Below are 72,089 nucleotides of genomic sequence, written 5' to 3' on the forward strand. Positions count from 1 at the left end.
TTTCACCGTGTGAAAGTGTATACACACTAATTAGCCATAAAGCTGAGGGTATAATTTTCTATTATAAATTATTGTTTACATAATCGGTTTGTAGAAATGTCGGTACAGATCCATTTTTCGGTATGTTCCCTATATTTTCATTTCAAGTACCTGCCAGTATATCTATGGTGGAGGGTATCCAAAGTTCGGCCCAGCCGAACTTAACGCTTCTTCACTTGTCAATATTAATGGTATAAAGTTTATTAAATTTTGTTTGTCATATTTTCCAAGTTTCCTCGCATATATTTCATACAAGAAAACTAACATTGGCAACTCTGGTTGCTAGCAATTCAAATTAAAATTGTAATGAAATAAATTACAGCACACCACACACCCCCTCTCTCAACATCACTCTAACTTACAACTCTTAAAGCAATAACCCTCAACTCTGGCAAAAAAAGACAAAAAAAAAACTAAAAGGAAAAATCTGTCAAATACTCTGGCAATACTCAAACAAAACTAAACAAACCAAACCAACAAATAGTATACAGCTCCGACACACACCGCACACACACCGATGCACACATGCAAACAAACACACACTGTGTGCGTGCGAAGAGATATTGCAAAGTGTGTGACTTTGAGAGTGTTTCCGCTTTAACAGTTATATTATATATATATTGAGGAAATGGAAATCTTCCATGGCCATGTGTGAGAGTGGGAGCATAAAGTGTGTGTATGTGTGTGTGTGTTTTTTGGTTAGTTATCTCTTTCTCTCTTCATCACTCTTTTTTGGAGGGGGATATAAATTTTACTCTTACAATGGGGCTTAGAGAATTTAGTATAACGGTTCTTGTTTTTTGTTGGTGTTGTTGTTTTTGTTACTGCATACTAAGTATGCATAACAAACTTCAAAATTCGCATAGAAAAAAACCAACAACAACGACAACAAAATGAAAAGCAGCTGAAAGAACGAAATGAACATAAGAAAAAAAAACAAGTGGAGAGACAAAAAAAAAACAAATAACAAATTCAGTTAAGTGTTGTTGGCTTTCAAAGATTTTAGCCGGTCGAGGGCGGTGGTTTCTTATATTTTGTGTGTGTAACTCAACAAAAAGTATTTTGTTTTAAAAAAAATAATTAGAAAAAAATTACAAAAAAAAAAAATAAATTGAAATTTAATAAATGAAGAGAGAAAAATATAAGGCATACGAAACTAATTGAGTTTATTATAATTTTCACCCAGTAAAAAATATGAAATAAAATATAAAATATTTGGTGAATTTCCATTTTCATGTTTAAAAAAATTCAATTCTTAAACAGCAAACTGAAAAATGAACAACAATTAAAACTATCTGAGAAATGCTTGAATTTTATCTCTATCAAATATCATCTGTGGAGGATTTTTCTTGTATCATTTCCTTTGCTGAAGGTTTTTGTCCTTCAAGTAATGGAATTGTCAGAATATAACAATACCTCAACCACACACTACCACTACGCCATACACAAAACTCAACAAAAAAAAAAATTGTGTACATACACACTATGTAGATATCTGTGTATCTGTACATTTTGCTTGTGGTTAAATGCAGGCTGGCTGGTTGGTTGGCAAGCTGGCTGGCATGTAACACAACACCACACGAATGAGTACTTCAAAGTTAATATCAGTTACTTTTCATAGCTGTCAATGTTTTTGAGTACGTGTTTAAGAGTGTGTGCATGAGTGTGTGTGTGTATGCCAGTCGTGTGTATGTGTGTGCAAATGCGTGTTATTACTGTGGCAATGATTTGCCTCTATGTGTAAAGGTATGTGTTCTGTTTTTTTTTTCTATCTTTATTCCTCACTGTTGTTACTGCCACAAGAACATGCCATTCATACTACAATGAGTGGCAAACGTATTCGGCACAATGCACAATTGCAACATGTTGCAGCCAGTAACACAGCAAGAGCAAGAAAAAACAACAACAACAGCTGCTGCTGATGATGCAGCTACAACAATACAGATGGCATTATGAAGGACATTGTACATCAGGTGTTTAAACTCTTTTAACGGGACACATTATATACAGCATTGGCATCCTTTATATACTTCCACATGTCGGTGAATGTGAGTATATGTGTGTGTGTGTGCTTTATAAATACAATGTAAAAACTTGGATGCTATTTTAATGTTCGTACATATGTTTGTATTGCACACAAACAAGAATGGCAGGTATGCATTTTTTCATACGAGTATTTTAAACAAACCAAAATTCTTAAATTAAAACAGGTGATATTCTACACCATTACACACCTGTATCTTATATAAGAAAATCAATTCGAAGGACAAATGAATAAATTGTGAAACACCAAAGAGAAATAATGTAATATAAATACGTATGTTTTTTAATAAACCTCAGCTCCTACATTTCATGAAATACGGCCTGAATTTTTTGGGACCAAACAGTTTTTTTTTTTTTTTTTGCAAACAAATATTTGTCAATATATTTTTGCAGCATCTAGAAATATTCGTTGGAAATCACAAATAGTACATATGCAAATTTATAATCAGGACAGAGATATAGTTTTGATATTTTGAACAATAATTGTCACTGCTCCTGGGATGTGCAACGACAAGAATTAATTTCAATTCAGTTTATCTCATAAACGAGAACATATCCCAAAGGGCCATGAGCGATTCAAAAAACTTCATTACATGGACTACTCCAAAAGCTTAAAATTAACAGTATATCACTTAATCTTAATATATAAAAGAGCTTAGTGTTAAGAGAGTGACTGACTGACAGATCATCGCCCAGAAGAAACGGCTGAAGCTAGAAGCTTGCAATTTTGAGTGTGGGTTATTGTAGATGTGTAGGCGTGAGATAAGGCTGGGTTTTTGGAAATTCGAACTAGAAGGGTACGAAAAGTACTAATATGTACCAAATATGGTACCCTTCGTATTAGGGGAACGGGAAGAGCTAGAATTCTGAAATTTGGAATGTGGGTCGCTGATGGAAAGTTAGAAAGATATACAAAAGGGTATTTGTTTATATACTTTGATTTAATTTTCAAATATTGATTTAAAATTACTGGACAAGAATAATGGTTTCATTTAATTTGGAAAATGCTTCATTCCAATTGCAAAAGGTTTCATTCCATTTGTAAAACGTTGCATTCCATTTGTAATAGGTTTCATTCGAACTGGAAAAAGGTTTCGTTTAATTTGAAAAAGGTTTCATTTAACTTGCAAAAGGTTTCGTTTAATTTGCAAAAGGTTTCATTTAATCTGGAAATGCTATATATTGAACATTTATAGGTAGAATCTTAAAATTTTATATAGATTACATGTTGGAAAGTAATGTTGATGTATGGATATGGTTTAAGAAATTCGTACTTATGTGTATAAAAAGTACAAAATGGTACTAAATTTGGCACTATTTGCATTTAGTTGGGGATGGAATGCTGAAAATAGGAATTGGGATTACTATGGGAATACATGATTGAGGTAGCATTAACAAATCGTATTTATGTGTACGAATAGTACTAAATGGTACTAAATTTGGTGCAAGTTGGATTTAGGTGAATGGATAGAGCTGGAGTCTTCAAATTGAGAATTAAAACCAGTGAGCGGAGCAGTATAGTCGGACGGAGCCGACCATATGATACCCTACACAACTACCACGGAACTCTAAATGTCTGCAGATCTTACAAGAATGGGCAATATTTCACGATATTTGCACCCTCTTAACCGATTAGAGGTCAATAGCTCCTATTTCTTGCAATGACATCTATTTCGAATTATGTTTTATATCATAATATCCAATTTTTTCATTTTACACAGGAAGGCCTTGGTTGACATGACCCGCTGAATAGTGACAGATTAATACAAAAGCCCATCAAATTAGTTGACCAGATTCATTTTCCAGTGTAATATCCCGCTTTTAATTGTGGCATATAGATCGACTTGAAAAAAAACACAATAAAAATAAGTTTCGGTCCACTTCATCCCAAAATTTTTGTCTGATCATCACCGCAAATTATAGGCGTTGTCCTTGACCATAATAGTGTGGTAATGGGTTACTAAATAATATCTTAATATGTAAGCACCTGTAAATATTTAAATGTAACTCTCATATCTCAGCACATACGACAATATAGATGGTATCAATTTAAAGGCCAACAACTCCTCTTGGATATACTATAATTTTTCTCGGGTATATGTCCTTCAGGAGTAAATATATATGGCATAAAATGCAAATTTTGTCATTTTTCACACAAAAGTATTGATCCGCTATATATTGACCGATCTTTATCAAAACAGACATGCTTATTCTTTGGCCCGATCCCCATCCCAATGCAAAAATTCGCGATGTTTGGACCATAATTGCGGCGTCTGGAGCGACCAGAAAATCAGACAAAAATAACGTTTTTGGTCCATTTCATCCCCTAAATATTAACTGATATTTTCCAAAAACAATAGGGGTCTTCATTGGCCAGAACCCATCCTACATGCAAAATTTCGTGAAGATTGGTCCATAACTGTGGCCTGTATCGTGTTTACAGATTATAATGGACAGACGGACGGATCAACTCAGCTAGACGAGATATGACGATCGGTATACTTAAAGGTGGGTCTTTTGGGGCTGCACAAAGCTATAATACCCTGACAACATAGTTGTGTAGGGTATAATGAGTGTAGGATTAAGGTAGTTTAAGAAATTCGTACTTACTGGTACGAAAAGTTCTAAATGGTACTAAATTTAGTACAATTTGGATTTTGCTTGAAAGGATAGACCTGAAAACCTGAAATTTGGAATTAAGATTACTGTTGAAGATGAGCTATAGACACACCTTTGGAAATTCGTATTTATATGTACGAAAAGTACTAAACTGCACTAAATTTGGTACAATTTGGATTTGGGTAAATGGTAATATATTTGGTACAACTTAATTATGTGTGAACGGATAGAGCCGGACTCCAGAATTTTCGAATTAAATTTACTGAATTTGGTAAATTTAGATTTGAGTGAAAGGATAGAGATGGACAACTTAAATTTGGAATGAAATATTTCAGAATTAAGGTAGTATTGGAATTACGTACTTATGGATACGAGAAACACAATATGGTACTAAGTATTGTACAATTAGTTTTGTATGAGAGGGAATCATAAAATTTGGAATTAAAATTAATTATTGGATTGTAGGATGCGACAAGGAGTTGGTTTTAAAAATGTGTAATTATGTGTACTAAATGGCACTACGTATTGGAATACAATTTAGATTTAAGTAAAAGGATAGAGATGGAAAACGTATATTTGAAAATAAAATTACTGTTAGAGTACAGTATTGAGACAGTGTTGGAAATTCCAACTCATAAGTACGAAAAATACCAAATATGGTACATTTTGGATCTATGTGAACGAATAGGGCTGGGATCCTGAAATTTGTCATTAAATATAGTTTTGGAGTGTGGAATTGAGAATTTTTAGAAACTCGTACTAACGTATACGAAAAGTAATAAATGGTACTAAATTTTATACAATTTGGATGTAGGTGAACTGATAGAGCTGGGAAATGTGCACTTAAGGTTATTATTGGAGTGCATGACTGAGGTAGTTCTGAAAATTCGTACTTATTGGTACGAAAAGCACAACATTTTGTACCATTTGGACTTGAGTGAACGGTTAGAACTCGAATTCTGAAAGTTACCACTTGGGTTACTGTGGGAGTGTAGGAAAAGTACAGAATGGTACCAAATCTAGTACACTTTGGAGAACAGGCAGAGCTGAAATTCTTAAATTTGAACTTACGATTGCTATTTGAAAGCAGGAATATGGGTACGAAAATCACAGATTGGTACCAAATCTGGTATAATTTGTTTTTTAATGAACAGACAGAGCTGGAATTCTTAAATTTGGACTTACGATTACTATTTGAAAGCAGGATTGAGGTACATTTGGAAATTTGTACTTATGAGTACGAAAAGTACCAAATTTGGTACAATTTGGACTTTGGAAAATCAAAATTATGTTACTATTCGTACACATAAAATAGAAAATGCACGAAATTTGGATTTGGGTAACGGAGACAGCTGGAAACTAAAATGAAGTACCAAGAGGGTTTTGGAAGTAACTGGTAGTCTTACAAAATGTGTACTTATGTGTTCGAAAAGTGCTAAATGAAACTAAATGTGGAACCTGATCTATTTTAAATCTGATATATTTTAAATCTATATAATAAAATAAATAAAGAGATTTCGGAAAATAGTCCTTATGTGTATGAAGAGTATTTAATGGTAATAAACTTGATATTAGACTTAAAAATAGAGGTGGAATTCAGAACAATAGTACAACAAATTATACAGTATTCACGATTTCCATATGAAATATATTTTTCTATTCCCTTTCCGCACTTTGCTAGTCATATCATAAACATCAATACATGAACTACTCCCCTAACAGAAATTTGTTATTTATGTGCGATAGAGATTAATAAATCCGGGACAATCTAAACGTACTTAGGACTAAATATTAGATAGTCGTATTTCCGAATTATATGCTCAGCATAGCCGTCGATCGGAGTCGGGGATAAATACTCTTGGCGGGAAAGGAATTATCTTTCCCGTGATTGGGTGTTAGAGAAAGGGTCCCACGGAAATGGGACAAATGGGAGTTAGAGACCTAAATAAGTACTCTAGCTATGACATGAATATGGATCACCTAGATTTGGTAACGTGGAGATATAAACGAAAAAAGGATTCTACAGCGGGATACGGGAATAAGTGCTCAAGCAAGGTTACGGAATAATTCTACGGCAAGAGACCTTAATGAGTACAAACAATTTTTAATGAATATTTTCATAATTTCATTTATAGTTTATTTTTTTCATACTATATAGATGTATCTCGCTTAGAATAAAATTCTTAATTCTTAAATTCATATTTAATTACTTTAACTTTTCATTAATATCAAAATGATGTTCCTACTTTGACCTACTTTACATATATTTTCCTATCGCTCATATTTTCCTATCTCTCTCGCTCTTTGACAGAAGCAAATGTATTCCTCCCAAGAAAAAAAAAACACCACCACCACTCATTGTTTGTCATTGTCCTACGCCTTTCCCCTCACTTGACTACTGCTTATTTTGCTAACAACCGCCTTCTATCCACTCACTTGATTATGGCTAGTTTTAGTTAGTTACTGACCTCTGCATTGTATAATAAAATTCGCATATGTATTTTCCAAATTATTTCGATATAAATGCCAACAAGTGTTAATACGACCAACCAGCCCCAACGAATGCTTAACATTGTATATGATCTGATCGTTCAATGACGCAAGACAAGAGCATATAAGGTAAATAAAAAGAAACGAGACGAGACTTAACGGAGAAGAAAATATAGAATCAAAATTGACAAAGAGTTCCTGCGCCATAGAAAACCGGCGACCACCACCAAATACACTTCAAAGTTGTATTTTTTTCTCTCACTCTCCCTTACAAGAAACCTGTAATTAAAGTTTTATGAATTACATTCATAAAATGCAGTAATCCTAACATTGGCAACACTTTCTGAACACTACCAATTATATTTTCTGTGTACAGGATTCTACGGCAATATTTAAACTTTTATGAAATGCATTCATAAAATGCAGTGATCCGAACATTGGTCCCCTTCCACAAGTTGTTCTACCTTTTATACTAAGCTCCAATCACGTATTTTGCTGAGGAATAACTTTATTGATAATCTGCTACAGCTCCGCTGGTAGTTCGAGATCATTACAACCAATGATTGTGATGAGTAAATGGCGGGAATATTTCCAATATAGAAATATTTTTCCAGTCTTCTGGTCGAAATTTCTGTCAGAATCTAATGTTTTTCTATTTCATATCACTTTCATTGGCGGATCAAAATCGAACAGTAAGATTCGCCTTTGCTGGCATTTTTGTCTGGATTCAGTAGCATGCTGGATACAATTTACTCTATGCTGTATCGATGTTTTGGCGCTACAGATATTCTAATCATATTTTTCGATTAGGTCAGTAGAGTTCGTACGGCGGAACTCATCACGTTCATTTTCAAATTCGGCTCCTTCTTTTGGAAAGTTTGATCTTAATTCGGGTATTCGACACAATGAAAGGTATTCGACAGTAATGCTTCTGGCTGATCTCACTCGGAAATCGACAATTCCACTTTCCCTTTGAGCCAAAACGAGCTTCTTCCCTGAACACAAATAAAGTTGATAAAAAAAGTGGATCTTCGGTCAACTTTCCAATACAAACTTTCTGCTACCTAAACATCAGAAGGATTGGACTGAAACGACGATTGATGAAACTCTTGCCATATTAGCCCCGGTTCTAAAACTTATTGTGTAATTTCCTTTTAAGCGCTTTTTCTTAAATTAAATCTTTATTTCAAGTTTTAGAACTTTCTTTCAATTGACTTACTATACATGACACCTTAAGTATCAGAACAATTCTATGCTAGTGAAAAAAAGTAAACGCCTACACTTTATAACAATTATTACATTTAAAATTCCCATGCTAACTTGTTGCTTTCTTTCCTTAATCAAAGCATACAAAATATGTTACAAACGCATTACACAACAGACAGGAAATAAATTCCAACACTTGCTATGACAACGAACGAATACTTTTATACCTAAGTGTAGATTTTCCATCCTCAGCAGCTGGTATACACAGAGTGAGTGTGTATGTAACTCTTACAAAAAGTAATAGCAGAAAAAGCACCACTCTCTCTGCAAAAAAAAATACAGACGAAAGTAACGAAAGCAACAAACTCACTCACTCATATGCCAAGCCAATGTCATTGTATTCGTTACTTGTTTTTCCTCGTAATGCGGCTGCTGTTATTTCTACTTCGTCGTTGCCGTCTTCTTCTTCTTCTTCTTCTTGCATTACTTTGTGTGTCTTCCGCTTGTTTGAGTTTCTAGTTTTTAATCGTCGCATGAATGGGGTGGAAATGTGCCGATGTTAATGCATTTTTTTCTCAACAGCAGCATTTTTTTCGCACGACTCTCTTGCGCTCTTTGAAAGAAGGTTTTATAAGATTTTGTTAAAATAACGGTATTACAGTGTTGACAACATTAAGTTTATGTAATGAATGTGCAACCAGAAAAAGGATGAATAAATTGAAGATAAACATTTACTCGTACAAGCGCCAACAAAAGCGCCGGGTAAACTTGGAAAAAAGGCGGCCAACTTTCAAAAACAGGCCAAGATATCCTTTTTAAAAAATACACACAATAAAATTTTGGTAAGGTACCAGAATATGAGGCCCTATAGATATCTCTTTCTTTGGCGGATCGAAATGGAACAGTAAGATTCACCTTTGCTGGTATTATTGTCTGGATTCAGTAGCATGCTGGATACAATTTATTCTATACTGTATCGATGTTTCGGCGCTACAGATATTCTAATCATATTTTCGATTAGGTCAGTAGAGTTCGTACGGCGGAACTCATCATGTTCATTTTCTAATCCGGCTCCTTCTGTTGGTAAGTTTGGTCTTAATTCGGGTATTCGACACAATGAAAGGTGTTCGACAGTAATGCTTCTGGCTGATCTCAACTTGGAAATAAAGGCGGCAAACTTTCAAAAACAGGCCAAGATATCCTTTTTAAGAAATACACACAATAAAATTTCGGGTAGGTACCAGAATATGGGGCCCTATATACCTCATCTGGCCACCAAATATTACGAAGTGCAATCAATGGATCAAAATAGATACTCCATTCGTTACATATACAATTTACAATAAAAAATATCACGATGTATGGGCTAATTCGGACCCCATTTGCTTGAAATTGGTTTAAAAAATTGTTCAAAATGTAGTGTAAAGTTTGAATGTAATTTCGATATTCCGCTCGCTTCAAGTGAGATATACAAATTTTCAAAATTTTGTTGTTGTCGCTAGCAAATTTTTTGCCAAAAAGAGTGGATCGATATTCACCATCTTCGAACTTGATTGAAGTTTGGATGAAAGCGGTTACTCCCTTAAAAGTTGTGCATTTGTTAATCGACTCAAAAACTTAGGATCTAAAACCAATATTTCCAGCATTTTCATCGTATCAATGTGGTGTATATACCATCATTAGCCATAAGGCTGAGGTTATAAAAATTCACGCTGTTCTTCAAAAAATATCTTTAAAAAATCGATTTTAATTAAAAAAATCTTAAAAATCGCCAAATTAGCATCACTGATTGTGTGTACGTAATAAAACACAACAGTCATCTGTGTTGTGTATACGCCACAGTTCGCGTTGTGAAAACTGAGAGAGAGAGAGAGAAAAAAAAATCATCATCCAACAATGAGAGCACCTAGAAAAAGGACTCTCCGCTACGCTATGTTGTGGGTGAGTATTTGTATTACTGAATTTCAAAGCAAGGCATAGCAAGTGTATTTCGCGTGAGTGTATTTGTATTAGTGAAACGTATCCTTATCTGTATGTGTGTGTGTGAGTGTGTACTTTGATAAAACAACGTAACCGTATATCCCAATCACAACGTAAAAAGCAGCAGCAAAAGGCAATTTCAATGTCATCAAAAAGGGCTGTTGTATGATATTTTGCATTCGATTGAGTATCACAGCCAGCTTTGATGAGCATTGCAAAATAAACCAAAAATCAACTGACAAAAAAAACGGTAATAACATCAACAACGACAAGAACAACAAAATAGAGATACAAAATAAAAATAAATAATAATTTGATACGCAATAAACAAGTGGAAGAAAAAAAAAAAAAACAAAAAATAATCAAATGTCAATGTTTGCAACAGAATTAGTGCCTAAAAGTATGCTTTGAATTTTGTGTATGTGTGACTCTCTGTGTTTAAAGTAACTTTTGATTTATTTACTGTGGTGGCTGGCCTTTTCCGTAAACGAATGGAAGGATAAATGAGCGTGTGTGTATGTGTTTACCCACATTGTGTATGTATGTGTGTGTGAACGTGTACAGAGGTGTGTTTGTGTATGTGTGTTAAGCTTCCGGTGAGATTCAAACAAGTTGTTAGTGTACGAACGGTATTGTATACCACCTCTTCAAGCAGCTAGCGGGTGTGCATTAATATGTTTTTTTCTCTTTCGATTTTGTTCTATATTTTGGTCGGTGATTCTTTCAAGACTTTTGTTTAAACAAAGTAAAAATCAATTTACTTTTTAATTAACTTAATCTAGAAATGAAGAAAAATTAATATAAAATAATAAAGAATATAAAAAGAGCCTTTTAAAGCTTCTCAAAGTTCGTGGCATCGGGATAACGAGTAAATCGCCAGTAATGCGTAGAAAACTGTAACAAACAGAGAAACACAAAATACTTCTACTAATCGCAAAAGTGTTAAACAACGAAAAATAATAGTGCAACAAATACTTCTGGTCCCCCATCCAAACAAAAATCCAAAATTTCATCAAGATGCTTGCGTAACTCTTCAAGATGTTGTGAAATGTTAAAATTTTTTTCCAATCATATCACAGCCATTTTGATGAGTTATGCAAAACATCGTGGACAACAACAAAAACTACAACGAACATCAGCTGTTTTGCAACTTCAACAAGCAGCGGCAGTGTTTCTACCATCAAGAAGTGCCTCCTCGTAACAAGTCATTGTCCTCGAAATATACAAAACATCATCACACATGCTCCTCCTCGATGATGGCTTTCCGATTTTCTTTTAACTACTTCGTTAAAAGGGTTGGTGATTTATGTATAACTTTAAAAACGAAGGCCAACAACTTCAATTTTATTGTTCCATTTGAAAACACATATCACAGCCATTTTGACGAGTTCGAATAAAGAAAAATTCAACAGTTTTCATTAAACGACACGACAGGCAGCAACACAGCCAGCAACAGCTTCCACGACGAACAACAACAACCAAACAATATTGGCAAGTGCAATTGCATCATATAACGCTTGTTAACGGTTGTGCGTATGTACGTAAATGTATTTTTTCGTGTTACAGCAAAAAAGGACATACAACTTGTTCTACATATACACGAACACGAACAGAGACACACATACTCACTTGTATACTAGATGAACAATTTGTACATTGCCATCTGTGAACTTTGTGTTCTGTGTGCATTCTCGGTGCACAGCGAACAAAAACAACATCCTGCGGCGGCTACAAACTTTGCCAAATTCATATTTCTTGTTATGCCATTTTTTTCTTTTTTGGTTTTCTGCTTTTGTGTTTTTCTCTCTGTTTGAGTTTTTTTTGTCATTCTTTACCAACAAAAATTTAAGTTGTAATTTTACAAGAAATACCATAATTTCCATTGTTGTTGGTGTTGTTGTGGTTGTTCATTTATTTATGCCACAATATATTCATCCTAGGGTGTGGTTCTTTAAAAAAATATATTATATATCAACACACACACATATATATTATATGTATTACATACATATACATTCTCTACAGCATATTTATTCATATATAAGTCAACATAATGTAGAAGGATGCAGGATGCTGCACTTCTAATAATGGTATGCTTAATGATTTTTTTAAATTTAAATTAGGTTTTTTTTGTAATTTGAATTTTTAAATTTAGCTAAAATCCTTCAGCATCGGTTATTCGGGTCAAATGGTCAATTTTAAATGGGGATTCATCTTACACAGAAAGAATCGGAGAAAAACATATGCCTCTCAACGGGAGTAATCGATTCCATACAAACTTTGCACATCGTAATATTTTTTCACTTAACTTAAATCATGTTCGAAGATGGGAATATCGGTCTACTCTATCTGGTCAAAATTTTGCTGAACATTAATTTTAAAATATAAAACCACGCTTTGCTCAACCTAATCGTATAAGAAGGCTTGTATAATGTTGCATGATGGGATTTATCGATCCATTGTTTCATGTACCTCCCCCAAAATAGAGAAAAATTATGAAAATGTTTAAATCTCACCTGAAGAGAATGCAATATCCAATTTCATCCAAACTATGCACATCCAAGCTATGTTTTTTTCCAAACCCAGACCAAGTCCGAAGATGGGATCCATCGGCCCACTTCTTGTGGTATCTTCCTCATAAAGTATCAATATTTTCATTTGAAGCGAATGGACCAATCGATTTTATGCATCGATTGCACACCGAAATATTTTAGCAAACTTCTTCTGATACCTTCCAACTATGTACACACCCCAATTCAACACCTCCAAAGTGATATGTATTCAAAATTTCAGGATTTTAGCTCTGTCTGTTCACCTAAATCCAAATTATATCAAATTTTAGTACTATTTAGTACCCATAAGTACAAATTCCCAAAACTACACCCAAGCCCCAATCCAACACTTCAACAGTATATTTAACTCTAAATTTCAGGATACCAGCTCTATCGGTCCACCTAAATCCAAATTGTACAAAATTAAGTACCATTTACTTTACATAAGTACAAATTTCCAAAAATACCTACATATCCCAATCCTACACCCCAACAGAAATCCTAACTTCAAATTTCAGGTTCTCAAAAAAAAACGAATAAATAAATTTACCAAATTTAGTACCATTTAGTACACATAAGTACGAATTCACAAAACTACCTACATACCTCACTTATACACTCCAACAGTAATCTTAATTTAATTTTTTTACTATTCCAGCTCTAAATCCAAATTGTAACAAATTTAGTACCATTTAGTACCCATAGGAAGACATCTAAAACTACATCCATACCCCCAATCGTACTCCACTCCAAAAATAATCTTATAAATATTAAATCCTTTGTGGTCTAAACATGGTAGGCATGAATATTTATACTATACTAGCATATGCCCGCTACTTCATTATCGAGTGTTGGGAAATGTTTAAAACCCAATACCGACCATAATTAAAATGTTAGTAACATTTATAGGCACTAAAGTATAGAACGTATTTCCAAATGTACCTTCATATCTCATCACTACACATCATGCAATCCAATGGAAATCTTATTACCAAATTTCTGGATTCTAGCTCTATCTGTACACTTTAAAACCAAATTGTACCAAATTCGGTGCCAATTAGTACACATTTACAACACTTTCTACATAAACCAATCCAACACCCCAACAATGATACTAATCCAAATTTCAGGATTCCAGCTGTCGTACAAATTTCCAAAACTACACCCATACCCCAATCCTACACTTCAACAGTAATTTTAATTTAAAATTTCAGGATTCCAGCTCTACTGAAATTCAAAAATTCAAATTGTACCAAATTTACAACACATATACATACATACAAATTTCCAAAACTAGCAACATACCTATACTACAATATAGTTGTAATCTTATTTCCAAATTTAAGTGTTCCAAATCTACCGTTTCACGTAAATCCAAATTGTACCAAATTTAGTAACATTTAGTACTTTTCGTTCCTTCAAACTTCCAAAACCACCTCCTAATATCGAAACTACTTCTCAACCGTGTTGATTCACATTCCAAATTTTAAGTTTTTAGCTCTATCCGTTCACATGCTTCGAATTTGTAACAAATTTAGAACATTTTAGAACTTTTCGGATACTTATAGTTAGGAATTTTAAAATCCCTCTAGTCCATCTATCCTACATCATCTATCCTTCCATCATTGACCGGTTGGCAAAAATATAAATGGTAACATTTTTACTACTTTTCGTGCCGTTCTAGTACGAATTTCCAAAAACCCAGCCTAATCTGACACCTTCGGAGTAAGAATGATCCCCACCACGAATTTCAATATTCTAGCTTCAGCCGTTTCCTCAGGGCATTGGGGAATCGTTAAGTCAGCCTGCCAATCACTTTACACTTTTATCAATGGCCTGTTCCCGTACTGCAATTACTACTAATTTTTTCTATTTTCTCCATTACCATAAAGGAAAAATTGTAGATTCTTGCAATTTCTGGAACATACCATAGTATACTAAATTAATTGCAAATATAGGATATATTTATATATCTAACACAACCTCATACCTCACCTCATTTTATTAAAAAAATGTCTCCTCCTAGACATTAAAAAGTAATTCTGTAGACCTCCGTAGACAAACCTTTTCCCTTTTATACATGATTTTTACATAAACTAAGCTGGAAAATAAGGAAGATCTTGACCGATTACAGTGTCATTTTCTAAGCCGCTCGTCCGACAGCTATTAAAATTATTTTAGTGACAGCTCATTATGTTGTTTATTAGCTAGAGATAGTATTTTTAGATATGTTTTTTACAATATTTCCATTCCATTTTGTAAGTATTTCGTGTATAAAACTTTTAGATTTTTAAAGCAATATTATTATAAAAGTAGTTAATTACATTGTTATTCTTATAAAAATAATTAAAAATATAATATTTTAAGAAGTTTGATAGAAAAAAATTAAAAAAAAAACTAAAAAAAAAGTACCTTCGAAGTAGATTCGGCATTTTGAAGTGCACATTCGGCCATATACAGATGGTGCAATATTATTTCCTTAAAAGTTTTTTGAGTTTATCTTTAAAAATAATCTTTTAATACGGTTCGAAATTATATATAAGACCAAACGTGCTCGTATTGAAGAATATGTGATAGAAAAAATATATCACCATCGGAAATATAATTTTTCCCCTATTTTTTAACTTACAGCCAAATAAAACATTACCAGTTGTTCAGAAAATATCAATTGTCACCTTTGATATAGTTATATAGCTAGAAAATATCAATTGCCAACTTTGATATAGTTATATAGATTGTTGCCGGTTTGTATCATATAAAATATACAACATATCCATTCCTTAATTCAAAATTAAGACTAAATGTATGTTGTGATTTCACTATATACAGGTAATGCAACATATCAACAATTGACTACTTTATAGATTAACAATGGTTAGAGTTGTATCCAAAATGTTTCAAAACTAATTCAACTTTTTGACTTTTTTCACAATACAAAAGCCTTCTATGTCTGTTAACCATTGAAGTTAATATTGTCGTTGCAAAAAAAAATAAATTAAATTATTAAAAACATAGAAACGGTCGGTTCAGCATTTGAATTGTGATTTTTGTGAAAAAGGTAAAAAAATGAGCAAGAGACATTTGAAAAGATTAATAAAAAAAGAAAAAGAAAATTATTTGTGTGAATTTAAAAATGTGGAAGAAATTTGTATGGAAAGTGCTGAAATAATTCCTAAAGAAAATCAACAACAATGCGAAAACAATTTTGAAGAGCAAGATTTGGAAATTTTTGAAAGCAGATCAGAATTAAATTTTAGTGAAAAATTAAAAGAATGGGGCATGCAACACAGAATTTCACGGAGCTGTTTACAACATTTAATTCAAATTCTTAGGAGTGAGAATTTAATCGTAGCTCCCTTTTATAAATTTGATTATGCAATTAAACCGGAAATTGAATATATGTGCGGGGTTCATATATACATATAGGTTTATTATTGCACATAAAACAAGTTGCGTAAAGTGGCCGGATTACCCAGAAAAATTAAATGTGACATAAATATTGATGGTTTACCTCTTTTTAAAAGCTCCAAAATGCAACTGTGGCCTATTTTATTAAAAATAATAAACATGAAAAATCAGCCCGTATTCCCAATCGGCGCACAGAGGGTTGAGCAGTAGGCAAATTGGCGATTAATTCAGGAAAGCCGCAATTTTAAAATATTGTTATTTTTTATTGATGGATATTCATAAATACATAAAAAAAGCATAATTAGAAAAACAGAAAAAAAATAAAATTTGTTGTTTTAATATTTTATGGCCTTTTTTGTATTTTAGAAAAAGTGGTCTTATATAACAATTTTCGCTATAACTTTTCAAAGAAAAACGATACATTAGAAAATGCAATTGAAAATTAGAGCAAACATAATGTTCTTTTAAGAAAATTGTTCTTAAAAAAATAAAAATTAATAATTATTTAATCTGTATTTATATAACCAAAATTTTAGATTAAAATCCGATTTTTTCTTCAAATTCCATAAATCCACATATTTAAAAAAAAGTTACATTAGAAAATATTGTTATATCTTATTGATTCATATTCATAAACAAAAACCATAGTATAAAAATAAAACAAACAACCATTACAGGAAAAAATAATTAAAAAAATATAATTGTACGGTTTTTTATTTACACAATTCTATTAATTTTAACAGTGTTATTAATTTCATAATCATCATTTACTTCACAACCATTATAGAATTAATTTACATATTAATATTCATTTACTTCTCAATCATCATACAATTTGTTAAAATAATTTTTATCATCTTCGTCACCATTATCATTTTCCTTTTGGGTAAGGATAAGTAAGTCCAAAGCAGTCTGAGGCATTTGCTGTATTTTCTTTTTACAGCTCTTCATCTTGCTCGAAATAAATGGATCTGAACATTAGTGAAATCTATTATAGACGTCTTCTATTGCATTTTCCCGACTGAATTTACTGCAAAAGTGCTCCCAATAGTTTTTGAAGTCCTTATTTCTGGCTTCCTGAGATTCTTCTTTTAGCTGAGTTATTTTACAAATTCTTTAATAAGTTAAAAATGCACCAAAACGGCAAAAAGTTTTTCTGGAATTTATAAGCTTAAACATCATATTTTAAGAAAATACAAGCAGTTTTACTAAGTTTCACCGATAATTCAGTTAAAATCCAATACAAACATCAAAAATACCTCATTTTTCCTTATTTTTTTGTCAATATTTCCAAAACATTTATCTAAACAAACAAATATTTTTCATATGCTCAAACACCTAAATTAGACGGCCCCATAATACAATTTTTTACTTTTATAAGTCTTAATTAAAAAAAATTATCACTGGAAATGTGCAAATTTTCACTTTTAACCAATGCGCGCAAAAATAATAATTACTGAACTTTGACGACACACTGCCAAAAAGTAAACAACTAAAAACTTTTATTTTGGCAATAAGTAATGTAGAATTTTATCTTCTTTCACCCGGTACCAAAATAGTTAATTTTTTGAATTAAACGCCACTTTGCCTACCGCTCAACCCAGCGTGCGGCGTTTTCTTAGGCAAAAGTAAGCCGTCTTCTTGTGATATTTTCGAGCTATTTTATGTGATTCTCCAGCCAGAGCTTTCATTACGTGCACTCCATCTCATACTTCTTGTAATGGATGTTCAAAGTGCATAGAAATTGGTAAAAAGATTGATTGAGTTCTGACATATAACACCACGTCAGCAACACAAATAACAGACGAGGATTTTCGGCTACGGATATATGCAAGTTACACCTAAATACTTATTTGACGAAGCTAACGCCATTAGAAAATATAAATATTTTAATGATTACCCTAGTTCTTCTCGACTGCATGCATTTGATTGATTTAGGAGACATGACAACATTTTTATTGAGACTTACAAATAAAAAAATAATTTCGAATGAAAAAACAAATAATATTTCCAATAACCTCCTCAATCTGAAAAGTAATATCACGAAAGATTTTGCGTGCAAGCCTCGGGCAATGGCGGAGCTTTGTAATTGGAAGGCTACAGTATTGCGACAATTTTTGCTATACACTGGATTGATAGCTTTAAAAGATGAGGTGGAAGAAGAGGTTTACTACGAGTTCGTATTATTGCATTGCGCTTATAAAATGTTGTGCTGTCCAAAACAATACAATTCCAACTTAGAATCAGCACAAATTCTCCTCAATGCATTTGTGGAAAGTTTTCCCATTCTTGTTATGCTTTGGAAAATTGTCTACAAAATATAAAAAAGTGGATAAAAAGGCCTTCAACAAATCTACAGACAAGTTGTAGAGGAAAAGGTTGTAATTCCGGAATACTCCGATGGATTAGAGGCAAACGTTTACATTTCAAAACAGTGTATTGACCAACAAATTTCCAAAAAAACATTTGTTATATGAAAAATACAATACCAGTGCAAATCCAGGGGTTTTCTCGGGATAATGGAGGAATGCTAAAAAATATACAAAGTTTTTGTCGTGAACCATGTGAATCTGTTTCTTTAGGCATTTTTTGGCCGATTCGGAACCATCAGAGTATAATGAAATATTCCCTTTACAAAAATACAGTGTAAAACGATAGCCTTTCCATACAAAACTCAGTTGCTACTGCTACCACTTTTACATGGATGTAACTAATTTATGTACAATAAAATTATTTAATTTCAATTACAAGCAGAAATAATATTAAATAGAAACTATCAAGCATGTCCGAATATTCTCCCACCAACAAACGTATTAAACGTCTTGCACTTTGTATAAATTCTGATCGTAAGTATACTGTTTTAACTGATGTATATTCCATACTGCCACATATAATATATATATTTTCAGATCCTAATTCCACAAACAACTCCAACGATGTACTACTGCAGAGTGTACAAGAATTAAAGCAACAAACAGACAATATGCACCATCAACTTAATGCAATTCAAGGTACTGTATATACAAACATTATGTTATCAAATTATATATGCTATTGTATATCTTACATAGGTCAGCTTAAAATGAAATTGAGCGAACTTAAAGAATAGCATCCATTCACACACATGCCTTTCTGCAACCTATGCTAAATAGCATTTTATTCGGGCAGATTTAGACTCGTTTGCGTATAATAGGATAAATTAATGTAAATTGGTTTAAAGCATTGTTCAAAATTTAATCTCAATCAGACACCCGTTCGAATTATATATAGAAGCTATGTCTGCATGTGCACCAATTTCAACCAAACGCAATAACGTTATTCTAGTCTCAATTTGATACGTTGTGCAAAACTTCATGCCAGTCGGACAAACATTAGGAGTTTGGTGCACAATTAGAATAAAATCGCAAGAAAATATATATGGGATCTATATCTAAATCTGAACAGATTTTCACCGAACTTTCACCACTTAATACTAAAAAATACTCCAATCTAATCGAAATGGTCCATCCGCTAACCCCAATTTTGGATACTCGCATAAAATGGATCTTCGGTTAACTTTCCAAGAGCCCATTCACAAGAAATTCTGTGTTGAGGCTTCAATTCTTGCACCAGCTGTATTTTGAAAGGCTTTCCACCTAAATCCTTCCGTAAAACGTAACGCTACTTGTCGACCAACCTGCGCCAGTTCTCTGAGAGGTTGAGGTTGGTCCTGAGTTCCATATTAAGCACAGTATTTCATCAACGTGCACTACCTCCATAAGGTAGTAAGGAGACTCCATATTTCCTAAGTTGGCCGCCGAATTACAGACGTTTGTTGCTGCTCCTCCATCGACGTGACCTTATTCGATACAGTATGCTAGAGTCGCCGATGTTGTGCCTGAAATAACTCATTACTTCAGTCCCGTGTTTGTACTTTATCCACTGTACGTAGGTAGGTATTTGGTTCACTTAAAGTTTCTTAGTGATCTTGTAGAGTAATCTCTCTCGTGTATTTCCTTTCGACATTTAGATGGATCTTGAGGAATTTCTTTACGCTGTTCACGAATTCAAATTTACAAATGCAAATTTACTTTACAATGGCTTTTTAGATTTGTCCCTTTGGGGATGCATGTAAGAACGGATTCCATGATAATAAATGTAGTGTCCATCACAATTAAATAAAATATGCAATATCAATTCAAAAATAACGATATACAGTGGCTCCATCGAATAATCGGACAAGTGGTTGTCAGATATAATAATGCTATACATTTCAAAAAAATTGTTTAAATGTGTAGTTTTTTTCGCTTTTATTTACACATTACTTACTTATATTTCTGAACAATACAAAAAACAACAACTTCCCTAGTGATAACAGTAAATTTCGCACGAAAAACAAAATTAACTCAATTTATTGTGCTCAACGCAAAATCGGACAATGCAAAGTATCAATGTCAAAAAATGCAAAAAATCGAGAAATTAATATTTAGTTGCATATTCTTTGTTGTCCAGAACGGCCTGTAAACGCTTCGGTATTGATTTGACCAAATTCTGGCATACCTCCGGCTCTATGGAGTTCCACGATTTCAGTAAAGCCTCCTTAAGCTGTACCAAGGAGTTAAATTTTTTCATACACTCTTCTAGCTAATTCTTCGCAAAGATGCTCAATTACGTTAAGGTCTGGGCTCTGTGCAGGTGTTTGTATAAGTTTGGGACAGTTATGGATCAACCAAAGCTTTGCAACACCTGATGTGTGCTTGGGATCGTTGTCTTGATAAAAGGCAAAGTTGTTCGCGATACCCAATTTGTCTGCACTTTGATTTACATTTTGTTTTAAAATGTTGAGGTAGACAAATTTGTCCATTTTACCATCAATAAAATGAAAATTGTATATTCCCGCACTCGACATGCAGACCCAAACCATAACAGAACCTCATCCGTGCTTAACAGTGGCTTTTGTATTCTTATGATTAAATTCAGCATTTGGCTTACGCCACACATACATCTTTCCATCTGATCCGTGCGAATTAAATTTGCTTTCGTCAGTAAACAGATCCTTAATATAATGGAAACTATCAATAGAAATGTATTTTAAGATGATCTATCATCAAATTACCTGCTTCCAAAAATCTTCTAATTTTAGTAAATACTCCTTGGCATATTTTATTCTACTGTTTTTATTTTTAAGGCTTATAAATGCTTTTTTTCTTGCAACTCTTCCATAATAATCATATTTATGTAATGTATTGCGAATAGTATTTAGGCACACATCTTTTCAAGTGCGAGTTTTTAAATTTATTTTAAGTTCTTTTGCGCTTTTAAATGGATATTGTCTTATTTCTTTTAATATCGAACGCTCTTCTCGCTCATTCAATATCTTCCATTGACCTTCTCTGCTTTTATTGGTCAATCTGAACTCATCACGGAACCTCTTTATAATGTCGTGGACAGTAGATTTATTCATTCCAACCAATACGGCAATTTCTCTTACTGTTTTACCTTCATAATTCAATTTATCTATTAATTGTCTGATTTCCACACTGAATTTTTTCCCTTTTGAAGCCATTTAAATTTATTTTTATTTAGTTTTACCACTTTCTTGATCTAAATGCAATTTACAAATGAATACGACAAACAAAATACAGATTTGAAGTTCATATTTGCATAATAACGGGACTTTTAACATTGATACTTTGTTTTGTCCGATTTTGCGTTGAACACAATAAATTGAGTTAATGTTTTTCTGACGAAATTTACTTTTATCACTAGGAAAGTTGTTGCTTTTTGTATTGTTCAGAAATATAAGTAAGTAATGTGTAAATAAAAGCGAAAAAAACTACACATTTAGACATTTTTTTGAAATGTATAGCATTATTATATCTGACAAACACTTGTCCGATTATTCGATGGAGCTACTGTATATCATATATCCGAGTTCCGCAGATACATAGAGCTGATAACTTTGATTTTTTTTCATTTTTTTTACTTTTCTCTTCTCATTGTTCAAGTTTGTGAAAGAAAAACTGTAGTTGAAGTTTTTTTTTTTGGTTGTTGGATTTTATTATATAATGTATTTTTCTTTTCAATCAATGTTTTTATGTCTTTTGTTTTAGAACTTAAGACATGCTTCTTTTTTTAACTATTTGAGACATTTTAAATTATACATATACGATTAAAAAAACGAAATCAATTATTATTTTGTTCAAATACTCGAAAGCAGCACTGCTAGATTTTGCTTTCAATATTTTACTTTTTCTTCTTTCTTCATCGGATTCTCAATATTTGAGCAAAATTATTCTTTATCTAGAGATGAGGCAATACAAAAAAGGAAAAAACAAGCTAAGAAAAATAACTGAAAATAATACATAGTATATAAAAGAATTAAACAAAAAAATATATATATGTGAGGGGACAATAAGGGGATGGATGGGTGTGGGGTGGGGGATATGTTTGAGGGGAGGATGGATTATTGATTTGTTTTTTCATCTTTTGTTTTGTTTTAATAATATGGGAATATTTTCATCTTTGTTGCAAAGAATTACATGAAAATTGTGTTTTGATTTTGTTCTTTTTTATCATCATCTTCTTCTTCTTTCTCTTGTGTGATTATCTCAATTTTGTTTCTATATATTTCATATTTTTTGTTTTGTTTGTTCAAACAGGCAACAATTCACTTTTAAATAACAAAGCAATGTGTGTTGTTTGCTTTTTAGGATTTTTGTTTTTATGAGACAAAATGACAATATTTCTTTTTTTTTTGTTTTTTAAATGAAATGAACAAACGGCAATGCTGTCTGTCTGTGATGACCAATGGTGCTTTTCTTTCCTTCCTTCCTTACTTCCTTATTTATTTTTCTTCCTTACTTCTGTTGTGTGGAATTTTGTTGTCGTAGAGAATGTGGGAGACGGAGAGAATGGATAGCTGAACTTTAATGAAAATTTATTTTACGAACACACATGACTTTTCTAACGATCCTCCTCCTCTACTGGGCCGGATGTGGCGGCATTATCAGTTGAAACGGTTGTCCCTGTTGGGGATGTTGCGCCGTCGTTGCCTGATAGTAGGGACTGTGCATAATCTGTGTGGGATGTATGGTTAGGGGGCACACAACATGATACTGTTGCGTTGGGGGTGCAAAAGTTGGTTGAGGACCCCCGCCAGCGGGGGATGGCTGTGGTTGTGGATGGAACGTTTGATGTGGTTGACCAGGTGAGGGTGTTGTAGATGGTGGCGTTTGTGTTAAGAATTGTAATTGTTGTGATTCATACATGCGGACCTGAAGAAATAGAAAAAAAAACAAATAATCGATTAACGAAACCATAATTAGGTGGTGTTTATTCATTGCGGAACTTACCATTTGTGGACCATATGGCTGTGATTGGAAATGTGGTGCATGCGGTGTTTGTGGATAAGGTATGAATTGCGTTGGCAATGGTCCGGCAGCCAACAAGGGTTGTCCTGTAGCCGCAGATGCATGCATTTGTGATGGTGTCATCGGTCCTAAAAGAGAAAGAAATGTAGGATTAAAATTATTTATTTGTTTATTTTAGGATTTTTCTGTATTGGTTGTTAAACAACAATTTTACTGGCATAATGACTCCAATACAGCTATTTGCTTGCATTGATGATTTTAAACATCAATGTCACTAAATGCAGCTAAACTGGCATATAAAAACCAAGGCACACGTTGCTAAATAGTGCAGGTCGTTTAATTTATCTTCTTTCCTGCTGTATTGAATACAAATTGAACTACCCTAAATTATCGGTTTCAAACGACAAAAAGTACAATACGACTCAAAAAAGAGGAACGAGGTGTTCTTCAGAAATTCTAGCAATCAAGAAAACTGTTGAACTGGTTATAGAACTTGGGACTAACAATATAAGGCAGCCAAATTGGGACTATAATTTCAAAAGCTATGCATGAGTGCATATCAGTCTTCGTGATATACGACATTCTTGTGAAGAAAAAATCTGTACTAAGAGTTATGGCTGAGAACCACTCCTCACCCTCAATGTTTTTGTTGTAACAGCATCTTAATGTGTAACGGAAGAGTTTCCTGACCTTTGGTCCAGGTAGGGTCTGCGCCAGGACCAAACAGCGAGACGCTCTTTAGGATTTGCTTGCTAATGCTTGGCTATATCACCAGTCCAACGTGGATCTAAGAATCGAATTCCTGAGGCTATTCAGGACATATGACAGTCACTTTATATGACACAGAAGTTTATGTAAAGTATATGATCTTGTAAACGTGCTCGTGGGGACCAGTTGCTGAAATTGTTGTTCATTAGTAACTTCAGTATAAAATAAATATAAGACATCTCGTCTGAAAGCCTGTATATTTAAATCTGGACCGATTTAAACAAACCTTATAAGTCAGCTTTTGCATTATTTGTCAATCGTTATGTTTGGAAAATGTAGCTCAATAATCTGATATCTAATTATCTACGTTTTCAACAGCGCGTATGTAGGTTTAATTTCATTTTATACTCTAAAACTGACGTTCTGAGTCGAACCGTAATATCAGATGTATTCAAAAAAAGTTCGATTTCGCCTCCCCAACCAACTACCACTATGTGATTCGAAAAAATATAATAAAATTCTAAACAAATATCTCTACTCACCATAATTGCTTCGTCTCATACGAGGTTGCTGTGGCGCCTGTGGATGAGGCGGAGCATGGAATGCAGCAGCTTGCTGTTGACCAGGCATCATATATAGTTGTGCTTGTTGACCCGCAGCAGTTGGTATGGGAGCACCTTGTGTGTAAATTGTTGTCAGGGCAACTGGTGTTTGTGGTGTATGTGGACGTGATGGATTGGGGGTGCTGGGGCTGCGAGGTGTAAACGGCTTAGCCGATGGATTCAAGACATGTGTCTTCTTGACGGGTGGTGCTGTTGTCGTTGTTGTACCCGTTGACGTGCTTGTATTGTTCGAAGCAGCCGATTGCGGCACTGACGACGACCCTGCAACATTTGCATTGCCCGACGGAGGTGTTGTCTTATCCGACGGTGTTGAACAACTATTTGATGAGGAGGCAGGTGTACCCACAGATGTATCGGATTTTGTTAGCGGAGTCTGCTGTTGTTGCTGCTGCTGCTGCTGTGGTGGCGTGTTATTATCGACAACAGGTGGTGTTGTCTGTTGTTGAATGGATTGACTACCAACAGATTGTGGTGAAATATTTTGTTGTGTCTGCTGCTGCTGTTGTTGTGTGGGTTGTTGAGAATTGGGGGTGGGTGGTGCCACATTCGTTTGTTCCTGCAATATGTGTGGTGGCTGTTGTGGCTGCTGTTGCACATGTTGCATGGACACAGACGAGGGTCCCGAGTTGTGTTGCTGTACATGCTGCATTTGTTTCTGTGTCTGATGCGGCTGTGGCTGTTGTTGCTGTGGCGGAGGCATATTCTGTTGCATATGTTGCATGTGTGGAGGCACGTAGTGCTGCTGCTGAGGCGGTTGTTGTCCGCTATGGTGTTGCTGTTGTTGCTGTTGAGATGTAGGTGGTCCACCGTGATGTTGTTGCTGCGGCACATGCTGTTGCATGGTGACATGCGTTTGTGGGGGTGGTGCTTGATGAGCGGCAACATGTGAAGGCTGTTGGGTCTGTTGCATATGTGGCGGCTGTTGCTGCTGCTGTTGTTGTTGTGGTGGCGACACTGATGGCTGTGGTTGATGACCTTTGTTCGGATTCATATGCTGTGTCTGCGATTGTACAGAAGCAGGCTGTTGCTGCTGCTGTGTTGGTGGACCTGGAGATGGTGACGTATTGGCCAATTGAAAATCTTGTCCGAATTGTCGCAAGTCTTGCAATTGATTATCGCGTGGTCTCATTTGACGCTGTGGTTGTGGTGGTGGCTGCTGTTGAACAGCTGGGCCCGACATTCCAGGTCCATGAGAACCGGGTCCACCGCCTTGCAACGGAGGTGAACTGCCACTGATGCCCTGTGCCTGACCACCATGTGTTGGGCCATGCTGAGAATGTCTCATTTGATTTTGATTATCATTGCTAGAATAGGTCATCGATGAATTCGACAACGATCCGGAATATTGACGCATTGTCCTTTGAGGCAATGGTTTACTGGAACCGCCACCTCCTCCACCCATATTACCACCACTGCCGCCAGAATCTCCGTTCAGTTTAGGACCTCCTCTATATTGTGAAGGACCACCACCATGCATTGCCGGTGGTGTATAAGGTTGATATGATGGCTGTGATTGTTGTTGGTTTTGCATAGGCATTGTGTTGTAAATGATTTGCTTTTGGCCACCGCCGCTCTGGTTGCCACTTTGTGACATACCGCCGGAGCCAAGATTACCACCGCTGCCGCTTTGCGACATTCCAGTGGGCCCACCGCCACTATTTGGTGGCGGGGTGTTGCGTACCATCTTCTGATTGAGCGGAGTAATCGATTTGCGTTTCATCATCGAACCACCACTTTGGTACTTGTTGCCACCATCTTGTTGCGACATCTGAGACGAGGATGGAGCTGAACCCTTCATACCACCTGACATGCCACCGACAGATGATTGCGTAGAGTTCGGCCCTTGACCCATCCCCGAAACGGATGACGAAAGGCTATTGCCCATCATGCGATCGTTGCGGTCATTGCGATCCATTCGATCGTTACGGTCGTTACGATCATCACGGTCATGACCGCCATGTCCGCCGCCTCGAGGTGTTTGACCACCCATCGATTGGGATGACATGGAAACAGGTGGTGGTGGTCCGTTAATAGAACGCGTTGGTTTTGTAATATAACGTTCAGTCATAACCGGAGGTTCGTAGCGCTTGCGTTCACGTTGCTCACGTTCACGATCCTCACGATCCCTTTCGCGTTCTCTCTCCCTTTCCATTTCACGATCACGTTCCCGTTCTCTCTCCCGCTCCCTTTCACGGTCACGGTCGCGTTCCCTTTCCCGTTCCCTCTCACGATCACGTTCGCGCTCACGTTCACGATCACGCTCCAATTCAGGTCTTGAGACAGCGGCAAACAATGCTTCTTCATCACCGTTCTCCAAATCTAAGCGATCGCGACACGCAGGATTGTTTTCGATTTCGGCTGCCAATCTTTCTGCTTTGGCCTCACGTTCTTTGAACTCATCGGAATCAATTTTATCCAGGGGCAATGTGTATGAGGACAAGGAATCGTCGAAATTGGATGTGACACCAAAGGTATTTTCATTTTTGCGAAACATGTCGTTGGCATCCCAACCATTGGCGGCATCATCCAGTTCAATGTCGATGTCCCCGTTTGTGCCCGATGGATCCCATGGTTCAAGTTCTTTTTCATCAAAACGTGAGCCTAAACAAAAACAAAAGGAATAAATGAAATACACCCATTAGAATTAAAAACGTCACCTTGTACTGAGAGGTGGGGGGTAATATTTTACTACTTACCATTGCATTTTTCCGATATGGCAGCATCCGTTTGGAATGTACCTCCGGTGGCATACTGTGAATCGAAATCTTTTGCTGAAATACTAACTACCGTATCGTAGGGAAATATCATAACTTCTGGTACAGGCTTAGATTCTTCGGGTGCATTTTTACCTAGTTTAATGCAGTATGGATATTCGAGAGCTACATCGAAACTGGGCGAGAATGTTCGGAAAACACCTTCGTAAATATTTCCCGAACGTAGACGCATCTGTACAACATTACCGACCAAAGCTGTGGCCGCATGCATAAAGAAGGCATTATTATATATACCCTGAGCTTGTGGTCGTATCTTGATCGTTTGTCTATTATCATTTGAATATCTGTAATGAAAAATAATAAAAAATAAATTAAATTAATATGCATATCATTATTGCAACTCAATTTCAGAGAACTCTATTAAAAGATTGACCTGACCAGGACTCTTTATTCGACGCGTTCTGAGTTTGCGGATATCGGCCCTATATTTTTGAGCTGATAGTTGCGGAAAAAAGGGGGTCTTAATGGAGATTATCGGAGGAAAGAACCTTGTATCAATAGTCCGTGGAGTGATGAGAGGGATATAGGAGTATTTCGGTAGAGGACATTTTCCGGAATTTGCGGACCTCAGGATTTTAGTCTTCAAAATAACATAAAAAACCAAAACTGTATAGTCGAATGGGGCCGATCATGTGATAACTGTCGTAGAGGCATTATGATTATATTAATCTCTTGGAAGCATAGCTATAGGCTATAGAACACGTCCACAGGTTGCGTGTAGTGGGAAGCCCAATATATTTATTGGGTAATATTGAGTCAAATAAGCAATCACCGAGTATGTGGGGAATTTACTGAGAGAATGTCCCGCAACTGAGACTGATGCGGCTAATTTTGGCGCCCCTATACACTGGTGATCAAAACTAAAGCAACTAAACTTGCAAGGTCAATAAATGCCGCATAACTTTTTTTTCAAAACTTAAGATATCGTGTTGGTTTTTTCAGTTTTAATTTGGGTACTTTATTCACTTAAATAGAAAAGCAAAATTAATGCAAAATTCATTATGAAATTATAATAATTCATGGATAAAGGATTTGTCTCAATTTTTGGTTGGGTAAAACAGATGAGCTCTAAAATTTTAGTTATTTTTACCGTAATAATTACTATGTTTTGGTTTCTAAACCTTTTTCGATTTTTATAGATCATTGCCAAATTGATTTTAATACAATAAAATGTGTCGGGTTGCCAATTTTGACTTGCAGCCAAAAAATATAAAAATGACTAAAAACAGTATTCCGATTAAGCAGCTAATTACCAGTGATTGTGAAAATAATTTATTACATTAAATGATTTCGGAGAAAAATTACAGTGATTTCTCGAATTATAAGTAAATTTTATGCAACTCTATCAGTGTTTTATTACGCCATTTTTTATTTATTTATTTTTATTATTTCGATTTATTATTATACCCTACACAACTATGTTGTCAGGGTATTATAGCTTTGTGCAGTCCCAAAAGTTTGTAACGCCGCGAAATATTGTTCCTAGACCCACCTTTAAGATCGGTATTCATATCTCGACTAGCTGAGTCGATCTAGACATGTGTGTCCGTCCGTCTGTCCATTATAATTTGTAAACACGATACAGGCCACAGTTATGGACCAATCTTCACGAAATTTTGCATGTAGGATGGGTTCTGGCCAATGTAGACCCCTATTGTTTTTGGGAAAGATCGGTTAATATATAGGTGATGAAATGGTCCAAATACTAAATTTTTGTCGGTTTTTTTGGTCGCTCCAGAGGCCGCAGTTATGGTCCGAACATCGTGAAATTTTACATGGAGAAGGGGATCGGGCCTAAAAATAGGCATGCCTGTTTTGATAAAGATCGGTCAATATTTAGCGGGTCAAATGGTCCCTGACTTTTGTGTGAAAAATTACAAAATTTTTATTCTGGGACGTATATACTTGCTCCTGAAGGACATACGAAATGTTGATAGTATGTCCAAGATGAGTTGTTGACCTTCAAATTGATACCAATTATATGGCTGTATGTACTCCGATGCGGGAGTTATACGTAATTAAGTAAAGGTGACTATGTGCATATTATTACTATTACTCCATTAGAGGACGGAAATGTCACGCTGATCGCTTTGAAATTGTACATGAAGTTCCGATTATAGTCAAGGACGACGCTTATAGTTTTCGGTGAAGTTGAGATTTCATTCAGAGGGTGCAATGAACCGAAAACTTTAATTTTGTCAGATTTTCTAGTCGCTTTAGAGGCAATTATTATATACAGAACATCATATATTTTACAAGGCGAAGGGGATCTGACCAAATACTTAGAGCGGCTGTTTAGATGATGATCGGTCAATTTTCCGAGGGTCAAATCAACCAAAACCTAAAGTGACCAATTTTTTATTGTATGGCGTAAAAATTCTCTTCAAGAAAAAAACATTTTGGAAAATATGCAAGACTTAGAAATAGGAGTTGTTGATCTATAATCTATAAAAAAGGTTGCAAATATCACGAAATATTGCCAAGGCTCAGAATATAGAACCGCCGAAAGTGTGCTTTTCGTGGTAGTTGTGTAGGGTATCATATGGTCGGCCCCGTCCGACTATACTGCTCCGCTCACTGGTTTTTATTTATTTTTAATTATTTCGAAAAGTGTATGAAAAATGTTTATACCCTACACAACTATGTTGTCAGGGTATTATAGCTTTGTGCAGCCCCAAATGTTTGTAACGCCGCGAAATATTGGTCCTAGACCCACCTTTAAGTATACCGATCGTCATATCTCGACTAGCTGAGTCGATCTAGACATGTGTGTCCGTCCGTCCGTCCGTCCGTCTGTCCATTATAATTTGTAAACACGATACAGGCCACAGTTATGGACCAATCTTCACGAAATTTTGCATGTAGGATGGGTTCTGGCCAATGAAGACCCCTATTGTTTTTGGAAAAGATCGGTTAATATTTAGGGGGTGAAATGGACCAAATACTAAATTTTTGTCGGTTTTTCTGGTCGCTCCAGAGGCCGCAATTATGGCCCAAACACCGCGAATTTTTGCATGGAGAAGGGGATCGGGTCAGAGAATAAGCATGCATGTTTTTATAAAGATCGGTCAATATTTAGCGGGTCAAATGGACCCTGACTTTTGTGTGAAAAATGACAAAATTTGTATTCTATGGCATATATATTTACTCCTGGAGGATGTAGACCCCAGGAGTTGATAACATATCCAAGAGGAGTGGTTGACCTTTAAATTGATACCAAATATAGTGATGTATCTACTCAGATGTGGGAGTTAAAGTCAAATATTTACATGTGCTTACGTATTCAGATATTATTTAGTAATCCATTACCACATTAAAGGGAGAAATATCGCGCTGATGGCTTTGAAATTTTTCATGAAGTTCCAGTTATGGTCAAGAACAACGCCTACAATTTTCGGTGATGATCAGATTAAAATTTTGGGATGAAATGGACCGAAAACATAATTTTTTGTGTGTTTTCGAGTAGAGTATAATCCGAAAATCACAACACACCCACCGTGAAGGTAATCTGGACAAGTAATTAGAAGGACTGTACAAGAGGGGGCTGTACAAGACGGGGCAAATATCAGGAAATATTACTCAGACTCGGAATAAACATCCTCAGAAAGTTAGAGTTCGTGGTAGTTGTGTAGGGTATCGTATGGTCGGCCCCGTCCGACTATACTGCTCCGCTCACTGGTTTTGGTTTGTATTTGATATTCGATACCATAAATGATGTGTTTTCATAGTAAAATCTCAAAAACATCCTATGCGCCTAAACGAATGTCCACTACTGCATTTACGAGATTTATGAAGTAATGGATGGGATTGTTTACACAAATGTGTTGAAAAACGCTATGGTTCCCTTCACTGAAGAAAATGTACCGCTTGTTTTGTGTGTTTCAGCTTGACAATAACCTCTAAAATGACACCAAAACGTGTCAAACATTCGTTGTGGGAGTCAAAAAACGGGGTTTTATAATGATTTCAGTTTTTGACCAAGCAAAAATTGGGTCAATTTAGATGTCGGTAGATAATTTTTTTCTCAAAATAAATTTTGTGTTTATATGTTTTTTTTTTAAGTGAAATGAAAATAAATATTTTATTATTTATTTCTTAAAAAAAAATATTTATTTTTAAACCAGTGATCGGAGCAGTATAGTCCGACGGGCCGACCATACCCAACACCACCACGAAACTCTAACTTTCTGCGGATTTTTATTCCGAGCCTGGGCAATATTTCGTAAATATTACAAATATTCAGTACAGCCCTTCTAATTACTTGTTCAGATTCCCTTCGCCATGGCTTGTGTTCTGATGTTCGGCTTTAAATTATGGCCTATATATCGACTCGAAAAAACACAAAAAATTAAGTTTTCGGTTCAATTCATCCCAACATTATTATCTGATCATCAACGATAATTATAGGCGTTATCCTTGACCATACATGGATCCTCATGGAAAATTTCAAAGCGATCAGCGCTATATTTCTGCCCTCTAATGTTAATGGCTTACTAAAAAATATATGAATACGTAAGCACCTGTAAATATTTTAGTGTAACTCCCACATCCGAGTACATACGACAATATAATTGGTATCAATTTAAAGGTCAATGACCTCTCTTGGATATACTCTCATACGCTATAGAAAACAAATTTTGTAATTTTTCACAAAAAGTCAGGGTTCATTTGAACCGCTGAATATTGGCCGATCTTTATCAAAACAGACATGTTCATTTTTTTAAACCAGAAAATCAGAGAAAAATTAAGTATTTTGTCCATTTCATCCCCTAAATATGAAGCGGTCATTACCAAAAACAATAGGGGTCTTCATTGGCCAGAACCAAGCATACATGTAAAATTTCCTGAAGATTGGTCCATAACTGTGGTCTGTATCGTGTTTACAAATTATAATTAACAGATCGACTCAGCTAGTCGAGATATGACGATCGGTATACTTAATGGTGGGTCTAGGACCAATATTTCGCGGCGTTACAAACTCTTGGGGCTGTACAAAGCTATAATACCCTGACAACATAGATGTGTAGGGTATAAAAAGTTACAGTACATTTATTCAGTTTGCAATTTTAGCTGCTTAAGTTTTGTGTATGACTAATTAACAAAAAAATTTAAAAAAAAAACAAAAATGATTAGCCCTAAAATGCATTCATATAAAAATGTTCGATAACCGTATTGAAATCGAATCGCCAACACCATAAGTTTCTTTGTTTTGATCCAGCAATGAAAAAAATAAACCAAACAAGCAAAACAATAACAACAACAACAAGTTAAAAAATGCAATTAGATACGATGTGTACAAATAAAATTGCCAAAGTAGAAGAAAACGAAACAAAGTGCAAAATAGAAAAATATAAACAAATTTATTTCAGCAACAACAACAAAGGAAAAATAACAGCAAAATAATGAAGTGAACGACGCAATCGTCCGTCATAACGCTGCAGAATGAGACCCAAAAAAAGAAAATAAGCGAAGAAACAACACTTAACTCGAACTACAACAGCAGCAAGCAAAAAGGAAGACGAAGAAACACAGAAACCGAAGAGGGCATCAAATACTAGTAGCATGGGATTGGAATGAGGCCACGAAAGTAAACAAAGGCAAGTGTGAGTATGAATATACAAACGGTGGCGACACAGTGCATCCATCATGCAGTCAGTAGTAGTATCACCATCATCGCCAATAATAAAGACCGACCCACCGCCAACGACCACAGCGACGACTATAACAGTGACAGCGACAACTACGACGCGGAATGGTGATGATAACGCGTCAACGACGACGATGTCTAAGCTAATAACTGCAGAATTATATCCGCCGATAGCAGAACTGTCTGCCTCACTCTGTGACTACCAACCAGCAGCCTACCGAGTCTGCCTGCTGTTTGTGCTACAGCAACGATGAGCTCAAAGGAAACAAATTAAAGTTCTATGCGGCGACCACTAACTAAATAAAAGTCGCATAGACCGACCACCATCATCCACTCAACAACGCACACCATTGCTAAAAAAGATGAACCGAAACACAGCATAGTTGTTTTTATGCTTTATGTATGGCAGGCATGTTCACATTAGTACATACATACCTACAGACTTATATGCAAAAATAAAAAAACAAAAAAGTTCAAAACAACAACAGACATACTATAAAAATAACAATGGAAAAGACAAACGCAGACAGCAAGCGGCAAATAACAATATGTATGTATGTACATAAATATGTAGATTGGCGGCTGAGGAGAGTGAATGAATTAAGGTCAATTGAAAATTAAAAATAAAAAAAATCAATTCACTTGATAAATACTTTTAGGACGAAATAATTTAAGTTTCTTCAGGCGAACGACGAACATATTCTTTTTTGAGAGTTATCTGAAATGCATTTGGGCGTTTGACTACCTATAAACAAAAAAGATTAGATAAACGTTTACGAAATATTTATGTTAAGTTACAGTCTGCTTCGATAAAACTCTACTATAATTAGAAGCATGCAGAATTGTACGTTAAACTGTTATCCAATATTGTTAGCCTAATTTTTTACTAAAAACATATAGAAATTTTTGATGTTGATTCAGTTAAGCATTTTTTTTAAATAAACTAAACATTTTTTTTAAATAATCTAAAAAATTCAGATTATCGCTGGCTTGACTTGTAAAGGAGAATTTTAACAATTTTTCAGGAGAGACAAAAAACAATCTAACTTTTTTTTTAAATAAAATTATTTTAAATCTGTAAATGCAATTTGTTCTTGTATTTTATTTGTGTAATATCATAATGAAAAAAATAAGTATTTGCGGAGATACACGCCTTTTTCGGACTTAGAGCCTTTTCTGTTCCTAAGTTTTTTTCTGTTTTCGTGGACTTATGTCTTTTTCTTACAACTTGACTAGTATTATATTTTTAAATACAGTATAAACTTGATAATCCGGACCTCGACAATCCGGATTATTCGGTAATCCGGACTGCATTTCACAACCCATTGCGTATCCTATAATCCGGATTGATTGACCTATTTGACTCAAAAATCCGGATTGTAAATATACGTTACTTTTTATTCTAATAAAAAAATCGTTGCAAATTTTATTGAAAATGGTACCTATTATATTCAAAGTTCATATTTTTGAAATGAATAATTTTAATTTTTAATAAAAACATAAAAATACTTAAATTATCACCAAATTAATATAAATTTAAACCAATTAATAAAACTCGATAATCCGGAAATCTCGGTAATCCGGATTGGGGTCTGCAATCAATTATCCGGATTAGCGAGTTTTTACTGTACTGCAAAAAATGTACACTTTTGTTAAGAAAATGAAATATCAAACTACAAGCTATTGGAAATTTGGGCTTGGACCTTGGACCCGAAATTCGCAATTTGTCCGCAGTACAGTTATATGGGAGCTATACTAAATCGCGGACAGATATCGATAATTGTAAAAAGATTCGACACCCAATGAATCTTTTTACAAACAATTATCGTGGAAAGAGTATAAATAACACACTTAAAAACATTTTTTTTTAATTTGTGGAAGGGTTTTCTGGAAGGGAGTGAGACAGCCGACGAATTCGACGGGTTCGCAGTCCAGGGATCTGTACAGCATCCTATTGGCTATTTCATTGGCAAAATCCGAATGAGCTAGAGTGAGAAAGCCGGCGATAGATCAGCAGAACCTGGATGCAGGATATAAAAATCTGTCGAGCCCTCACGCCATAGAACTTTTTCCTTCGTTTATGTGAGGATGAGGAAGAAATGGAAACAATTGAACATGTGCTCTGTAGATGTCCATCGCTATGTAGCAGAAGACATCGACGATTTGGAAAGTATGAAATTCGCTTTGTTAAAATCCTAAAATGGCTAAAATAACCAAATTTTTTTACACTCTTTAAAACTTCCCTCTTCCGCTGTCCTCTATTCCTCCCTTTTCAAATACCCAGGATGATTACAATGTATAAATGTCTCCCAGTGTTACGGCTGCTAATCTAACCTACGCTATTTTTTAAGTTTTCGAGATAGAAGTAAACTAGAAGTTAACGGAAGTAAACTCGTAGAATAAACACTGCAGAACTCTGCTACAATAAGTACAAATAAAAATTCCCTTCATTTCTCATCGCATTCTAACTACATCATCCTCCTGGGGCAAGGATAAAGAAATGTTGGTAACGACATATAAGACCATAGGTCGTTCCATCCTTAATTATGTTGCCCCATTCTAGACTTTTTTCCTTTGTGACAAACAATGGAGATCCTTGCAAACAACACAACATAAATCCCTCCGAATTGCAAGCGGCTGTGTCCAGCTATTTTTAATAGTGGCATAGTTCCATATATTTCTGGGAAGTCATATTGAACATTTTTTCAACCTTTGAGAGACCGAAAGGCAAAATCATGCAAATATAAAATGAGATTAGACCCTCCGGCATACCTCAAACGGAGTGCCACCTTTATGTGCGGTCTTATTCCCCCTACGGGTAGCAGAGATGTGAATGTAAATATAAACAGCCGCTGACAAACATCGGTACCTAGGGGAGAGTCTCGGAGGAAATTACCGAGTGTCTATTATCCCAGGACTGACGAGGCTAGAATGCCGCTTCTAAATATTCAATTCTCCGGTCATAGGTGACTCCTTTCCCATGTGACCTCCCTAACACTGGGGTGTTAGACAACCTCTTGCACCTCAGTGTTTATGGTTTGCAGTCGGGGTCCCGACTGTATTCGAACGGAGCTTTGTTGATACATGGGCGCCTCAAAAAGTTCTTCCGAGTTAGTTGCCGAGTCCTTACCATGGTAAGAGGCCATGGCTGACCTCAACGCCTCACCCAACAAAAACTTTTATGGAGCAGACTTTGAAAAGCACAGACAGATGGCTGGGACCTCTGATCACTCAGCACCGTCCAAGGGTTCCCTTAGTGTTGGGAATTGCCTGACACCATGCTCCATTGCTAAGGAAGGTAAGGTTGTGTGTAAGCCTGTCCGAATGAGAGCCTGTCGCTCGCGACAGCTGCGTCAACTCCAGCGTCAACTGCAACTCTAGGTACCGAATTTCGAACACAGCCTATGACTGTGAAGAGAATGAAGTTCTCAGAGGAGCAGCAACTTGTTGCAAAGAGACCCAAGTAGTCGCTAGATGCACAAAGCAGGAAACCTCGAAACAGGCGCATAGCGACCCTATTACTAAATTGAATAATTTAACATTTTAGTGAAACGTTGGAATATATTCTATACCACTACCCGGCTATTGAAAACCTTCGAACCCAATTCTAAAATTACTTTTTTTTTGTCTTAAGTGTAATTCCTATTATTGCACATGTCAACCTAAACTAATAAAGTAGTGATATTTTATTATATGGGATAGTTATTAAATCGATGTATAAATAAATAAATGTTATTTATTAGTTTTTTGTTTCTATTTATTAAAACCTTTTTTAATGTATGCACTACACATAATATTCTGATCATGAGTGTTATGTTTCCAGTGGTCCAGAAAATCCAAAAAATGCAACTCAGTAAACGACAAAAAAAAAATAATGTATCATACTTATCTACTATATCTTAAAAAGATATAATAATCCTAAAATATTATAGTATGTAGTTTTAATGGTTAGCAAGAAAATGTCTAAAATTTGTAATTTTATTGACACTGTTGGAGCTTCCATAACAAATAGTTATTCAAAACGTGAAAAATAAATAACTAAAATGTATTTTTAAAACATCAAAAGAAAATTATTGCATCTGTAATAATTATTACAAATCAATAACTAACAAAAATCCTTTCGTTAACAATGATATCGATTTATTTAGGGGCTGGTTGGCTGCCTGCCTGCCTGCTTCAACACTCATTCTACTAAACAACAAATCAATAACAAATCCCCTCCCAAAGAAAACCAACAACTGAATATTCAAAACACACAAGTGCATAGCCAAAACATGACAAATTATATTCAAGCTGTGCTCCTGCTTCATCACCTACTACCATACCATACCATATGTCCATACATATGTTTAACAAAAACACACATTACATAATTTTCTTTGATTTTTCAATAAAACCAAATAATAACAACAGCAACCACAAACGCTAATGACGCTGTTCTGTTGTTCGAAATGTAACATCGGATTCAAACTAGGAAATGGTCAGTGGTTACAATAATTTTCCGCACACTCGGGTTGCTGTAAAACATAAAATTGCATTTCTGGCTTACCTTGAGATATTTCCACCACCAGTGGTCAAACCGCCTCCTCCTCCACCACCTCCACTGGGCCGATTTTTGCGTTTATTGTTATTCATTATGTTGCTTTTGTTGTTCTTCTTCTTCTGGGTTGCTTATTTGCTGGCTGGCTGTCTTTCCTTGTTTTGTTTTACTCCAACTTTACCAACCTTGTTTTTCCTGAATTCACTTTTTTCTTTTCTCTCTTCTTCTTCTTCTTTATTGGAGTTGAATTTCCTTTAAATGTTAGTTTTCTGTTTTAGCTCTGCATTCGACCGATTTGCAATTTGGAATTTTACATTTGAGTTGAGTTTGTTGTTTTAAGATCTTCTGCTGTTTTTTCTGTGTGTTTTTCCTGTTTTCGGTTGTTTTCTTTAGGTCTTGTGGTTCGCTGCAAATTTTCACGACGTTTTTTGGTCTTCAACACGTTCACTTTTTGCTGTCTACGCCGCTGCCAACGCTCTTGTCTACTGCACTGCTGCTGCTACCACAACACTTTGCACTTTTTCCCTGCTTCTTTCCAAAAAAAAAAGAATTCGTTTCTTGACCAACTTTCGCCACGTAATTGTTGGTGTTTCCTAAGCGTTGTTGTTGCAAATGTTCTTGTAATTCTTGTGTGGCGTTTTATTTAACTTACTTTTCTTGTTTATTTGCTAATTTAAAGTGCGTAACAATTAGTTTTTAACAAATTTTTAATTGCTATTAAACTTTTCTTAACAAATCTTTGATTGCTATTAGAGTTGTGTCGTTCCGAAACGAACAAGTTCAAAGTAATGACTTTGGGAAATGAACAATCGGAACAATTGGCATTTCATTCATTTATTTCGTTCCTTTAGTTCAACTAGTTCACATCGCTCAATCGATATCATTTCGTTTTGAATCATGGCATAATAAATATGTGCCATATATGCCATGAAGAACGAATATTAATTATTTCGCTCGGTTATAGTGTTGACAGTTCATCTGAAAAAATATTGTGAGTACAATTCACTCTAATAACAAATGTCATATTTTGGAACGAGTTTGTAATAAAAGGGAAAGGAGCGTAAAGGAATGATTAACAATGGAACAACTCAACAAGGGATATATAGATCGACTTTTAAGTAATCGATTATTTGTTTCATATTGGAATGTGTTCCCAACACTGGCAATGAAAAAACGCACTTATTACAGTTGATTGTGGCTTGTAATACCAAAATCGTATACAAAATGTCTGACTGAGTTTGTAATGTAAAAAAATATATTCTAAAATCATTTGTTTACAGATGAATTTTACAACATTGGTATATAGAAATTTATGATTTGTGGATGAATCAATATCTAAATCATATTCCCAACTCAACTTCGAAAAAAAAATCCTGACATACCATTTATTTTTCGCGTTTTTAGTAACATTTTAAATGTATGTCAAATGAACAGAACGACTTGTCACATTTGTTGTTATTTATTCTGACATTATAGTCCACAGTTGTATTGTATTTTCTCTTTTTTGACAAGATACACTATCTTGTATAATTGTACCATGATTATGACTATGGTATAATAACAAAGGTAGTCTGATGCACTATATTTCAATTTTTTTCGTACTGTAGCTTTATAGTTAACAATTATGATTTTATTTTGTTTTTGCAAAATAGTCAGGCTGAATCCCAGTTTGTTGTGGGAAAGGTATGGTATTGTTTGTAAATGCCTTGTTAACCTCAAGTGAGACACCAGCGAAATTCTCATGCAGTTTATGTCGTTGGTCAGCTAAGTACTTCGCTTTGTTACAAGAGACATTTGGGTATGAAAGGCTTTTTGTATAGAAGCAATAGCTTCTGGGGAGAATATCCCAACAAAAAACTAAGGAAACTGATGAGGATCAGTGGTGTGATCCGAAACTATAGTCTTCCCAACCTTACCTTACCCCTCGGCAAACAATGCCATACATTCCCCACTTTTTTACAAAAGCAACAAACTGGGATTCAGCCTGACTATTTTGCAAAAACAAAATACAAATGGTATCCCAAATAAAACCGACAACACTACTGGTTCATATTTATATTATTAACATATTTTATATTTTATCGTTGTTAAATGACCTTCAATGTGTTGCTTTAGGGTTTTCTCATTTAAAACCTCTCTAAAGATAAATGGTAGTAAAACAAAAAGAACAAAGGGACTATAAATGGACAGATGGACTATAAGACATTTGGTCTGTTCCTGTACTGCAAGAATCTACTCGATTTTACTATTTTCTTCGATATCATAAAGGAAAAAAGTGTTATCGGAGTAAAAAATAGTAGATTCTTGCAGTACGGGAACAGACCAATTATTGATTTGTTCCGTACTGCAAAAATCTACTAATTTTTACTATTTTTTCCGATATTATAATGGAAAAAATGTTATCGTAGTAAACAATTTTACTTTCTTGCAGGTTCTGAAACCGGCCATATATAAATATCACAGAAATTATCAAGGTGTATTTAAGCCAAAAATCTTCTGCCAAAAATAAAATAAATATACGCAACAAGTTTTTGTGTTTTTTTGACATTTTTTCAACACAAAACTAAAAACGCTAAAAATGAATGAAATGTTATGATTTCTTCCCAAAATCCAGTAGGGAATAACATAAAATGTTTGTTTCATCTATAACAAAGTAATTACTTCCAGACGAACGTGCTAAAAAACTTTATTTTCATATCAATTAAACTTGAATATATTTCAATTTATTTGACATTGTTTTCAAAACAATACACACACATACACAAAATATATATTTAATAAGGTGTATGCATCAGATACAACAACAATTATTTTACAAAAACAACATTATTATAGAAATTAAATTGTCATGCAGACAATAAGTTTTTGACAAAAATAAACAAAAACAATTATTAATTTATTTTTGTCAAGAACTATTCTTTGAGGAATAATCAATGAATTGGTTATTGGCGGTTTTAGGTGAATGAAAAAGACCTGGTCGCGATTAATTTTAAGTTTCCCACATGCAGCCCATGGCTCCTTGTGATGTGGCTTATATTGTGAATTACAATCTATTTTTTCTATGGAGTGGCTTCAAATTTTGCCTTCTTAAAGAAAATTGTATGTCCTTCAATTTCAATCCCCGGCCAAAGACTAAATCATGGAAATTGTGTTAACCGGACATAAAAAAACGGACATAAGAACATGTTTCACCCATATAAGAAAACAGTTTATTATATAAAATGCATTCATATAAGAAAAACCCGCTTAAAAGAACAAATTTCTCGATTTTTTCGGATGTTCTTATATCCGTGGTCTACTGTAAAATCTTTCCATAGGCGTATTTGACCTTCGCCGAGGATTGTGACAAACACCAAGGGGCCGATTCCAATATGGGCTAACATAATCTCCTCAATTTTATGAGTAGCTGGGATTTATGGACAGATTTCCACACATAACATAAAATATGTGGACCAATCGGCGAACGGGGTTATAACTGATTTAAGCCTAGGTTTCCTTTCCGTCCGCCTCTATGAATGTAGTTTTCTTGAATTTTTATTATTAAAAAGCTTAAATTTAAAGACCATTTTTGAAATCGAAATGTAATATTGAAAATGTTTTTGACAATTTGCTTTACAAACAATCAAGAAAAAAGTTTGAAACCATATGATTGTCACTTACACCTTATTAAATACACCTTGGTTGCCATCTTATACTAGCAGGTTAAAATTAATTCGTTTTCCTACATTGAAAAGTAGACGTATTATGTTGAATACTATGATGGTACTAAAAACATTAAATGGTAATATACCTTCGGATTTCCTAATTTCTTCAATTAGAATAAATGTTCCTGTCCGATCTAGTAGAGACTATCAACTGTTATATGTACTTCCACCGCACGAATTACTCTATGTGAGATCCTCTTAGTAAAATGTGTATTGACTTTAACTCTGTATACTCTAATGTAGATTTTAGTTTGAGCGTAGAACAAATAACATCTAATATTATTGCATTTTTAAATGAGTAGTAAAACTTAAGAACAAACTGGCTGTTGAAGTAGATTCTGTAGCTGGTGTTCTATTTCTATTTCAAATCCCATCATATATGAAAATAACGGCGAACAATTTTAATTTACGTCTTGGAAGTGTAATTTTGTAAACAACAAATCCCGCGTTAAATTTGTTGATTGAAAGTCGTTTGTAATAAAGTGTTGTGATATGATCTAAAGTTTTACAGTCAGTTGACAATTAAATGTAATGTGGTTGTTTGAACACACATTTTTTTAATACAGAAGAAAAAAAGAAACATGAGAAGGGCAAGGACCGAATATTGTGGACAAGTAAGTTGAAATGCAGGTTGTGAATTGGTTCTGATCAATTAAAGTCTTGGGTAACAATGAATGCAAAAATATTATATATGGGTTCATGTTTTGGAATTGCCCACATTGAAGGGTACCGCCCCGTTTGCGGTAATTTCGCATATCTAGTTTTCAGAGGATAAAATACCTCCTCATAGAAACGTTTTTAATATGTCTCGAACCACATTATCCGACTTGATTTTTTTTTTTTTAATTTAAAAAAAAATTTTGACTTAAAAAATTAATAAAAATTAAAACTCACCGCATTTTTATTGTGAAAAATAAAGTTCTATATAACTTCTTTATATTTGAGAAAAACAAATTTTTGACTCTTGTGGTAAAAAACTTTTCAAATCACAGTTTTCAATAAGAGCTTAACTAAATTTTCAACAGTGCAATTATGTACTAAAAATAATGTTAGATGTTTTTTTCTAATTATGAAAACATATATCAAGGCGGCATTGTCATTATTTCAAGCATTTTCTAAGATATTGGGGTGGTCCACATTAGACGAATATTGTTGATAATTTTTTCACAAAAGTTAATTCTTATTAGATAATAAATAACTTAGAATATTTTTTGGAAATATTTTGTATTTTTTTTTTAATATTTTATGTGCAGTTAAATCCGATTTGAGATATTCCTAAATAATTCCATATTAGAGGATACAGCCGAGTTACTATTTTAACGGCGTTATTTACATCGCCTTCACGATGAATGGCGGAACGGTATTACCACATTGCAATTAAGCATACGGCATGTTTCATAATGTAAAATCGGCCAGTAAAGAAATGGCGAGATCACACAGTTCAATAAATCCAATTCACAAATCCAGTGGATTTTTATTTGACGTATACGTTTTGAAATTGTCATTTGAGATATAGGGAATTTCATATAAAAAACTTGATTTATTATGATCGCTAAAAGCTGGCCAAAATGCAGTGTTCTTACCACATTTAATTTTGATTTTGAATTTATCGCATCTCACCACATTTAATTTTGATTTTGAATTTATCGCAAATGAATCATGGTAAAGGCAAGTGTGTAAACGTACAAGTGAGTGTACAATTGTTTAAGGTAAAGTCAGATACGTTGTATATTCGTCAAAGTTTAAAGCCTACTTTTGGGCGTTTTTAAAAGCTACTATTTGTGTTTACATCTATCGTTGATCTAAATGACAACACATGCATGTACATATTTGCGTTAAAAAAATGAATCGTAAAATATAACAGCCGAATGTTTTAAAATTATAAAATAATAAATAAAAGACGATAAAATAAATATTGTTCCATAATTAATTGATATTTAAACAGAAGGTATTAGAAATCAATATATATTAAAATACGTTCATTATCTAAATAATTAAAGGTCGTTAAACCCAGCGGGAATGCCGGCTAATATGTCGGCTTATTAAAGAGTGAATAAATTTATTACCAAAAATGCATATTTCAGAACGATTCTTTGGCTCAGTTATTTTGGCAAATTAGTCTTTTAAAGCAGTACCGTAGAAAGTGTTAAAACCTGAAACATATAAAAATTGAATGACTATCTGTTGTTTTGTGTTATTTATCAATGAATCGTAAAAATCTTCGAAAAGATCCGCGTCACATTATATTGGGTAAGTAAATAATGCTAATTCATATAGTTTAGTATATTGTGAAATTTTATACTAAACGAAATTTATTTACATATATATCCTACTTTTGCCACAATACATTTATAAATACAGGCCTTAAGCTCTTGTGTTTATTTTCTATTCTTGGTTTATCCAAATTAAAACGCGAATGCATGAAATCGCAGATTTCTTCCCGAAATTGAGTTGTTAATATCATTAAATTAATGTAGTCCATAACTGAGAATTTTTTTCGATATAAATGTTGTATTGTGTGTTCTGTATATAAACTTATAAGAAAAAAATTCGAAAAATACCGAAAAACAGAAGATTTTTGTGGCAGTAAGGAACTATGTCGTTAATGAGTCGAATTATCTAACCCTTGAGCCATTGAATTGTTGTTGGCTTATCGGGTGTCCAGTTTGAGTGTTCTCATATATAAGTTTGATCGATTTCATACAAAGGGTACACCAAACAGAGAGAGAGAGAGAGAAACGTATTAAGAAAATAAGAAGAATATAGAGCAGGAAAAACGAAATGTACAGGAGTCAGAGCGTGGAGTTACCAACGCGCTTCCTCCTATAGAAATGAAGAAGGCTATGTTTCTGGTATCAAATAGAGGCCGTGAAGAGGATACCCCAGAACAAATAAGAGATGACGATATAGAGTGTAAAACACCTAGCCAAGATGATGTCAGAATAGCAGTCACTCGGCTGAAGATAAGATACGCCTTATCTTCAGCCGAGTGAATGCTATTCTGGCATGGGTGGTTAAATGTTGATAGTACAAGAAGAATGCATGCCCAATGCAATGCTCATCACCGTATACAAAAAAGGAGACAAGATATGTGCCAGCTACAGAAAAATAAGTCTCCTTCCTATCGCATATAAAGTGTTATGCCGCATTTATTTGTCGATTATAAAGACGCATTCGATGGCCCTATATAAGGGTTCAGATAAGTCGGTGCTGTATATCAAACCACATATTCGCCAGCACAGATGACATCGATATAATGGGTCGTAAATTGCATGCGACAACCTTTCGACAGATTTGTAAAGGAATCTGGCAAAGTGGGTCTGGCATTAATGGCGAAAATACCAAGCTTATGGTATCGACGCGCGTTCAGTAGACTCTGACGAACTGTGGAACGTCAAAACTACAGCTTTAATGCCATGTTCTGACGGGCATTCGAACAACGTAGTTCGCTCTCAAAATTACGTACATCAATTAACCTGTTCATACAACACTATTCTTAATTCATGTCATCAGAGTTTATTTTTTCAAACTTTTTGTTTCTTGTTTTACACCAAAATTGTAACATATTTGCATGAATCACATATTGATCTAAATAGAAAAAATAATGATCCTTCTACTGACTATAGTATGAACCCATATCTATTAACTTTTAATTCATGTTTTCCATTTTTTCTGAAAATATTGTTTTCATATATTTTTATAAAAATGTAATATAAAAAATTTCAGCATTTTTTTGGGTGACCCCACATTTGTTTCTTGTTTTGTACGCTAATTAGAACAAAATGGAAAGAAATGCTACAGCATTATGTAGACAAATAAATTTAGATCCTTCTGCATACAATTTGCATAGACAATTTTTTACTTTTCATTCATCATTTTCAATTTGACTGAAAAAGTTTGAAAATTTTATAAATATTTTCAAGCTGTCAAAATTATTTTTTTTGGTAAATACTCTCAATGGTTAGGACAAATTTCGTTATTCAGAGAGTGATTAGAATTTAAGAACATACAAAAGTAGGGTTTTCGCTCAGAAAATTTTGTATGGGGAACTAAGTAATTACTTCATAATTAAGGGTCGAACAACGAATGAGTGAGCGAACAACGCTCGTCTGTACATGGCATAAGGTAGACAGAGATTTTAACTACCTCGGTACCGACATAAATAAAACAAATGACATTATTTTTGAAATTTGGAGAATAATATTATTGGCCAACACACACTCTACCAGACGCTGATCTGAAGAACGGGTACTTGCACAAGCAGATGTGTCAGCTCTGGGAGAGTTTGAGAGAAAAATTTTCTGAAAGATTTATGATATGATTTGCGTCGAAGGTGAATATAGGCGTCGAATAAACAACGAGCTGTAACATTTGTATACGGTCATCAAATAATGGCTAGGCCATGTTGTGCGAATGGGCATCAAGAGCCATGATGGTGCACGCAGAAAGTGAAGGCCAAGAATTCGATGGAAAGATCATAGAACTTTTACATAGATTGCACCATGACAATGCTAGATAGATGTTACGAGTACATACGACCAAAATCATGACATTTATAATGTTTGATTTAAATCGGTACAGATCAACAAGTCAAATTTCTCACAGAAAATATACTATATACTACCTACTTTATAAGGATTTATTTGACATGTATTCAAAGGAATTGACAATTTACATCCATCGGGTTAACCAAATCCGGTACAATGTAAACGTACTTCTAGTTAGTGATTGAAGTTCAAGGCGTTAAAGAAGTTACATCTAACGCCATTGATCCCGATGGAATTGACCTTAAGTTTGTACGAATACTACTGCCTTCTGTACTGTCATACATAACATATCTTTTTAATTCCATACTCACTTTCCGCAAATTTCCTAGTCATTGGAAGCATGCAAAAATCATACCTATACCAAAATCAAATACGGAATTTCGCCCAATTGCAATCATGTGCTTCCTTTCAAAAATATTTGAAAAAAATCGTGCAGAAACAAATGTCCGAATATATTCAAAGAAACTCACAGCTCAGTAACGTTCAATCTGCCTTTCGTGCGGGGCACAGCTGCACCTCTGCTCTTATAAAAGTTTCAGATTCTATAAGGTGCGAAATATATTATAAGATATATTTCATTGTTTTGCTCGATCACTCAAACGCATTTGATACCGTCGACCTTTAAAACTTGTGTTTTAAACAACGTCGTATTTTAATTATAGCACAACTTCTACTAAACCAGTTTACACTGGAACCTTGATCTCTAAACCTAGACTTTTAAAAAAGGAGTCCCCCAAGGGTCCATCATAGGTCCGCCACTCTTCTTCTTGATCATTCACAAAAACAGAAAAACATCATTCCTGAATATTGACATTCTTGTCAACAATGAAAAAATCAAACTGGTATCCAGTGCCAAAAATCTTGGAGTAATTTTCAACAAATCATTAAGCTGGAACAACCATATCAATGCTGTCGTAAGACAAACCTACTCAAAATTAAGGGCTCTGTGGCTAACACATTCATACACACCTCCCACTGTTCGTCGCTGCTGGCCAAAACCTTCCAAGTTCCACGCTTATTATATGGTTGTCAGCTGCCTATTGCGATTTCCTCTGGCATCACAAATTAAATGTCGCATTTAATAGCATAACACGATACGTGTATGGCCTATGTAACAGATAGAATGTCTCACAGTATTCCAAATCCCTTTATGGAGTAAATTTCGACTCACTTCTTAAAATCAAATCTCTACAATTTCTTCATAGAACTATTGTCAAACAAAAACCAAAGTATTTGTTCGAAAAAATTACATTTGCAAGATTACATAGGGGGGAAAAATTATACATTTTCGTCGGAAGAGCTTGGTTTCTGAGAGACAATTTTATATTGCCACCATAAGCGATTGGAATGCTCTTCCATCTGATTTGCAATGCATCAACAATATAAGTACATTTAAAAAGCGATTTGTACAACATTTTTATACCCTTCACCACACTGTGGTACAGGGTATTATGCCTTTGTGCATATGTTTGTAACAGGCAAAAGGAATCGAGATAGACTTCCTGAGTCGAATCACTTTCTGAGTCGGTTTATGCATGTCCGTCTGTCCGTCCGCCCGTCCATGTATTTTTGTTAACAAAGTACGGGTCGCATTTATGATCCGATTTGGATGAAATTTGGCACAGGTCACTTAATTGGCCCAAGGACGAACCCTATTGAAAATGGAAAAAATCGGTTTAGATTTAGATATAGCTCCCATAAATGTTGTACCAAAGTCCCTATGTATCTTTCGATTTGCACGAAATTTGGCACGGAGTACTGATTTAGGTCCAGAATGATGTGTGCCAATTTACGAGAAAATCGGTTCAGATTTAGATATAGCTTCCATATATAGTTTCGTCAGATTTAAGGTAAATGGTGTACCAAAGTCCCTATAAATCTTTCGATTTGCACGAAATTTGGCACAGCGTACTCAATTAAGTCTTGAATGATGTGTGCCAAGTTTCGAGAAAATCGGTTCATATTTAGATATAGCTCCCATATATAGTTTCGTCCGATTTAAGGTAAATGGTGCACCAAAGTCCTTATATATCTTTCGATTTACACGAAATGTGGCACAGAGTACTGAATTAGGTCCAAAATGATGTGTGCCAAGTTTCGAAAAAATCGGGTCAGATTTATATATAGCTCCCTTATATATTTTCATCCGATCTAAGGTAAATGGTGCACCAAAGTCCCTATATATCTTTCGATTTGCACGAAATTTGGAATAGGGTACTGAATTGGGTCCAGAATGATGCGTGCTAAGTTTCGTGAAAATCGGATCAGATTTAGATATAGCTTCAATATATATTTTCGACCGATTTAATTTAAATTGTGCACTAAAGACCCAAAGATTGGCCGATCGGCACAATTTTGTACAATTTACTGTTACTATAACCATTCCTGTGTCAAGTTTTCTTGAAATTGGTTCAGATTTACATATACCTCGGTTTACTTATAGATAAAGATCGCATATTTAAGTTCGTTCAATTTCATGTCAATGTTTCATGTTAATATCCCCAAAGTGGTGAAGGGTATTATATAGTCGGCCCAGTCCGACTTTACTACTTTCCTTACTGGTTCATAATTGAAAACGTTAGGTTTGATCATACAATCCACTTATTTGATTTACTAATTGTTTTTTTTTGTTAGCGATTGTAATAGAAACATTAATTTATTTTTTATTGTAGTTCAATCATTTTTATTGTATTTCAACTCATGTCACGAACATTTAACTGTATCTATAAATGTCGATACAAAAATATGTTCTTAATCCTCAAAATGTCTAAAGACATTTGTTTACAATTACATATTACAAATCATAAATAAATATTTACAATAAATATTGACAATATTATAATTAAAGAAATAAATAAATATTTAATAATAAAATGAACAGACATATCCCAATAATAGTTCAAATTCTTATGAGTAATGGAAAAATCCCAAAACCATGATTTTATTTTGTTGTTGTTGTTCTTTTTTTGATGCTGTTTTGTTACAGTTAACTGATGTGTGACTCGTGACGTGGGCGTCACTTAGGGCCATAAAATATAACACCCGGTGTATTTTAAAGATATCATAAATACTAGATAAAGACTACTAGACTAGTTAAAAAAGAAAATATGGTACTTACGTAGGTGGCATAAATAAATAAGAAATCCTTAAACAAATTAAAATACTATTTTGTTAAAATACTATGTGTTATAAATTCGCTCTTATCCGTTTTTGAAAACAACCCCCTAGCGTTTTACGTATTTAGTGAGTGGCACGTGAATAGTTATATTTGGAACTTCTTTTGCGGAAATTTTCCATTGTGGAAATTTTCCATAGTGGAAATTTTTTTCGCAATAAATAGATTTTATTCCAAATCCCATTGAAGTTATTCAATGATTAGTCTTCTAAGGCTGTGATTGACTTATTTATGTTGGGTGACTTTTAATAATTGCTGGTGTTAATTAATAAAGCAATTGAGTGTCATTTTGTTTCGATACGAAGCGATCTTCGATTTTTTATTTGAAAACAAAATAATATGATGTTACATTGGGGCGATAAAAATAGAATTGTAAACAACTTAAATCGCCGATATGTTCTAGCTGTTATTCAATAGCCATGAAACTATGTTTACGGATATGGAAAATTCGTATAACAGTTATTGTTTTTGCAAAATAATCTCCCAGTTTGTTGTTTTTATACGTTTCTGTGGGGAATGTCTGTGGGCTGGGTATTTATAAAGTGGGTATCAATCGACGGGTTATCCAAAATGCAAAATTAATTGAAAATGTAACCACCAATTTCAAATACACAAGTCAACGTTCCGAAAATGAACATTGTATTTTTTTTTTAATATTGGTCTGTTCCACTACTTTTTAATAGTAAAGTAAGGTAAAAGGAAAACATTTTAAAATCGCTCTCAGAGTACAAAATAATTTGAAAAGTTCGGGAACGCAAATCTAGTAAATATGTCAAAATTCAACATCCAATCAGAAGTTTACATTTTTTCAACAATTTTTTCAAGTAATAAGTTTACAAAGAGAGCGCCATTTTGTTTTGTGATCTCTTCAATTTGGTTCAATGTTTTACCGGTTTTGTGGGTTCAGGAACGATTTTCGAGTAAAAAGTTTCAAAACTCAAAATTAAAATTAGTAGATTCCTTTAGGTTCTGGAATGGAACTTATCCATACTAATAAAAGAGTAAAGCGATTGACTGACTGATTTAACGATTCATCAACGCCCTGACCAAACGTCTGAAGCAAAAATTTTGAAATTTTGGTCTTGGTTCAAATGTGACAGATAAGGCTGGGTTTTTGGAAATTCGAAATTCGATACCATTTGTATTTGGTGAACCGGTGGAGCTAGAACTCTGAAATTTGGTTTGGTGGTCGTTGATGTAAGATAGATGCACCAAAGGGTTTTTGAAAATTCGAACTATAAATATCCGAAAAGTAAGAAAATGTACTAAATTTGGTACAATTCTGTAGCATGTGAACGGATGGCGTTAAAAACTTGAAATTTGGAGTGTGAATTAAGGTTGAGAAGTTGGGTCCATTTAAGGAGATGGTTTTTGAAAGCGTGTACTCATGTGTACGAAAAGTACTATATGGTACTATATTTGGTACAAATTTAATTTGGAGATACAAATCGAGTTGGAATCCTGGAATTTGAAATTAAAATTACCGTCGGAGTGTAGGATTGGGATATGAAATTTGTTACTTATGTGTACGAAAATTACTAAATCGTACTATAATGGGTACAGTTTGGATTTGGGTGATGCTTTAGAGCGGAAACAATGACATTTGGAGTCAGGATCACTGTAGGGGTTTGGGATTGGGGTCAGGATTCAGTTTAAGAAAATAATACTTATGGGTACTAAATGGTACTAAATTAGGTATTTTAGGTATTTTAGGTGAAGTAATAGAGCTAGAATCATGATATTTGGAGTCAGGATCACTGTTGAGGTGTAAGATTGAGATATGTAGGAAGTTTTAGAAATGTGTACTAAATTTGGTACAATTTAAATTGTAAGTGAACCGGTAGCGTTGGAATACTGACACTTGGATTTGGGATCACTGTGGGGGTGTAGGGTAGGGGTATGTAGAAAGTTTTACAAATTTGTACTAAGTGTACTAAATTTGGTACAATTTAAATTGTGGGTGAAGCGATAGAGTTGGAACCCTGAAACTTGGATTTAGGATCAGTGTGGGGGTAGGATTGGGTTATGTAGAATGTTTTGGAAATTGGTACTACTGTGTAGTAAATTTGGAACAATTTGAATTCTGAGTGAACTGATAGAGTTTGAATCCTGAAAAATTGATTTTGGATCAATTGGAAGTTTTTGAAATTCGTACTACTGTGTACTAAATTTGGTACAATTTGTATTGTGGTTGAACCGATAGAGTTTGAATCCAGAAACCGTGGGGTGTATGATTGGGGTATGTAGGAAGTTTTGGAAATTTGTACTAATGTGTACCATATTTGGTAAAATTTGAATTGTGGTTGAACCGATAGGGTTTCAGTCCTGAAACATGGATTTAGGATCATTGTGGGGTGTTGGTTTGGGTTAAGTAAGACATTTTGGAAATTCGTACTACTGTGTACTAAATTTGGTACAATTTGAATTGTGGGTCAACCGATAAAGTTGGAATCCTGAAACTTCGATTTAGGATCACTGTGGGGATGTAGGAAGTTTTGGAAATTGGTACAACTAGGTACTAAATTTGGTACAATTTGAATTGTGGACGAACCAATAGAGTTGGAATCCTAAAACTTATATTTAGGTAACTGTGGTGGTGTAGGTTTAGGATAAGTAAGAGGTTTTGGAAAGTCATACTACTGTGTACTAAATTCGGTACAATTTGAGTTGCCGCATTTGATGACCAAACAACATGTGAATACATCTGCAAATTTTGGTTCAATGAGTATCATGATTTCATTCATTATTTTAAATAAACCCTGCCGCAATATGAATTTAGTTTGTATGATCAATCATGATAAATTTAGACTAATTGAGAAATTAACATCTGATTTGGGCTTTTAACCGCATAACTTAAAATCAATCTATGAGTCAAATTGGCTCGCAACCGCAATAAAAGATATACCACATTCTATATTGCAATATGATGGAGTCTGCGGGGAAGGAAAATCCAACTTTATAAATACTTCAGTACATAACTAAAAGTCAATATATGGGTTTAAAAATTAATATTAAATATATTTAGTCTATAAAGATATAATAATATAAAGATGCAAGCCAGCTGTTATTTGTTAACTTATACATACACATTCCACTGTTGGTCTGCATCAGCTGGAAAATGCGTAAAAACATTTTAGGTTGGTGAATTTTTAAATTAAATATAGGACTTTATTTAACATGCTTCGGAATTTCTGATTTGGGCCAAATATGCACCGTTTTGTTGTATGATTTGTTGCCATTTTAAAGGTAACTTCATAATGCCTCTCTCATATAAGTTCTTCAAGAAATAGATAATAATCGCTTGGAGCCAAGTCCGGACTGTATGGTGGATGCATTAAAACTTCCTAGCTCCCGCAATTCCTGGAGAGTCACTGTAGATGTGTGTGGCCTAGCGTTGTCCTGGTGGAACACAACAGCAAAATATCTTTTTTTACTGCGAAATATCACCCTTCCATCGACATAAAACTGAAATTGTCTGTTTGTCTGTTTTATGCCGAAAAAATAATGGATTTCTTTTTCCCCAACCTAATATGTTTCTGGTGTTATCACTAATTATTAAGAATTGAACAAAAACTGGCAATTAACTTCCAGATTTCGGGATGGATTACATAGTAGTTTTGATTTAGCTGCCCAAAATACACCTCTTTGGTACTTTTTCTCAGATTCAAACAATTCATACCTGGACATTTAAGATAACAGCACAGAATATTTTGTACTTTTTCGCTCTAAATACTTAAAATTTTTGTATTTAACTGCACAGTGAATATCACAGAAAAACAGTCGTTATTTTTTACACACTATCGTAAACCACACACAATTATTTCTATTTTTGACACTATTGCTGACAATAGTCTTTCATTTTCATTGTAAGATACTTAGCGTTGATCACGTATTTCAGAATATTTAACATTGTTCCAATTTTACGTGCCGCTTGAGGCAGGTAAATAATTTTAGATATCTGCACTTTTGGCTTTCCTGCACTGAAATAATTGCAAATGTGGTTTGTGCAGTTAAGTCAAAACTACGGAGAAATCAAACGTGAACGTGTAAAATAAATATAGATGGTCATCAAATGCGGTATGTCAGAAAGATTAAAAGGATTATATGAATACCATGACAATCAAGGAACTGTATAGGGAAAGTTCAAAAGTCGAACGGGTCGGATTATATGGTACCCTTCACCACATTGGATACATACAGAGATTCTCATACGTACAATATCCTGTCGATAGAAAAAAATAGCATCTTTAGAGGGCCTTCGACATGGAATCAGATTAAATGAAATATGTTATATAGAAATAATTAGCTACGCTGTATAATCACAATCGGACAAACTTTGGATATTTGGTGCACCATTCCGAATAGGCATCAACAAAACTCAAATTTACACCCTAATGCTAAATTTCGTCCCAATCGGAATTTTCGTCCACCATTTGCAAAAAATCGGACGAAATTATGCATTGGTGCTATATCCGATCCGATCCGATTTCATTGAAACTTCACACACTTTTTTACTCAACTCAATACATTATGTACAATTTATTTTCCATCGGACAAATCTTGGGAGATAGGTGTACAGTTTTCGTAAAATCTGAACCGATTTTTACAAAACATAACACACGTTATTCTAGACTCAATTCAACGCAATACGCAAAATTTCACCTCGATCGGATAAAACCATTTATATAAAATCGGAAGAACTATATCTAAATCTGAACCGATTCCAATACAATTTTAGATATGCCAGGCCGTACTTAATTCAGTACGCTGTTTAAAGTTTTGTAGCAATGTGACGAATCTTGAAATCAAACGAAAATATATATGGGAGCTATATTTAAATCTGCAACCGATTTCAACAAAACTTCACAAACACAGATTTATACTTCATTTAGTATACTGTGAAAATTGTTTCTAAAGCAGAAAAATCTTGGCAATTTTTGCACTATTTACAAAAAATCGGACGAATATACATATATATGGGAGCTAGTAAAAACCGAACAGATTTTCTCCAAATTCGTCCTTGGGCCAAAAAAGTAGGCTGCACCAAATTTCATTTCATTCGGATCATAAATGGGACTGATACTTTTTTTGCAATTTAACATATACAGATAGACGGATGGACGAACGGACGAACGGACATACATAAATCGAAACAGAAAGTGATTCCACGCATATTGTCAAAAGGAACCATGGGGCTGTATCGTTTCCTTTTGTCTGACAAATTAGGTTCATAGTTCAAGTTTTTGACTTATTGTGTGATGAATATTTAAGCAAATATACACTTGTTTGCGGATATTGTATGATGATGTTTTTTGAACAAGAATTTGGTAAAAGTTGATAAGGATGAAGATTACATACGAATATCGCTTTCTTGTCATAGATGAACTAAAATCTAATGAGGACATTTTTATTTGTAGATTATTTGAATGTCAAGAATGATCGTCGTGTGGTATTTAATTTACGATTGAAGAGAATACGGAAAACTACACACAATGACTCGAGAAAGAATATGAACATGTTCTAAGCGTTAGAAGCAAACATGTATTCGCGAATGCTTACAATTAACAGCCTGAATACTGTGAAGAGACAAACATTAATCGATTAATTATCCCCAGGTGTATATATTATATCCTTGTGCAGGCTACCAAATTCTGAAAATATTCCATTGTGGAAAATTTCCAAACAAAAAATTATTCCATAGTGGAAAATTTCTAAGAAATCTCGTAAAAACAACGATTATGCTATATATTCTCACTCACTTATACATACATAATTAATTCCGAAGGAGCATCGCCCATTGGCTAATATCGAATAATTGAGTGCTAATAAATTTAACAATTTTTATATGTCATGTCATTAACCAGCTTATCTTGTATTTATATGAATAGATTGTGGATCGACCGATTGATCAAATCGACTGGTTGAAGTAATTACCACATTTTTTTAGACGTGGATGTTGTCAACCCGTGCCTGTGTGTGTATGTATAAATATATATTTGTATAAACTTGCACTTTCTGTCACTTAAATTCCACAATATTTGAATTATTTTTGCCAATGTACGATATGTATATTTGCTATATAAACAATAACATATTTATTGGGTCGAGTTAATGGTCCGATAAGTCGACTTTACGGAATGCTATGCTTGATTGAAAAATTGGCAAAAAGTAGTTCAAGATATTTGATAAAATGTGTGACCTACTCCTCCAGACGCTAATAAAATGTAAATGATAATTTTTTATATCTCTTCTAAGGTCCAGATGTAGCACGGTGTTTTTTTTTAATTTAATCTGCGAGACTCTTTGTAGCCAAAAAATTAACGTCATATTCGTCATTCCATTTACTGAAGTATTAAAGTCACTCTGATTATGTTCTTTATCCATAACATTGAGCACGGATACCCTCTTAACACCCATGTTTTTGCCACGTGAGATAATTATAAATTGTAGCCAAACAAAATATTTGATTGCCGATTTTTTATCTCTCCAAAATGCCTCCCGAAAAGAAGAAATGCTACACAAAAAGTATTTCATTTACGCGGGGGAAGAGTGTGTGAAAATTATATATTTAAATATTTGTTGATAAGATCTCGGTGGTGATATGACTCCTAGTCAATGGATAAGTGGGTTGTTGGATGCGGCATTCCCTCGCTCTCTCTATCTTTTTCGAATACACACAAATAAATAAATGTTAACTATCTTATTCCTCGCGTGGATATTTGTTTGTCGTCTAGGTGAATGTCACTAGATCAGAGAGGCGTCTCACTCCCACCCACATTTGCCAACGGGGCCCCTCCACAGCTGCGGCAGCCACGCTTCAGCCAATTTGGATACGTACGAACATATCGTACATGCACACATTCACACATAGATACATCTTATTTTGACTATCTATTTATATGGTTTGCTTTTCTTTTGTTGAGAAGCGTGTGATAACTTCTAAGAGGCCACATCAACAACAACAACATGCAGACAGACCCACAGAAGGGAGGATGGGTGTTCAGACGGACGGTTGGATAGACATAACAGTTATTATAACAAAGCCAGCTGATTTTTGGCACACACTAATTTATAAGATGAATAGCCCAGATGCTGACAGTTGACAGTTTCCACTTGAACGCGTTTCCCGGTGGTACATCGTTTAACGGCTAACGCAAAAAAGTGTGTCTCCCTTACGGACAAGGAAACCAACACTGAAACGTAATAAGATCGTGCTCTAAAAATGAAAGATCGTTACGATTTAAAAATAGAAGGTTAGTGTGTGGACGTGAAAAAATATTGAAAAAAGTATTGTATTTTTAGGAAAATGTATAGAAAATTTTAAATTTATTTTGATAAAATTTTTGAAAAAAAATGCAACATCCAACGAAATGGTAAAGAGTGTGTTTCGAGACCCCTTGGAATTGTCCCAGTAATGCGGGGAAATAAATACTGGTTTGGATTCTTAATACCTACACTCACACAACATTGTGAGTGTATTATAAGTTGGTGTGGCCCCAATAGTTTGTAACGCCGCGAAATATTGGTTCTAGGCCCACCAAAAACTGTCGCCATGGGAAACCACATAGAAAAAGTTTTCGGTCCATTCCATCTACTAGATATAATCTGATCATCACCGAAATATGTATGTGTTGTCCCTGAACATAACCGGAAGCTCATATATTATTTAACAGCGATTCGCACGACATTTTCGCGTTCTAGTGTGGTCATTACAATAATAATAAAACTCCCACATCCGAGTACATACAAGAATATAATTGTTATTAATTTAAAGGTCAACCATTTCTCTTGGATATATATTAACTTTTCGGATCTATGTTCTTCAGGAGTATATATAGAATGGAAATGTTGTATTTTTTACATAAAAAAACTAGGTCTTTAAACCCATCAAATATTTACCGATCTTCACGGGGATAGGATCTGGCCAACTATTTATTTAGAGCCAAATTTGTGTTGTGTGTAAAATATCCCATTTGAATCATATGCCGTTAATGATTTGAAAAATATGCCAGGGTAAGAAAGATGAACTCTTGACCTCTAATCGATTAGGAGGTTGCAAATACCTCGAAATTTTCCCAGGCACGGAATATAGATTTGCAGAAAATTAAAGTTCGGAGGTAGTTGTGTAGGGTGTTATATGGTCTGCCCGTCCGACTATACTGCTCCGCTCACTGGATTTGTGTTATGGCGTGATGTTTTTTTTTAGGTCTTTTTTGAGACATGACATGTCTTTATCCAAATCGAATTAGAAATATGTTTGCAAAACAAATCCTCCTTCTATCTCGAGTCCTTGTGCGTCTTTTTCGTCAATATTTTTTGATCTTCAAATGTGTTACAAAAACTTCGCACGTTCTTTCCATTTTTATCGTATAGTTATGTGCCAATCGTGGCGAAATTTTACATGTAGGTTCTATTTTGGTCGCCACAAGTAGGACACGAACTTCACGAAATTGTAAACGAGGAATTATGACCGGAACTTCACGATTGTACAAAATTGATCTATGTCTGTTTTCATGTTGATCGGTCCACATTAAGCGGGTCAAATTTACCGAAACTTGTATGTGAAATATTTGTATTCGAAAAAGGTGTCTGTGTATGAAATATGAGTTTTGACCTTTAATTTTTTTTAATTCGATTGATAACGGAGTATGGATGGGCCAGATATATTAAATTTTATTATGAGTTCTACATATTCTAATATGATATAAAATTACAATTAAGGCACTACAGATTGCAAATATTATGAAAATTAAGCAGGTTCGTTGTAAAGGTAGGGCTTTTACACTATGACTGAGTGAGAGACAGACATTGGATGAGTGAGACTCGGGTCGTTTCGAAAATGCAGAATATGGTGGCACGATTGCACAGAGAATAAAATAATTCCTATATTATGTGCATAGTGTTCCGAAAGTGTTGCTAATGTTCGGACTTCTGCATTTTATGAACGCAATTCATAAAACTTCAAATACTGGTTTCTTGTAAGAGAGAATAAAAAGATGGTCTATGAAAAAACTCCCTTTCGTTTAATTTTTTCTATTTTGGTTGTATGTTTTCTTCGTTAAAGTCTCGTTTTCCTTTTTGCTTTGCCTCACATTTATGTTATTGTCTTGCGTCATTGGACGATGATATACAATTTTAACCTTTTTGACAAAATATATTTAATATTTATATCGAAATAATTTGGAAAATACATATGTGAATTTTATAACACAATGCAGAGATCAGTAACAGTGTTTAAAGTAAAAAAGGTAAAAAACAATGTAAAGCAAAACTAACCACCATCGAGTGTGTGGGGAGACGGCGGTTGTTAGCATACGAAACATTACCCAAATGGTTGCAAAAGTAACAACTCCCAGGTGCGGTGAGAGGCGAAGGGCGAGACCAAAACAAAACACTGCCGAACAATGAGTGGTAGTGGTTCTTGGAATAATTCTTTTGAAAAAAAATGGAAAGAGAGAGAAAAATATGAGCTCAAATAGTGGTAATGTAGATCAAAGTGGGAAAATAATTTTGATATTAATCAAAATTATAAGTTTTTTTCCAAGCGAGGTACGTCTACAATATGGAAAAAAAAACTATGAATGAATTATGAAAATATTCTTTAAAAATGTTTCGGTGTATTATTGTTTAGCATAAAAGTACTCAGTACGACAAACCGTACAGCCATGTATTGCGTGATTAGGAAATTTCCAAAAAAAGAAAAAAAAACTTTCACATTTTCTTGAAATAAAATCACTTTTCTCGTCTAAAAATGGCCCTTGTGCCACAGAGAATTGATGCTCAAAAAATTCTTCTGTCGCTAATGGCGCTCATAGGTAACGAATTGTGGATCTATGGGTAGGAGAGCGATTGAAAAACTAATCGTCCGTGTGGGTCTTTGAAACGAGCCAAATTCAACGAAGGTTGTTCGTGGAAGAAGCACTTCGAAGCAAATGGTCGCTTGTTTCCTCGGAAAACGCGTCTCACGCGCCTTTTCTAAGTCGATGTAAAAATGTCTGTTTGTTAAAATTACGATAAACATCGCAATATTTAAGATGGAGCTTTGAAATGTTTTACTACTCTAAAGATGTTTGCTATTGAAAATGTAAAATATCGGTCCAAATTTTGCTATAGGTCACATTAACCGTGCTCCCAATATTGGTTATCTTTGGCAGGTTTTTCAACTGAATCGACTGCAGTTTTTTTATTTTGGGTAGCATTACGTAGTTATCTTCCTACCAAAAATATTCAATTTTAGGGTAGTCACCAAATTGTTTGAAACATAAATTCCATAATGGCATATTTTTTAAAAAATATACATTCTGTAAATAAATGTCTCCATTTTTTGATTATTATTGCTCAAGATATAACTATAGATGTTACAAATTTTATTTATAGATTATAGACGTTGGAAACTTCAAGATATTAAACTTGTTGTAATTATTTATATATTTTCATTTACATTTTGAAAGCTGAATGTTGTTAAAAGTAAAAATCATGGTACAATTATAAAAGGTAACAGCAAATCCCAACTGATTTGATTCCAACGTAATACTAGTGTCAATATGAATATGACAAATTATGTTTTTAAAAATCACCCAACAGGAAAATTGGGAACGCACACAATTTCAAATTGTTCTATATCAAATGTGCTCCCATATTCAATTTATTCAATTTGCCTGGTGGGAAATGGTCTGTAGTGTGATATTTCGTTTTAATATATCCGATCAATTTTAAATATTTTGAATGTTCCATCTCGTAGTTGAGGGTATAAAAAGTGACCCTACCACACATGTTCATTTTTAAGGTCAATATTATGTAAAGTTTGGTAAAACTGGCTGGCATTCAATAATACTTCTTTAATTATAGATGATAGATTTCGGCTTGAGATATAAAAGATTGCCAAATTTATCCATGTATACCCAGAAGTATACATAATGTCCATATTATATTGTTCCATTCTAAGTTTTCCGATAGTTCCGATGTTATGATGGTCGTGGTTATGAGGAAGTCCCAATTATTATCAATAATTATCATTCATATTTAGTCTCGTTCACATATCTATAGAAAAAACAGTTACTCGGTGGCCTTGTACTATATTCTTTGTTTGGTTTACAATACATATTTTAACAGGTATACAAATAAATATTATCATTGTGACAAAAAAATCAGAATCTCTGTCTCTTTCATCTTTCTCTCGCCTCTTCCATTCATTCACAACAAAACGGCATGCAAATCTATTAGCATCGGTTAATTAAAATAATTAAAAAAGCTTTTGAAATGGACATGCCATTTGATTTGTTTTTCCCCCACCGTTGAAGTCGTGCTTCAATGACGCGCGTCAATTGCCGTTTTTTCTATTCTATGCGTTAATTTATTATTTAAATATGGTATAATTATACAGATCTATGAATATTATAGTTTTTGTATAAAGAAAAAAATGTATAGGAATATAATAATAAAGAAAAAAGCGGAAGGCAGTTGATTCGAAGATAGACAAAGAAGAAAAAAGAAAGACTGGGTTCAAAGGGTATGTAAGGGAAATGGATGAAAGGCACCGCTGAGCTACGATTATAAATAACTTTGAGAGAGAAACTAATCATGAGCACAAAAAAGAGTTTTACAATGATTTGAGTTCTATAAGAGAGAATTGAGGGTTCTAACAATATTAAAAAAAAAAAAATCGAATAAATTCCCTGCGCGGTTTAGTTGAGTATATTGCACGCAAATATCACAATACCTTAAGAATATAGGTCACCCATCAAAGGCCTTGCTCTTAAATTCTTTTACGTTGTTTGATCTTTTCGAAACATTTGCTAAAAATTTATAACAATAATCCCATTATATAACTATATTTAGATTTTTTCCTTGAAATTTTTTTCTGTATTATCTTTATCATTGAAATTTCTAACATTGTAAGGTACATATGAATGTGTGGATATGTATGTACACATGTCTAGATTACATAAAGTCGTTAGAAAAGAAAACAGTTAGTAATTTGATTATCTTTACTACTATTACAAATGATGCTATTTGTTTATTTCTAAAATTAGATTAACATTTATTTTATTTAGACAATATGCCAGCGCCTGTGGCAATAAAAAAATAAAATAATTTTGTCATAAGAATGTTATTGTAATACACATACCAATTCGAAATTTATGAAAAATTTAATGTAAATCATCGAGCAAAATATGTATATATATAAATGGACGTATTTGAGCAACCGTGGCATCCACCATTTGGTAGGCTGCAGCACTATGCGCAATCCAAACTTTGTCTCGACACAAAATCCAATACACCTTATCCTAGGTTCGATTTGGTACGTTATGCACTAATTCGTCCTAAGCGGACAAAATTTAGTTATTTGGTACATCATTTTGATGAAATCGGATGAAAATATATATGGAAGCTTTATTTTAATCTGAAACGTCTTCAATCCTATACGCTATGCAATATTTCATGTAAAGCGAACAGACATTTGTACCATTTGCATAAAATCGGACTAAAGTATATATCAGCTATCAGATATATTTAAATCTGAACCGATTTTAAACATAACCAATGCATTCTATACTGAATTCCATACACGCTGCAAAATTTCTTGAATATAGAACAAACATAGACTCCTCAGTGCACAATTTACTTAAAATCGGTCGAGAATATATATGGGAGCTGTATCTAAATCTGAACCTATTTCAACAAAACTTCACGGAGGTCAACTTTTAGTAACTTCAATACGGTATGCAAAATTTTGTGTCGATTGGACAAACATTGATAGTATGGTGCACCATTTACATAAAATCGGAGGAAACTATATATGGGAGCTATATCTAAATCTGAACCGATTCCAACAAAACTTCACATACATCAATCCAGACCTTACTCAGTACGCTGTGCAAAATTCTCAATCGGACAAATATTGGCAGTGTGGTGCTTCATTTACATAAAATCAGACGATTTCAACAAAACTTCACGAACTTCAACCAGCTGTAATTTCAATACGGATGTCAACATGTAGTAACTTTAACACGATATGAAAAATATATATGGGGGCTATATCTAAATCTGAACCGATTCCAACAAAACTTCGCATACATCAATCTGGACCTAATTCAGTACTTCGTGTAAAATTTTGTCTGAATCGGACCAATATTGGGAGTTTGATGCACCATTTACCTAAAATCGGACAAATCTATATATGGGAGCTATATCTAAATCTGAACCGATTTTCTCGAATTTAAATAGGGTTCGTCCTTGAGCTAAATAAGTGACATGTTCCAAATTTCATCCAAATAGAATCATAAATGCGACTTGTACTTTGTTCACAAAAACACATGGACGGACAGATAGACGGGCAGACGGACATGCATAAATCGACTCAGAAAGTGATTATATCAATATTCTCAAAAGGAGCCAAGGGTCTATCTCGATTCCTTTTGCCTGTTACAAACAAATGCACAAAGACATAATACCCTGTACCACAGGGCCGGCACGTCATTTTTATATCATCAGAATACCGAATCAGATCAAGATCAGAGTAGGTCGACGTATATGCCCAGCCTCCAATAACGGTACCTCATTTTCATTGTTTTAATTTTTATATCCTCAGACTTATGGCTAATGAGGGTATATACACATTGATACGGTGAAAATGTGTCTCATCGAAATATTGGCTGTGGACCCCATGTTTTTCTGGACCAAATTTGTTTCAGAAAATTTGGAGTCGATTTACACATGTCCGTCCGTTGTCCGTCTGTCTGGCTGGCTGGTGTGCACGATAATTCTCGAAGATGGGACCCATTGGTCCACTCCTTCTGGTACCTCCTCCACAGAGGGTCAACATTTTTAATATTTATAAATTCAATATGAGGCGAATGGATTGTGCGATTTGAACCAAGCTTTTCACAATCTGTTATCTTTACCAAGTCTAGATCAAGTCCGAAGATGGGACCCATTAGTTCACTCCTTCTGGTAGGTCCCACACAAATGGTCAACATCCTCTGTAAACCATAGGGTGAAGGTATATGTCTGTCGGCAGCACCGACTGACACTTTTCTACATGTTTCTAGCCACATTTTCGAGCATAAATGCATAAAATGTTCATTATAGGTTAAGTTTTAAGTTTAAGTTTTGGTCGGATTATAGATTGTGAGCCAAATTTCCATACAAAAATTGCCAATATTGCTTCAATTTTCTTGGTGCAACCCATATGAGTGTACCTCTCATTTAAAATTATGAATATTAGTTCATGGTTAGATACAGTGAACAATAAGTATATCTCGTTGGTATATCCCATAATAACCTGCCACCACCAGTTGGAAATCAGAAATTCAACAACTTTGTTCTACAAAAAACTGAATTTGAACAAATGGTGCATACCAAAATACTCGTAGAGACTCCCTCTTTCATTTGGTACCATCACTTTGTTCGAGGTTTGCATAGGGGGGCTTCCAGAGCCAGTTTGGTGTCCTGACCACCAGTTGGAAATCAGAAATTCAACAACTTTGTTCTACAAAAAACTGAATTTGAACAAATGGTGGATACCAAAATACTCGTAGAGACTCCCTCTTTCATTTGGTACCATCACTTTGTTCGAGGTTTGCATAGGGGGGCTTCCAGAGCCAGTTTGGTGTCCTGACCACCAGTTGGAAATCAGAAATTCAACAACTTTGTTCTACAAAAAACTGAATTTGAACAAATGGTGGATACCAAAATACTCGTAGAGACTCCCTCTTTCATTTGGTACCATCACTTTGTTCGAGGTTTGCATAGGGGGGCTTCCAGAGCCAGTTTGGTGTCCTGACCACCAGTTGGAAATCAGAAATTCAACAACTTTGTTCTACAAAAAACTGAATTTGAACAAATGGTGGATACCAAAATACTCGTAGAGACTCCCTCTTTCATTTGGTACCATCACTTTGTTCGAGGTTTGCATAGGGGGGCTTCCAGAGCCAGTTTGGTGTCCTGACCACCAGTTGGAAATCAGAAATTCAACAACTTTGTTCTACAAAAAACTGAATTTGAACAAATGGTGCATACCAAAATACTCGTAGAGACTCCCTCTTTCATTTGGTACCATCACTTTGTTCGAGGTTTGTATAGGGAGGCTTCCAGAGCCATTTTTGTGTCCTGACCACCAGTTGGAAATCAGAAATTCAACGACTTTGTTCTACAAAAAACTGAATTTGAACAAATGGTGGATACCAAAATACTCGTAGAGACTCCCTCTTTCATTTGGTACCATCACTTTGTTCGAGGTTTGCATAGGGGGGCTTCCAGAGCCAGTTTGGTGTCCTGACCACCAGTTGGAAATCAGAAATTAAGCAACTTTGTTCTCCAAAAAACTGAATTTGAGCATATGGTGCATACCAAAATACTCGTAGAGACTCCCTCTTTCATTTGGTACCATCACATTGTTCGAGGTTTGTATAGGGAGGCTTCCAGAGCCATTTTTGTGTCCTGACCACCAGTTGGAAATCAGAAATTCAACAACTTTGTTCTACAAAAAACTGAATTTGAACATATGGTGCATACCAAAATACTCGTAGAGACTCCCTCTTTCATTTGGTACCATCACTTTGTTCGAGGTTTGTATAGGGAGGCTTCCAGAGCCATTTTTGTGTCCTGACCACCAGTTGGAAATCAGAAATTCAGGAACTTTGTTCTACAAAAAACTGAATTTGAACAAATGGTGCATACCAAAATACTCGTAGAGACTCCCTCTTTCATTTGGTACCATCACTTTGTTCGAGGTTTGTATAGGGAGGCTTCCAGAGCCATTTTTGTGTCCTGACCACCAGTTGGAAATCAGAAATTCAACAACTTTGTTCTACAAAAAACTGAATTTGAACAAATGGTGAATACCAAAATACTCGTAGAGACTCCCTCTTTCATTTGGTACCATCACTATGTTCGAGGTTTGTATAGGGAGGCTTCCAGAGACGGACTTCTCTCCTGATTCACTGGATTAAAATTTTTGTGATTTAGTAATACTTTAGTTTTAGATTATAATAAAATATGTTTCAAAATGTTCGTATTGTTTATTATTTTTCATTACTAATGAATTATGTTAACATTTTTATTAATAATTTTAAAAAATTATTAATTTATAATATTCTGCGCTATCTCTGTTGGAAAGCACTGTTGATAAAAATAGTATTAAACGTGAAATTGTGATGTTCTGTGTCACCCTGTAATTTCGATAAAAATTTTGTTATCGAAAGTTAGCGATATCGCTAACTTCACGCAGGTCCCATAATATCATAACATCGAACCCGATTTTCAGTTCATCGATTCACTCATGTCGTGATAATCAACGTCGAAAGTGGATAAAAATTGAAATATCAGCATAGTTTTGCCTGTATCATAAATACATATAGTACTCCTAGTAATTCTAGCTTTAGCATACTCACAGAAAGTCAAGGGATTTAGTGATCTACTTTGTTTCGTTTGACGGAAAAAAGGGCATTATTGAAAAGAATGTACAGGTACTCTTTTGAAATATTTTATATATTGGAGATAAGCAATTGTTCGCTGTAACGACAAATTTTTAGAGTTATTTTCATTTTTTTGTTGGAATTAACATCAGCAATTTCTCCATAACTTTATCTAAAAATCTATTATAGCAATTTCATCTCTACATAATTGGTTGTTTATTTGAAAAAAGATTGGGTTAAAAAGAGAAATCTCTTTTTCTTTCTACGAAGTACATCGAAATTATTTTTTTTTGTGGCTTCATTTTATGCTAATTATTTTTGTTGTTGTTATTCTATTTACATTTAAAATCCATTAAAAATTCAATGTTTATAAATAACAACAATCGCGATATCACAATTTGTTGTTGTAAAGTTCATGTGCAAAAAACCGTCAGCCATTCCCAAAAACAATTAAACTATGGCTCGGTGGTTCCCACGTCCATTTAAAGCTTCGATATTTGTTGATTTGGGAATACGAGTAATAATAATTCAAAATTTATCCAAGTATTCGCGTGGAAAGATTTGTGTGTTCTTTGTATTGCTTTAAAAACTATTAGCAATAACCTGAGAACAATAACAACAAAATAATTGTTTTTGTTGTTGTGTAGAGAGATTTAAAGCGATTCTCGGAAAAAAATAATATTATTAAAACAAAAAATAACTCAAAACAAACGAACGAAAGCTTAGCACAGTCGGAGAGTGTTGAGAATATACTCATAGGTATCTCTTGGCCAGATTTAAAATCGAATTGTGGGCTAATATTGAAATTTTAACCGGCCTTACAAAATAGTTCAATATGAAACCGTTTAGCGAAACATTGTTCGGTCGTTGCTGGGCTAAATTGACAAGACGACAAGAATTCAATTTAAATAATGCGGAACGCAGAGAAGAACCCGCCGTGGCCGTAGAACCTAAACGTAATGAAAACAAATAAGCTATAAAATTAAAAAAAGTAATTTTTGATAGTTGTGGGTGCTAATCGGAAATTGAAATAAAAATGTCTAAATTAAGTAATTCGAAAAAATCGGTTAAATGATAAAGTTGTAAAGAGCTTTATTTACCAAAATTTTATTAAATATTAGAAAATAGTGAAATGAAAATAATAAAATCACAGTGTCTACATTAATGAAACGAAACAAACGACTTCGTATTGAAAATATAATATTTATATTTAAAAGTGAACTGGATTGTGAAAATATGAATGGATCTGCATAAAGTGTCAAAATTACAATGTGGAATTTATGAAAAAAGTTTTCGATATAACCGCATTCAACAAAAAAATGCAAAACTTGTCAAATATCAAATTCGTGTACTTTTGTTATATACAGAAGTCCTCGTTAACGGGATTTGTTGAACTTTCCCGAAGTGATTCGGAAATATATTTCTGGCTTCCTTCCGTTTAGAGACTATTTACTTATTCGGAGAATATTTGTTCTAATATTATGGGAATTTTCGTATATTTGATGTTCAATGTCTATCAATTCCTCTATTCCGCTTTTTGAGGGTATAGCGTATGAAACCGGTTTAAATAGTCGTTGATTTGGCCGACGTGGCCATGGTATCATAGTTCTTGTTCTAAAAATGTTATTATTAAGAGACTTGGTTGTTAGACTTCATATTACATTAATATAGAGAAAAAATAGCAGGGAAATGGAGTTTCATAAAAAAAATAAGGAACAACCTTGTTGAGTTCGACGGGGGCGATTTTTGCTACCCTCTGCCGCGAGGTAGATATTCAAAATATCTTAAATTTATCAGGACATTTATATAGGGCAATGTCGTGGTAAATGTGTTATTATATTGGTTAAAACATGACTAGGACCTTCAACATACCGAAAATATATTATTACAATCAATTTTGTTGATGACATTTGTTTATGAAATTCTCAAACTACCGAAAATTGTGGGGCTATACCAAAACGTAGAACGATATTGACCTTTTTTGTAAGAAGATTTAATCACAATCAAATTAGAGCCAATCCGAGGATACTGTAATATAATAGGGCTACTTCAAAGCTTGTGCCAATATTGATAATTTTTTGGAGAGATATTTTCAAGCCAATGAGAAATTTTAAGCTAAAATATAGAATTGCAGACAATTTGGTTGAAGAAAGTCCATAAAAAATTCCGAAAATTGGTAAGTGATTCCCTAAAAAGCGGACCAATATCGATCATTGTTGGTAGAAAGATTTTCTACTCAATAAGAACTAAAAATACCAAAGCCTATTCAGTTAAAACCATATCCTAAATACTAGACAGTAGGTGTAATATTATATGGGGGCCATATCAAAACATGGCCCGATATACACCATCTAGTAATAGTAGCAACTTATATGCACAATTGCAAAGCTCTACCCGGAATATTGCCGTCTCTATCTTGATTTCAATAGACTGAAATGACTAAATCGACATAGAATTTAATTTTGAATAAGAATATACACTGGTGGCCAAAACTAAAATTGGGTAAGGATCTGATGATTGTGATGGCCATTATAAAAGCCTGAGTTTTGACACCCGCAACCAATCTTTGACATGTTTTGGTGTATGTTTGGGGGTTGGTTAGAAATCGATTTAGCTTGATTGTGTGTGTGTTATTAATGGTCATAATGAAAATACAAAAAATTGGGCTTTTAACAGAAATAAAAAAATTATAAATAAATTTATAAATTTATACCCCAGAGGGACATAAATAATAAAATAGGAAATGTGTGCTCAAGATATGAACCATTTTTCTATTAGTTCCGTTCGAACAGCTAGAAGTTTTTCGCTTTTTATACTGTGAAAACGTTCTTCGAAGTTTTACAGCATTGTCCTCATGATTTAAACACAAACCGGAACCCACTAGCTGCTTTTAGCACACCTGTGCCTGTCAGCAGATTAAGATTCTACATCGATATACACAATTGACCGATTTATGGTATTTTGGAGATTTTGGGCAGTAATCTGATATTCTGGGTAGTAAATTGCCCTACCAAAAGTTATCAAGATATGTGTTCCTGAACCAGGAAGAATGTAAATTTTTTTACTACGATAACAGTTTTTCCTCTATGATATCGAAAAACCTGTAAGGAAAATAGTAAAGTCGGACTGGACCGACTATATGATACCCTTCACCACTATGGGTATATTAAAAAGATGCATCCTAACAGAAAAGCCATTAACATTAAATTGGATGAACAAAAAAGCTATATCTAAATCTGGACGGATTCCAACAAAACCATTTATTTAAAATCGTAAGAAAATATATATGGGAGCGATATCTAAATCTGAACCGATTTCCACGAAACATAACACACATCATTCTAGACTCAATGCAGTACGCTATGCCAAATTTCGTTCAAATCGGAAGCTAGATAGGGATTTTGGTACATCATTTACATTTAATCGGATGAAAATATATATGGGAGCTATATATAAATCTGAACCGATTTTTCCCAATTTCAATTTCAAATAGACGAGCTGTGCTAAATTTCATCCAATTCAGATCATAAATGCGACCCGTACTTTGTTTACAATTTAACATGGAGAGATGGACGGGCGGGTGGACGGACATGGATACCACAGATGGTGATTTGAGATTTGGTACATACATTGATACACCCCTAAGATGTTTGGCATTATAAACGACCACTTTATGGAATATCCACATTTAATGATACCACCTAATTTGAGGTACTTCGAAGATCGTTTACATCTTTAGACATTAAGTACATATAAAGGTCCCGCCAATTTTAAGAATTTTGAAGGTCTGGAAAATTTCGAAAAAAATAATAACCAATGTTTTCCCTTCAGCCAAAGGAGATGAGGCATTGCCGATGAAACATGATTCCGATGCTACAAATGGCGATGTTGGTCTTCAGATCGGCCAAAACTATACCATGCCGAAGCAGAAAAATTTGCTAGTACGACGATTCTATATATTATCGTGGATTGGTAGCTATGATCGTGAAAAGGCAGTAGCAGATTTAATTGCTGGCATCACCTTGGGTATGACAATTATACCGCAAAGTATAGCCTATGCAGCGCTGGCAGGACTCTCATCGGAATATGGTTTATATTCGGCATTTATAGGTAAATATTTAAAAAAGAAAAAAAAAATACATTTTCATATATTAAATTTGTGTGCGTTTTTGTTTTAGGTTCAATTATTTATGTATTCTTCGGAACAATACCTCAAGTGTCTATCGGTCCGACAAGTTTAATGGCTCTCTTAGTGTTGCAGTTCTGTGCGGATAAACCTGTGGAATTTGTTATTGTTTTAGCATTTATGGCGGGGCTGTTTGAATTCCTTATGGGCGTATTTCAGTTGGGTAAGTGAATCGCTTCCAAATTAATATTTTGATGTGTTGGAGATTTTTGTTCCCAAACAAACGAATTCATATGAGACAAATTTTGTTTACAAGCAATGCTCTTTTATTCCACTATTTCGAGTCGATCTAAATTTTTACAAATGATGGTTTGACAAACCTGTATGTTTGTTTGCTTGTTTTCTTGGTTTGACAAACCTGTATGTTTGTTTTTTTTTCTTGCGAAATCTTGCAATACTCGTGGCAGAGTCTTGCGAATTATTTATTACTGTCACTTGATTTTAGCTTGTTAATAGTCTTTCGATTTGCATTTTAATCAAAGCTAAACTTTTGCTGCAGTGTTCCGCTTGAGCTGCAGAAAATCATTAGCATTAATTTGGATTTTTACCAAAAATCCCCTATTTCTTTCAAAAAATATTTATTTTTAATATTTAAATATATTTATTTATTTGACAGATGAATGTTGTTGGTTATTCTTAGAAATGAATTGTTGAGTTTATTTGCGGTTAAAATTCACTTCCATTAAATTATTAAATCATCTCACATATTTCGGGTTATTAATAATAATATGTTTGGTGTTTTTTTTATTTTGAAAATAAATATTGTTTATCATTTTGTTGAATTGCTATATTAGTTAGGCAAATAAGTACACGCACACACCGTGAGAAACATATTTAAAAAGTCTATGTACATAAAGGGAAAGGTTAAACAAAACTGGCGTCAACCTCAAGTGACACGTGATTTTAATAAATTTGTAGTAGGTGTCGTTAAGGTGTTCCGGGTGAGGAAGTTTTTATAGATATAGATACTGATTCAACAATTTTAAATTCAATATTATAAGAGTAGGAAAAATTATTATTTGTTTGAGATTTTATATCTTATTATGAATTGTGAGGGTATTATATATATGTGTGGCCCCAACACTACGCCACAAAATTGAGCTCATGGTATAGGGGGAGGAGAAACCCCATGGTTTCATAAGAAAGATATGTACATTAAACGGGTTGGTTAAAACCGGTTTTAATATTCGAAAATTTACGGATGCAATTTCATGTGCAATTTCGGTTTCGTAGATTCCGTTCAGGAATTTTTGATGCTAAAGATGATCTTCACACTGGTAGGCCGGTCTTCGGAAATGTCGATAAAATCGGAGCAATAATAGAAGTTGATCGGGATGTTAGCAATCGTAACATCAGGAGATAAAATAAAAAAGACAAGTAATAAAGTGTTAGTCGGTGTTGCCGACAGATATGGCACCGTACAATTATAAAAGGTAACAGCAAATCCCAGCTGATTTGATTCCAACGTAATACTAGTGTCAATATGAATTTGACAAATTATGTTTTTAAAAATCACCCAACAGGAAAATTGGGAACGCATACAATTGTTCTTTATTAAATGTGCTCCTGTATTCAATTTACTCAATCCGCCTGCTGGGAAAGTTTGAGGAAGCAAATCTTTCTTCAAGGAATAACTCGCTATTCCCAGCATTTTCATATGTGTTAATAGATAGATGTGGAATAGATAGAAATATAAAATTGATAGATTTTAATTCATGTTTTTTAATTTGATAATAATTTGTTTGTTTGTTTACATTTTTTTGTCAAATGAGTTGACACTAGTAGAACTTACAACAACAAATTTCCATGTGGTTGTTGTATCGTTTTTTGTACAACAACACTTGCTGTTACCTTCTATTATTATACCATGACCCTATGGTTTGGTATTCAAAGTTATACACAGGCTTTATTATTCGTTCTACATAAGGTATATGTTTAATTAAAGATGTTTCGGATTTAATGTTGCTCAAATACATACTATTGACCCTTTTTGTATGATGTACCAGAGGAGAGGGCAGACGGGTCCCACCTTCGAACTTGATCTAGGCTTGGTAAAGATAATAGGTTCTGTAAAATTT

At 34.3% G+C, this 72,089-nt stretch overlaps 2 protein-coding genes across 2 annotated transcripts in view; one reads left to right on the top strand and one right to left on the bottom strand.

Annotated features, from left to right (window-relative positions):
* Nucleotides 1-23,195: 23,195 nt before the first annotated feature.
* Nucleotides 23,196-38,079, bottom strand: LOC133329457 (ataxin-2 homolog). Its single transcript, XM_061537930.1, has 5 exons — nt 37,991-38,079; nt 27,717-28,078; nt 24,940-27,621; nt 23,672-23,817; nt 23,196-23,593 (listed from the first exon to the last, which is right to left on the bottom strand). The coding sequence occupies exons 1-5, from the start codon at nt 38,074-38,076 to the stop codon at nt 23,300-23,302; spliced, it is 3,570 nt and encodes a 1,189-aa protein (XP_061393914.1). The 5' UTR covers nt 38,077-38,079; the 3' UTR covers nt 23,196-23,299.
* A 28,581-nt stretch (nt 38,080-66,660) lies between these two features.
* LOC133329458 (sodium-independent sulfate anion transporter) overlaps nt 66,661-72,089 on the top strand; it is an 8,155-nt gene continuing 2,726 nt past the window's right edge. The window contains exons 1-3 of the mRNA XM_061537931.1: nt 66,661-66,781; nt 69,657-69,935; nt 70,004-70,174. Coding sequence (XP_061393915.1) covers nt 66,661-66,781; nt 69,657-69,935; nt 70,004-70,174 — 571 coding nt within the window. The remainder of the gene's footprint in view (nt 66,782-69,656; nt 69,936-70,003; nt 70,175-72,089) is intronic.

This window comes from Musca vetustissima, unplaced genomic scaffold (assembly GCF_032173495.1).
Source record: "Musca vetustissima isolate MV318-11 ecotype Yass unplaced genomic scaffold, APGP_CSIRO_Mvet_v1 utg15939, whole genome shotgun sequence".
NCBI classification, from domain to species: Eukaryota; Metazoa; Arthropoda; class Insecta; order Diptera; family Muscidae; genus Musca; species Musca vetustissima.

What these genes read in the sequence shown, in the direction of transcription:
- LOC133329457 (XM_061537930.1), bottom strand. Translation starts at nt 38,076, where the DNA reads ATGAATAACAATAAACGCAAAAATCGGCCCAGTGGAGGTGGTGGAGGA. An exon ending in CATATCGGAAAAATGCAATG is followed by an intron (nt 27,622 to 27,716) that starts GTAAGTAGTAAA and finishes GTTTTTGTTTAG; the next exon opens with GCTCACGTTTTGATGAAAAA. An exon ending in AGCCATATGGTCCACAAATG is followed by an intron (nt 23,594 to 23,671) that starts GTAAGTTCCGCA and finishes CTATTTCTTCAG; the next exon opens with GTCCGCATGTATGAATCACA.